Source organism: Chelon labrosus (assembly GCF_963514085.1).
Source record: "Chelon labrosus genome assembly, contig: SCAFFOLD_52, whole genome shotgun sequence".
Classification (NCBI taxonomy): Eukaryota; Metazoa; Chordata; class Actinopteri; order Mugiliformes; family Mugilidae; genus Chelon; species Chelon labrosus.
This window is the reverse complement of record NW_028181469.1, coordinates 111772-183860: the sequence shown is the minus strand read 5'-3', so window position 1 is coordinate 183860 and position 72089 is coordinate 111772. Positions and strand designations below refer to the sequence as shown.

The 72089-nt window shown below is 40.6% G+C and overlaps 4 protein-coding genes across 4 annotated transcripts; 2 read left to right on the top strand and 2 right to left on the bottom strand.

Annotated features, from left to right (window-relative positions):
• The first annotated feature begins 36368 nt into the window (after positions 1-36368).
• Positions 36369-39714, top strand: pex11b (peroxisomal biogenesis factor 11 beta). The gene is made up of 4 exons (XM_084575486.1): positions 36369-36655; positions 36965-37080; positions 37169-37370; positions 37676-39714. Exons 1-4 carry the CDS (start codon positions 36600-36602, stop codon positions 38079-38081), a joined length of 780 nt encoding a protein of 259 aa, XP_084431612.1. The 5' UTR covers positions 36369-36599; the 3' UTR covers positions 38082-39714.
• A 173-nt stretch (positions 39715-39887) lies between these two features.
• ilf2 (interleukin enhancer binding factor 2) lies at positions 39888-62940 on the bottom strand. The gene is made up of 15 exons (XM_084575485.1): positions 62664-62940; positions 61892-61951; positions 54662-54704; positions 53609-53713; positions 53432-53509; positions 47641-47743; positions 45476-45541; positions 45280-45396; positions 44431-44509; positions 44175-44262; positions 43949-44010; positions 43724-43838; positions 43405-43495; positions 41248-41406; positions 39888-40746 (listed from the first exon to the last, which is right to left on the bottom strand). Exons 1-14 carry the CDS (start codon positions 62666-62668, stop codon positions 41255-41257), a joined length of 1164 nt encoding a protein of 387 aa, XP_084431611.1. The 5' UTR covers positions 62669-62940; the 3' UTR covers positions 39888-40746; positions 41248-41254.
• On the top strand, positions 57164-58834 carry LOC311510011 (putative nuclease HARBI1; the record flags this gene model as incomplete). The annotated part of the gene is made up of 2 exons (XM_084575484.1): positions 57164-58254; positions 58377-58834. The coding sequence occupies exons 1-2, from the start codon at positions 57393-57395 to the stop codon at positions 58832-58834; spliced, it is 1320 nt and encodes a 439-aa protein (XP_084431610.1). The 5' UTR covers positions 57164-57392.
• On the bottom strand, positions 59335-60780 carry LOC311510014 (uncharacterized protein; the record flags this gene model as incomplete). The annotated part of the gene is made up of 2 exons (XM_084575487.1): positions 60175-60780; positions 59335-59733 (listed from the first exon to the last, which is right to left on the bottom strand). Exons 1-2 carry the CDS (start codon positions 60490-60492, stop codon positions 59335-59337), a joined length of 717 nt encoding a protein of 238 aa, XP_084431613.1. The 5' UTR covers positions 60493-60780.
• Positions 62941-72089: the final 9149 nt, after the last annotated feature.

Genomic DNA, 72089 nt, shown 5'->3' with positions numbered 1-72089 from the left:
CGAGCGGAAGCGTCATTCAGCACGTGTATTTGTCAGACGTCATATAATTGCGACAGCGACAAGCAAAACAACAACAAACAACACGATGGATGTACGTCACGTCAGTGTAAAGATTTATAAGGCATGCAGTTTCTTCCCCTGTCCAAGGCGAATTGTTTTCAAAGTCCTCCTCCATTGTGATAGCTGTAATATCACTGTCCGTGGCCGTAACGTTTCTCCTCCACAACGGAAATAGGCACGCAGTCTGGCGCATTGGTTCTGGCCTGGCGTCGCGTAAGTGACGTCACGGACAGTCAAAACCCATCTGAGTGTTGGGAGCTGTTCAGACTGAGACGCATCTGTCCATATCTGATACGAATGCGATATGAAACTACCTCTGGATGTGGTTTGCAACCGTTTGGCAAAAATCGGATTTCATGTGATCTGTCACTGTTCAGACTTCAAAATCGAGATCCGATTCAAATCTGAATGGGCTAAAAATCGGATTTTGGCTGGCAGTCTGAACGCAGCCTGAGTCACTACTAAACCAGATTAGATGCATTTCAAATGCATGAATTTGTATCCAAGGGATGTGTAATGAGGGGAAAACCATTATTTTTATCCTCCACGAGAGGGGGCCTGCGGCCGTCCAATTGGCTGAACTCGCACTCTCGTGGAGGATAAAAATAATGGTATTTCCCTCATTACACATCCCATTCGAGCTTATTATAATAAAACCTGATCCAAATCATATATTGCAGTTCAATATTAAGTGAAGAACGGGCGTTTTCAGTCAAAATGCAAAAAAAAGCTTCCTCTCGGCCTGAGCTTCTTTTTTCTCTCATTAAAGTTACCAACGTTCTCCTCATGGCTTCAGACAGTGGACTTGTCTCTAAACTTGTTCTGCTCGATCAGGGGCGTCAAACTCATTTTAGTTTGAGAGCCATGCATTCCCAATTTGATCTCAAGCGGGCCGGACCAGTAAGATAATAACCTGTCCCTCTCTCTGCACAGTTGATTGCTGCTAGTTAGCGGCAGCTAATTATCATATGATCACAGGTAGATGCCGGTAGCTGTGCAGCACGCTCTTGTCCTCTCCCTGCGGTGTGTTATGACTAGCCAGCCGTGCTAACTGGTATGTAGCCCCTTGACCTTTCCCACTTTGGTACACCTGTGCTAGCTATCATTAACCGATTTATTAGGTCCCCAAAACCTCGTGGTCAACGGGGATTTGGGGAACGGGTGACGTCAGCATCAGCTGACAGGGCCGTGTGACGCTAATCACGCTACACATCGTTACGAGCTACGGGGGACCGCTGCTGTTTTGCTTTGCTGCTTTACTATTATTGGCTTGATGCTGTGTTTTATGCATTGCATCATTATCGCTGCTTTTATATTGTGTCTCCTGGTGTTTAGCTGCCCGTTGGGCAGCTCGGCCGTAGATCGTTTCGTGCATCAAGGAGATTCACATTTAATGGTTGATTGAGTAGTGGGGTGAACTCCCCTTTATGTTCGATTGTTTTGTTTTCTTTCTATAGTTTACTCAGTTTATTCCGCCTGTTTATTGGATTTGTTATTTTTCTTTATTTTTGATATTCTGTTTGGTGGATTCCTTTGTATTTTTCATTATTCCTTTCTAGACCTGGCAATTGGCCGTTTGTGTTTTTGTTTTGTTTATTGATTGATATTGTTTGCCAACTGCCTGTTTGATTAGAGTTTGGGTGTTTTTGTTATGTTTGTGTGTTAGTGCAACCCCACTGACTTCCCTGTGTTTCTTCTTTAGTTGCTGAGGTCCGGTGGTGGCGCTGGTGGTCTGGTGGTGGGATATCTATCTGTCTTGCAGTGGGACAAAGTGGAAAAATTCCTGGGAGCCAAAAGACAACATTCAAAGCTAACATCCTGAAATAGACTGTTACTGTGTCATATTGATTTTGTTATTGTTACTGTGTTGTGTGGCAGTTATGGAGACTGACGGGGGATTATGCCATATTGTGGAAATCAAAAATGTTCAAGTATAGACATGTTTCTTTTTTTAATTATTTTTTATTGTTTGATTCAGACTGGTATTTAATTGATGACAAGTGAAAATCAGTTATTATATATTCTTTGATATAACTTCTTTATGATCTGTTTTGCTTGATCTTTGAGGAGGCAGGCTACATGAATGATAAATGTTAATGTCTGGTAATGTTTCTGAAATAAAATACCTGCCACCTGTCTGTGTCTGTGTTCATTTCCATTCAGTTTAGTTTCATGATTGTTTACGGTTAAATTAACAGCCTGAATAGGTTTGTCTTCACTAAGAAAAGGTGAGGGGTTAACAGACAACTTCATCCAATCACACCCATTACAGTAGCTTAGCCAGCATAAAAGACAAGCCCATGTCATCGGGAAGTACATTCTTACCCATCAGCTGAATGTTTGTGCTTATATTGCTTGTAAATCACTCAGAATTGATTTAGTTTTGATCAACATTTATTGTTAAAGGCATAAGCCGTGAATCTGTAGTTACACTATAGGTGAGAACAGAAGTTACAATATTCTGAAATCAAGGAATGCCCCCGTCGCATATCCTCATTAGTGTTTTGAGATGCTGTTTTTTCATTGAAACACACAGATGTCAGAAATTACCTATAGGACATCATAACAAAGGTATGTGTGTCATACAGGTTCAAGATGTCTGGTGGAATTAGTTAATTGGCAAAAACAAATGAGCAGATACAATATAAATTACTAATTCAGTTGTAAAAATGTCAGATATGATTACCTTACATGATTTTTCTCATTGTAATTAAAAAAATAAAATAAAATAAAAAAAATCCATATTTCATGGGCTGAGCCTGCAAAAGGCTCTCTGAATCTAAGCCTGAGCATAGCTGTGTCCATGAAATGTGAAAATCCATATTATGTTGTAGGACTATAATAAATAATCATTGGAAAGGTCTCAACCTTGGGAATAGCATGTCTGAAAAAACTGTAAACTAGATGTATCCTTATGTCGCTGATTCACTGAACATCAGATGTTGGGTGCACATTTAAACACAGGATCCAGGCAGCGTTCCAAGTTCCAATAGTTTATTTTGATGAAGTTTAACAGTTGTTTGTTGGTGATGAATGGTAAAGCTGAATGGTAGAGGTGGATGATTTTGTCTATACAAAAAATAATAAAGGAAATATTATAAATCTAGAGATTATCAAATATATTATAAGAAATGAGGTTGTCTTTACACTTGCATCAGTAATGCATCCACAATCACCTTTTTCTACCGGTAAAGGATTAAACTTAGGAATCTATTATCATGAAACACAAACAATGAATAAATCAAACAATATGCAATATCAACCAAATGAATATCAGAAAGGTGAAAGCCCATACAACTCACATCCAGTATCTCTTTGTTCTCGTGGGATGGTTTGGAGGGAAAAGAGAGGGGTCAAAGGGCTGAAGGGCCGGATTATATAAGGTAGGGGGGTGTGGTCCAGGTAGGTGTGGTCAGTGATGAGGTAGTTGAAGAGGAGACAGGTGAGGTGGGGACTTGGGATTTAACAGCCGCCCCCTTCAAATGGTTCATTTGAACTTTAAACAAATCACAAGTTAGTCCTTGGAGTCATGTTCAAGTGGTGAAAGAATGACAAGTCGGGCCACCGGCCTAATAAACTTCCTGTCCTTAGATATAACTTCTACAGTTCGGGTCCTTCCATCATGACTGGGTAGGATGCGTGATACTTTTTTTCCCTACAGGCCATAAACCTCTGGGCAACTGGGGGTCCATTAAGAGTACTACAGCTCTTTCGTTCAGATTGAGAGTGTCCCTTTGCCACTTGCTCCGTATTTGTAGGTTGGGAAGGTAGTTTTTAATGAAACAGGACCGAAACTGATCAGCTAGTACTTGACTGTGCCTCCATTGTCGCCGTCCAAGCATGTTAGTATCTGCATACACAGCTTGTGGAAGGGAAGCATCTCGCTGCCCCATTAGAAGGATATTCGGAGTGATAGGGTCAGGATCTGCTATGGCAGAGGATACATATCCAATTCGCCTTTGGCTAAGCCCCGCCCCCCCTTAGTTACTGTTGCTACGTCCGACATTCTCTTCTGGGCTTTGGTTTTCTGGTTATCTATAAGGCTCTGGTATCAACATGGCTTATGCTGTGACAGCTCTTCCTGCTGAACTTTTGTCAAACTTTTATAAAGCAGCAAATAAAGTGTCCGACAGAAGTAGGCAAAAGGGGCTGCAATATGCGTTCGAAGGCTATATTGAGGACATACAAGTGAAACGCAACGAACAACAAGGCATCCAAATAGAGGCAAAAGCATACCGGTCACAGTCAAAAAAATGAACCACCGCATATCCTATTAATCGAGACGGAGGCTGGGACTGACAATATCAAGGAGCAACACTGTTCATGCAAAGCTGGATACGTCTCTATTCACTTCTATAATCGTTATTACGAAGCAAACGGACTAACGTTACGCACGTATAACGTTGTATTTCTTCAGCGTGTGCTAGCGTATCAACAACTGTGCAACTTAAGCTGTAACGGTGATGTTTTGGTTAGCTCCACAGGGTTTTGCGCGCACATCATTGGGTTTATCCATACCCTGGATATATACCGACAGTATAGCCTGCCGAGACCGAAAATATGAGACGCCTGCGTTAAAGTCAATGGAGCGCTGTGGAAAAAGTGTCGGACCCCTGTGGGAGCTCTCTTGGCTGTGATTGGTCAATCTACATTCTAGGGTGTGGCTTAGCCAAAGGTGAATTGGCTTGGAATTCAGAATTCCTTCCATCTCCACGAGGGTTGTGTGTAAGACCTCCTCAAAAACAGTTTGACTTCCTACTGAAACTCTGAGAGCAGCTTTCATGGACCTGATTTCCCTTTCCCACATTCCGCCAAAGTGGGGGGCGTTTGGAGGATTAAAGTGGAACTGTATCTTGGATTTACTTAACTGTTCTCTCAGGTGTGGATTCACAGCAGCAAATGCATCTCTCAGTTCTCTGTCTCCTCCTTTAAAGTTGGTGCCACAGTCAGAAAGGAGCTCAAAGGGCTGTCCTCTACGTGCAATGAAACGCCTAAGGGACCTAAGAAAACTGTCAGAGTCAAGGCTGTTCAATAGTTCTATATGAATGCATCTGGTGGTCATACACTTGAACAGTATTCCCCATCTTTTTTCTATCCGTCGTCCCACTTTGATGCTTAGGGGGCCAAAACAGTCTACTCCTGTAGACCAGAAAGGGGGTTTCCATAACCTCAGCCTGGAAGAAGGTAGGTCTGCCATTTTTGGATAGACTGGTTTTGCTCGCCATTTTCTGCACTCCTTACATGACCATTGATGTTTCTTAACAGCTTGTCTGCCTCGGAGGATCCAATAAGTACGGCGTATTTCAGCAAATACTCCATCAGGTCCTGGGTGCAAGAGTCGCATGTCATAGTCCTGAATGAGGAGCGGTGTTAAAGGATGTTTAGGGTCAAGAACTATGGGATGGATGGTATCAAGATCAAGGTCTTTACTCTGTCTAAGTCTGCCACCCACTCTTATCACTTCCAGTGTTTCATCAAACTCGGGAGAGAGAGGTAACAGAATACTTTGGGGGGAAATTTCTTTATCAGATTTCAGTGCTTGAAATTCCTCTGGGAAACTCTCAGTTTGAGCATGAGAGATTAGTGCAATTTCTGCTTTGGTTCTTGATATGCTTGTTGGGTCAGAATTTGAATGACAGGTTGAGGTTTGCATTATTTGATAGGTAGCATCTAACAAATATGTCCAGGAGCTGTATTCCTTTGGATCAGGTAAGTCAAATGGCTTAGCGGTTTGTGTGAGACCGCAGAAAAGAGGTTTCCTCAACTCTGTGGTTATCTCTTTAGCTGGAGTAGGACAGACAGGCCATTGGCTAGCAGGAAGGTGAAGGAATGCAGGACCGTTATGCCATCGATGTGTACCAGTCAGCTCTTTGAGTGACTTACCTTTGGTAATATCATCTGCCGGGTTTTGCTTTGTGTCAACATACCTCCATTCACTGGCTGAGGTTAGTTCAAGTATCTCTACAGTTCTGTTGGCCACAAAGACCTTATACCCGCAGGATTCAGAGTGAAGCCATGTTCGTACTACAGTGGAATCAGACCACAGGAACGTTCTGTCAATGGGGACTGTCAGCTCTGATTTGATCAGTTTACTTAGTTGGGCTCCAGTCAGGGCTGCAGATAGCTCCAGGCGCGGTATAGTCAGCTGCTTCAGAAGAGCAACACGTGATCTGGCCATTACGAATGAGACATTAGTTTCCCCAAGCTGGTTTGTTGTTTTCATATATGCCACTGAACCATATGCTGTTTCTGAAGCATCACAGAAAATGTGCAGTTCTCTCTCTGTTACCTTTGATGAAACATGGGGGTTGTCACCATCATACCACCTGGGAAAGGAGATGTGGGCCAGGTTCGGCAGTTCACTCTCCCACTCATCCCAGGCATGTTGCAAGTCACTTGTGGGTATTGGCTGATCCCATTGCTTGTTGGAGAGCTGTTGGAGCAGGACTTTGGCTCTAGTGGTGAATGGGATAATGTAGCCTAACGGGTCATATTGTGAATCCCAGTACTTTATATACATTTCTCATGGTTAGAGTTTGGTAGGAGACAGGTCTGTTCCTATAGCCCAAGGTATCAAAAACACAATGCCAGCTAAGCCCTAGTGCACCCTCTACAGCAGGGGTCGGCAAGTAAGTTTGGCCTGGGGCCAATTTTTTTCCGAGCAACTGAATGGCGGGCCAAAACATCACATCAATCAGAAACATTGTGAAATGGATGACCCTTGAGCGGCTGGATGATGCCGAGAAACGTAGCAGACTCCGGTTTCTCCGTTTCCGTTGCATTTATTTAAACCCAAACGCAACATAGCAGCAACAAACAAGCATGGCATATATCCAGTGAGATCAGACCTACAGTCCAGACAGATTGTAAATGGCGCCTTATGTGCTGTGTCTCCGGCTTTAATCATTGGACTCATCCATTCAGAGGTAAGTTAAAATATTATCAATTTGCTGTCTTACCAATGACAAAATATTCCCCCTGTCAATAATCCATAATATTTACAATAAATAATATTTGCTGCCATTCTGACCCAAATACACATATATAAATATAAATATAAATACAAAATATAGAAATAAACACCAAAATTAAAAATCCCCCACTTCCTGTCCTGCCGCTTGGTCTCTCCCGGAACGTATATGACCGTGCCTGTGCGCCCGGTGGACTCTTTTGGCGGCGCACTCTGGAGAGGACACGGACTGGACAGGTAAGTGTTAACACAAACAACGCGCTTATTTCGCTATTGCACCTGATTGCACCTTTACCACTTAACAATATGCACCACAAGTCTTTAAAATTACATTTGCACGCTTATCGTTTACTATTTCCAATATATATATAATTTTGTCAGAGCTTAACTTCCCTCTCTTGCAGGCTGAGCCGAGTGTGCACCCTCGCACCCGCCCGACGGCACGTAACCACCCGTGGCCACGAGGTTACTTAAAAATTCTTTAAACATTCAATAAAGTAATTTACGTATCTGTACCGCAATGTGCAAAATGTACTGTGCAAATCTAGCAAATAAAGTGCTATCGTGACTACAGTGCAATGTGCAGTTATTTCAAAAACTCAAGTTATTGTTGTGCAAATTACCCATGTGCAATATTTACGGGTAACGAACTGTGCTTCGTTTCAAACATGCTGTTTTTTTCTCCTTAACAAAACGTTTTCCCCCATCTATAGGCTACTATTATATCTTGAACAAAAAGTAATTTAAGAAAGTCATAAGTTTAAAATAAAGTAACTTCAATTTGCTACAGACTGTTATTGGTGTTACTGCTTTAGCTCCACCTTATGGCTGCGTTATGAAAAAGCTTGTATTTATTCATTAATTTTTGTGTGCATTTCGCCTTTTGGCCTGTCCCGGCATATTTGTAAGTAAACAAATATACGCGCAAGAAAAATCCGAACGCGGCTGGCTTGACTCGCTTTCTGTGAACGACCGCACTTGACCGCAGTTTGTGAGGCCGTATTTCAGCTGGAGCTTATTGATTTCAATCAGTGGATGACTTTTGGATGACATGCTCAGATGAGTACAGATGGGTCAAGAAACTCGCCTTTTATGTGCTGACGATGTTTCCCTCCACCTACAAGTCACCTTTTCTACGATGAATGCCATTAAGACGCACGAGAGGGATCGCCTGAAGCACAAAAATCTGGAATAACTGCTTGCGGGTGAAAGTCACATCCAAAAGATCGTGACTGAAGGGAGATGCCAGTTGTCCCATTAAGTGAGTAATCTTTTAAGCTTGTCATTACCGTTTTTATTAGTCATATTCATTGTTGCTTTATTTTATTTAAACAGTAATTTCTTTTTTCGCTTTTTCCTTTTTTGCTCTGTAATTTCAAGAGCGCGTATGTCCCACGTTCCCACCACAAGCCGGTGTGCGCCCTGAATCAAGAAAATTACGCTTTTATTTTATTTTTATCTTTTCTAAATAAAAGGTCTGAATTCTCTATGGAATTGTCGTTTTTGTGATAGTAAATAATTTTAAAACTTTTTTCTTTCAAATCAGATTTTCAATGTCATCTGGCGGGCCAGATATTACTGGAAGCGGGCCAATTTTGGTCCGCGGGCCGCCAGTTGCCGACCACTGATCTATACAGTATGTGACATCCTCTGTCCTTAGACCCTAAATTTCGCTAAGGAACAACTATTATTTGTGTAGGGAAACCAAATTCTGACACAGGTTTCTGCAGTAGCTACATTATATTTCTGATGTTAGAAACATTATGAGTAATGTTATACTGCAAATTGAAAACATGACATGTTTGTACCTTGTAGGTGCCTGACTACATAGTATGCACGTTGTGTACTACATGCACACTGTTACATAATGCACTTTTTTTTTTATCTAACTTGGCTACACCAACTTATCGCGTCTTCCTATATCTTCAGATATAGGCTGTTGTATACAAAAACAGAATGTGGATCATTTTACCAGGTATTACAAAATGCCTGTGTAGCAGTATAGAGATCTGTGGGTTTTAATTGACATTAATACAACCAACCAGTGGGGGCGCACAGACCTATAAAACGGGTGATCCCCCTTCCCCGCCGCCAGTTCTCTCGCTGCTCCCCGACTGGGTACGTCATTTCCGGTTCGGAACTTCTGCCTCGGGCAGAGCGTCTGATTGGGTGCCTCCTGTACTCCTGTGTGTGTGCTACTTAAACGGCCTTCGGTGGTGAGCGTCTCACTCTCTCTGCACAGTTGATTGCTGCTAGTTAGCGGCAGCTAATTATCATATGATCACAGGTAGATGGTAGCTGTGCAGCACGCTCTTCTCCCTGCGGTGTGTTATGACTAGCCAACCCTGCTAACTGGTATGTAGCCCCTTGACCTTTACCACTTTGGTACACCTATGCTAGCTATCATTAACCGATTTATTGGGTCCGCAGATCCCCGTGGTCAACGTGGATCTCGGGAACGGGTGACGTCAGCATCAGCTGACAGGGCCGTGTGACGCTAATCACGCTACACATCGTTACGAGCTACGGGGGACCGCTGCTGTTTTGCTTTGCTGCTTTACTATTATTGGCTTGATGCTGTGCTTTATGTATTGCATCATTTTCGCTGCTTTTCTATTGTCTCTCCTGGTGTTTAGCTGCCCGTTGGGCGGCTCGGCCGTAGATCGTTTCGTGCATCAAGGAGATTCACATTTAATGGTTGATAGTGGGGTGAAGTCCCCTTTATGTTCGATTATTTTGTTTTCTTTCTATAGTTGACTCAGTTTATTCCGCCCGTTTATTGGATTTGTTATTTTTCTTTAATTTTGATATTCTGTTTGGTGGATTCCTTTGTTTTTTTTCATTATTCCTTTCTGGACCTGGCAATTGACCGTTTGTATTTTTGTTTTGTTTATTGATTGATATTGTTTGCCAACTGCCTGTTTGATTAGAGTTTGGGTGTTTTTGTTATGTTTGTGTGTTAGTGCAACCCCACTGATTTCCCTGTTTTTCTTCTTTAGTTGCTGAGGTCTGCTGAGGTGGCGCTGGTGGTCTGGTGGTGGGATCCCCCCCGTTTGGTGTGCTGTGCTCCCCTTGGTTCTGGGTCTCTTCACCGATTTTGTGTGTGCATGTGTGGGCGATTAGCACGAGTGTCTGGGTGCTTATTGTTTTAGTTGGGTGTCTCCGTCCCAGCCCTTAGCTCCAACACACCAGGAGCCTCAGCATCCATTTTTTTCCCGTTAGTTTCCCCTGAGTGAATGGTGTTTTTACTGTGCGTTTTAGACCATTTTTGTAATAAAGTATATACATAATTCCTTCACAAGTGAAATGTGTCTCTTGCCTTGAGTAAAACGAACCTGTCCTTAAGGTTACTTAATACTGTCTATCTGTCTTGCAGTAGGACAAAGTGGAAAAACTCCTGGGAGCCAAAAGACAACATTCAAAGCCAACATCCTGAAATAGACTGTTACTGTGTCATATTGATTTTGTTATTGTTGCTGTGTTGTATGGCAGTTATGGAGACTGACAGGGGATTATGCCATATTGTGGAAATCAAAAATGTTCAAGTATAGACGTGTTTCTTTTTTAATTAATTTTTATTGTTTGATTCAGACTGGTATTTAATTGATGACAAGTGAAAATCAGTTATTATATGTCTTTGTAACTTCTTTATGATCTGTTTTGCTTGATCTTTGAGGAGGCAGGCTACATGAATGATAAATGTTAATGTCTGGTAATGTTTTGAAATAAAATACCTGCCACCTGTCTCTGTTCATTTGAGACTGTCCTCCTCGAAAAAAAACGACCACATGAGTCGTGTGTAGAACTGCGAGTTATGACCTCATGTTACGTTTCAAACTTAAGCGACCCCGAGCGGTCGAGTAAATATCGACACTGCGGTCACAGTTGTCGTTTTGCGTGCACCCAAATTACAACTCACTGTTACGTTTGAGGGTGAGTAGCTCAAAGTGATCATTGGATCATTTAAAAGTGTGTCATCAGTAATTTTATTATCACTATATGTATACCTGTCAAACTGTTTCAGTGAGAACAGTCTCATTCCAGCCTTCTCTTAACCCATAGCCTGCATCACTGTTTGATTGGCCATGATTTCTACAAAGGAACATAACATGCATATAATAGTAAGATACTGACTGGAAAATAAGGGGTAAACATGAAGTTAAACAGACAGGTAGCCCCTTGATTAGACAGTTTTGCTGATGTCATCCAGCATCAAAAGGACTTAAAGTCAAATCTAATTTTATTTATATAGCCCAAAATCAAATCAATTCAATTTGTCCCAGGGAGTTTACAATCTATACAGTATGTGACATCCTCTGTCCTTAGACCCTTAATTTCACGAAGGAACAACTTCTGTGATTTGTGTTGGGAAACTAAATTCTGACATAAGTTTCTGCAGTACATTATATTTCTGATGTTAGAAGCATTATGAGTAAAGTTATACTGCAAATTGAAAACATGACATGTTTGTATCTTGTAGGTGCCTGACTACATAGTACGTACGTTGTGTACTACATGCATACTGTGTTACATAATGCACTTTTTTATCTAACTTGGCTACACTAATTTATCGCGTTATCTTCAAATATAGGCTGTTGCATACACATACAGAATGTGGATCATTTTACCAGGTATTACAAAATGCCTGCATAACTGAGGAATCAATGTGTCACTGGAAACTGTACATTTTCCAGTAATTTTCAAACAATTTAACAGTAATACTTAATGCTGTCTGTCTGTCTGTCTGTCTTGCAGTGGGACAAAGTGGAAAAACTCCTGGGAGCCAAAAGACAACATTCAAAGCTAACATCCTGAAATAGACTGTTACTGTGTCATATTGATTTTGTTGTTGTGGCTGTGTTGTATTGTTTGTTATTGTTGCTGTGTTGTATGACGGTTATGGAGACTGACAGAGGATTATGCCATACTGTGGGAATCAAAAATGTTCAAGTATAGACATGTTTATTTTTTAATAATTAATTTTTAATGTTTGATTCAGACTGGTATTTAATTGATGACAAGAGTGAAAATCAGTTATATATTCTTTGATATAACTGCTTTATGATCTGTTTTGCTTGATCTTTGAGGAGGCAGGCTACACGAATGATAAATGTTAATGTCTGGTAATGTTTTAAAATAAAATACCTGCCACCTGTCTCTGTCTGTGTTCATTTCCATTCAATTCAGTTTCATGATTGTTAACAGTTTATAAATTAGCAGCCTGAATAGGTTTGTTTTCACTAAAAAAGGGTGAGGGGTTAACAAACAACTTCATCCAATCACACCCAATACAGTGGCTTAGCCAGCATAAAAGACAAGCCCATGTTATCAAGAAGTACATTCTTATCCATCAGCTGTGCTTATATTGCTTGTTAATTACTAAGAATTGATTTAGTTTTGATTAACATTTATTGTTAAAGGCATAAGTCGTGAATCTGTAGTTACACTATAGGTGAGGATAGAAGTTACAATATTCTGAAATCAAGGAATGCCCCCGTCGCATATCCTCATTAGTGTTTTGTTGAGATGCTGTTTTTTCATTGAAACACACAGGTGTCAGAAATGACCTATTGGACATCATAACAACGGTATGTGTAACTGATTTACTCAAAGCCCCTTGACAAATAGCTGTTGTGATGTTAGTTTACACACGGGTTCAAGATGTCCGGTGGACTTAATTAATTGGCAAAAACAAATGAGCAGATACAATATAAATTACTAATTCAGTTGTAAATCTGTCAGATATGATTACCTTACATGATTTTTCTCACTGTTATTTAAAAAAATAAAATAATAAATCCTTATTTCATGGGCTGAGCCCTCAAAAGGCTCTCTGAATCTAAGCCTGTGCACAGCTGTGTCCATGAAATGTGAAAATCCATACTTTGTTGTAGGACTATAATAAAGATATCACTGGAAAGGGCTCAACCTGGGGAATAGCATATGTTAGTTAGGGGATTGTAAATGGCTCCTTCTTTGAACTATTGACCTTTGAACCCTGACTTCTGAGAAGTTCTGAAGGGCTGTAATTCTGCATCAAAAGGGGCTATAGACATGGGACAAAGTGCTGTAGAAAACTTATGAACTCAGCTGTGTGACTATACCGAGTGGATATAGACAGAGAGTGGGGGTGCTGTTCAAAATGGTAAACATATATTTTCACCCACTTGACAATTATATACTTAACTTCTGGTCACAGAAATGTGTTTCCCACACCCTTAAACCCCCGGCTATGTATTCATTTTATTATTTATAACCTCCTATTCTAGGAAATCACTAATCGTTGTAGAAACTACAAATCCCTTGAGCTGCGACATGTCGTTTGATACCAAGTCACGTGATATTTGTAGTTTTTCGGTTTTCAAACACATGTTAAAATAGGGTTGTAAAAAAGATATACTGATTACATCGAATATGTGTAATGAGGGAAAAAACATTATTTTTATCCTCCACGAGAGTGCGCGTTCAGCCGGATCAAATGGACGGCCGCAGGCCCCCTCTCGTGGAGGATAAAAATAATGTTTTTTCCCTCATTACACAACCCATTCGAGCTTATTATAATAACACCTGATCCAAATCCTATGTTGCAGTTCAATATTAAGTGAAGAACGGGCGTTTTCAGTGAAAATGCAAGAAAAGCTCTCTCTCTGCCTGAGCGTCTATTTTTCTGTCCACACCACATTAGAGACTGTCCTCCTCGAAAAAACGACCACATGAGTCGTATGTACAAGCGGTGAATTCTAACCTCATGTTACGTTTCAAAGTTAAGCGACCTCTAGCGGTCGAGTAAATATCGACACTCCGGTCACAGTTGTCATTTTGCATGCACCGAAATTACATTTGAGGGTGACTCGCCGCGCTGTTTTTCATTCACGCTCTAGAGCTGTTGATACGTCACTTAATTAAGTTTTAATATTTTTTCATGCGAGAAAGTAACCGTGTAGATCCCGAATATGTGATCAGTTTATTCAAATAACGCCTGTTTGGAAGTTTGCTCGGACGTTTTCGGAGAAGTGAAGCGCCACCTGTGGAACCGGGGGCGGCGGGTCATCTCAGAGACGAGCCGCCGGCCTCCTGAGGTGATCGGCCGGTCAACCTCCGTCGTCATCCCGGGGTAGAAAACGAGCCGATTAGTGTGAAAATACTACCCACACCCTCAAAGTGAATGCTACTAATGCCGTGTTACTCAATGCATTCGTTAAACCTGGCACATTTTAAACTGTATTATTAAAAGAAGGCTTATGAGATCGACAGAAGGCCTGGTGACGTAGTTGGACTCATTCGATTCCTGTCTATAGCTGTCTGCCGTGGATTGTCTGCGTTCGGTTTCTGCCGCTCAACCAAGCTCCAGCAAAGCGTCATAATATTTTCAAATAAACGACTCAAATGCAGTGTTGTGTGTCCTTTCTTAACTGAAAGCAACTATAATCACTGCCATTACAAGTTCGGCTGTAGTTAATATTTCATATTAATCAGATCAGATAAACCAATCCTAACCCTATCTACTGTTCTATAAAGCCAGAGAACCAAACTGTATTGCTTTTTGGCGTAAATATTGGGCGGTTCTAAACACATCTTAAATAAACTATCGTTACTTTTTCTTAACATATATCAGTTTAAAGCAATGTCATCGCTAGTTGGGCAGTACTAGATATTTGATGTAATCAGTATATATATCTTTTTTACAACCCTATTTTAACATGTGTTTGAAAACTGAAAAACTACAAATATCACGTGACTTGGTATCAAGCTACATGTCGCAGCTCAAGGGATTTGTAGTTTCTACAACGATTAGTGATTTCCTAGAATAGGAGGTTATAAATAATAAAATGAATAATACATAGCCGGGGGTTTAAGGGTGTGGGAAACACATTTCTGTGACCAGAAGTTAAGTATATAATTGTCAAGTGGGTGAAAATATATGTTTACCATCTTGAACAGTGCCCCCACTTTCTGTCTATATCCACTCGGTATAGTCACACAGCTGAGTTCATAAGCTTTCTAGAACACTTTGTCCTATGTCTATAGCCCCTTTTGATGCAGAATTACAGCCCTTCAGAACTTCTCAGAAGTCAGGGTTCAAAGGTCAATAGTTCAAAGAAGGAGGCATTTACAATCCCCTAACTGACATTAGGCGTGTTCGACTTCATGCAGATCTGTGCAGATCTGACTTGACGTGATGCATGCTGGGTTGAACAAGTTAATTTTAACCAATCATATTCGAGGTCTATGAGCATGAACAACCCAGCATGCATCACGTCAAGTCAGATCTGCACAGATCTGCATGAAGTCGAACACGCCTATTGTTAAATCCCAAGTCCCCACCTCATCACTGACCACACCTACCTGGACCACACCCCCCTACCTTATATAATCCGGCCCTTCAGCCCTTTGACCCCTTTCTTTTCCCTCCAAACCATCCCACGAGAACAAAGAGATACTGGATGTGAGTTGTATGGGCTTTCACCTTTCTGATATTCATTTGGTTGATATTGCATATTGTTTGATTTATTCATTGTTTGTGTTTCATGATAATAGATTCCTAAGTTTAATCCTTTACCGGTAGAAAAAGGTGATTGTGGATGCATTGCTGATGCAAGTGTAAAGACAACCTCATTTCTTATAATATATTTGATACTCTCTAGATTTATAATATTTCCTTTATTATTTTTTGTATTGACAAAATCATCCACCTTTATCATCCACCTCTACCATTCAGCTTTACCATTCATCACCAACAAACAACTGTTAAACTTCATCAAAATAAACTATTGGAACTTGGAACTCTGTCCGGATCCTGTGTTTAAATGTGCACCCAACATCTGATGTTCAGTGAATCAGCGACATAAGGATACACCTAGTTTACAGTTTTTTCAGACATGCTATTCCCCAGGTTGAGACCTTTCCAATGATTATTTATTATAGTCCTACAACATAATATGGATTTTCACATTTCATGGACACAGCTATGCTCAGGCTTAGATTCAGAGAGCCTTTTGCAGGCTCAGCCCATGAAATAAGGATTTTTTAAATTATTTTTTTTTTTAATTACAATGAGAAAAATCATGTAAGGTAATCATATCTGACATTTTTACAACTGAATTAGTCATTTATATTGTATCTGCTCATTTTTTTTTGCCAGTTAATTCATTCCACCAGACATCTTGAACCTGTATGACACGCATACCTTTGTTATGATGTCCTGTAGGTAATTTCTGACATCTGTGTGTTTCAATGAAAAAACAGCATCACAAAACACTAATGAGGATATGCGACAGGGGCATTCCTTGATTTCAGAATATTGTAACTTCTGTTCTCACCTATAGTGTAACTACAGATTCACGGCTTATGCCTTTAACAATAAATGTTGATCAAACTAAATCAATTCTGATTGATTTACAAGCAATATAAGCACAAACATTCAGCTGATGGGTAAGAATGTACTTCCCGATGACATGGGCTTGTCTTTTATGCTGGCTAAGCTACTGTAATGGGTGTGATTGGATGAAATTGTCTGTTAACCCCTCACCTTTTCTTAGTGAAGACAAACCTATTCAGGCTGTTAATTTAACCGTAAACAATCATGAAACTAAACTGAATGGAAATGAACAGAGACAGGTGGCAGGTATTTTATTTCAAAAACATTACCAGACATTAACATTTATCATTCATGTAGCCTGCCTCCTCAAAGATCAAGCAAAACGGATCATAAAGAAGTTATATCAAAGAATATATAATAACTGATTTTCACTTGTCATCAATTAAATACCAGTCTGAATCAAACAATAAAAATTAATTAAAAAAGAAACATGTCTATACTTGAACATTTTTGATTTCCACAATGTGGCATAATCCCCTGTCAGTCTCCATAACTGCCATACAACACAGCAACAATAACAAAATCAATGACACAGTAACAGTCTATTTCAGGATGTTAGCTTTGAATGTTGTCTTTTGGCTCCCAGGAATTTTTCCAATTTGTCCCACTGCAAGACAGATAGACAGTATTAAGTATTATTGTTAAATTGTTTGAAAATGATTGGAAAATGTACAATTTCCAATCACTCATTGATTCCTCAGTTTTGTGGTCGGGGGAGTTATAGAGAAGTCTGTGTATGGTTATATTATCATGGAGAGAACAGTCACCGACAACGCCACCTGGGGAATTTCGCGCAAGGAAGTAGTTTCGAGTCCCAGCCACCTTAAGGACACACAGGTTCGGTTTACTCAAGGCAAGAGACACATTTCACTTGTGAAGGAATTATGTATATACTTTATTACAAAAATGGTCTAAAACACACAGTAAAAACACCATTCACTCAGGGGAAACTAATGGGAAAAAAATGGATGCTGAGGCTTACCGGTGTGTTGGAGCTAAGGGCTGGGGCGGAGACACCCAACTAAAACAATAACAAACAATAATAACTAAACACCAGGAGAGACAACGTAAAAGCAGCGAAAATGATGCAATGCATAAAGCACAGCATAAAGCTAATAATAGTAAAGCAGCAAAGCAAAACAGCAGCGGTCCCCCGTAGCTCGTAAGGATGTGTAGCGCGATTAGCGTCACACGACCCTGTCAGCTGATGCTGACGTCACCCGTTCCCCAGCAAGACCTAATAAATCGGCTAATGATGGCTAGCACAGGTGTACCAAAGTGGGAAAGGTCAAGGGGCTACATACCAGTTAGCAGGGTTGACTAGTCATAACACACCGCAGGGAGAGGACAAGAGCGTGCTGCACAGCTACCGGCATCTACCTGTGATCATATGATAATTAGCTGCCGCTAACTAGCAGCAATCAACTGTGCAGAGAGAGGAACAGGTTATTATCTTACTGGTCCGGCCCGCTTGAGATCAAATTGGGAATGTATGTGGCTCTCAAACTAAAATGAGATCTAGCAGAACAAGTATAGAGACAAGTCCACTGTCTGAAGCCATGAGGAGAACGTTGGTAACTTTAATGAGAGAAAAAAGAAGCTCAGGCCGAGAGGTAGCTTTTTTTTTGCATTTTGACTGAAAACGCCCGTTCTTCACTTAACATTGAACTGCAATATATGATTTGGATCAGGTTTTATTATAATAAGCTCGAATGGGATGTGTAATGAGGGAAATACCATTATTTTTATCCTCCACGAGAGTGGGCGTTCAGCCAATTGGACGGCCGCAGGCCCCCTCTCGTGGAGGATAAAAATAATGGTTTTCCCCTCATTACACATCCCTTGGATACAAATTCATGCATTTGAAATGCATCCAATCTGGTTTAGTAGTGACTCAGAGATCTGTAACCCACCTGTTAAAAATCCTAGACCAGGGGTCGGCAAGTAAGTTTGGCCTGGGGCCAATTTTTTTCCGAGCAACTGAATGGCGGGCCAAAACATCACATCAATCAGAAACATTGTGAAATGGATGACCCTTGAGCGGCTGGATGATGCCGAGAAACGTAGCAGACTCCGGTTTCTCCGTTGCATTTATTTAAACCCAAACGCAACATAGCAGCAACAAACAAGCATGGCATATATCCAGTGAGATCAGACCTACAATCCAGACAGATTGTAAATGGCGCCTTATGTACTGTGTCTCCGGCTTTAATCATTGGACTCATCCATTCAGAGGTAAGTTAAAATATTATCAATTTGCTGTCTTACCAATGACAAAATATTCCCCCTGTCAATAATCCATAATATTTACAATAAATAATATTTGCTGCCATTCTGACCCAAATACACATATATAAATATAAATATAAATACAAAATATAGAAATAAACACCAAAATTAAAAATCCCCCACTTCCTGTCCTGCCGCTTGGTCTCTCCCGGAACGTATATGACCGTGCCTGTGCGCCCGGTGGACTCTTTTGGCGGCGCACTCTGGAGAGGACACGGACTGGACAGGTAAGTGTTAACACAAACAACTCGCTTATTTCGCTATTGCACCTGATTGCACCTTTACCACTTAACAATATGCACCACAACTCTTTAAAATTACATTTGCACGCTTATCGTTTACTATTTCCAATATATATATAATTTTGTCAGAGCTTAACTTCCCTCTCTTGCAGGCTGAGCCGAGTGTGCACCCTCGCACCCGCCCGACGGCACGTAACCACCCGTGGCCACGAGGTTACTTAAAAATTCTTTAAACATTCAATAAAGTAATTTACGTATCTGTACCGCAATGTGCAAAATGTACTGTGCAAATCTAGCAAATAAAGTGCTATCGTGACTACAGTGCAATGTGCAGTTATTTCAAAAACTCAAGTTATTGTTGTGCAAATTACCCATGTGCAATATTTACGGGTAACGAACTGTGCTTCGTTTCAAACATGCTGTTTTTTTTCTCCTTAACAAAACGTTTTCCCCCATCTATAGGCTACTATTATATCTTGAACAAAAAGTAATTTAAGAAAGTCATTCGTTTAAAATAAAGTAACTTCAATTTGCTACAGACTGTTATTGGTGTTACTGCTTTAGCTCCACCTTATGGCTGCGTTATGAAAAAGCTTGTATTTATTCATTAATTTTTGTGTGCATTTCGCATTTTGGCCTGTCCCGGCATATTTGTAAGTAAACAAATATACGCGCAAGAAAAATCCGAACGCGGCTGGCTTGACTCGCTTTCTGTGAACGACCGCACTTGACCGCAGTTTGTGAGGCCGTATTTCAGCTGGAGCTTATTGATTTCAATCAGTGGATGACTTTTGGATGACATGCTCAGATGAGTACAGATGGGTCAAGAAACTCGCCTTTTATGTGCTGACGATGTTTCCCTCCACCTACAAGTCACCTTTTCTACGATGAATGCCATTAAGACGCACGAGAGGGATCGCCTGAAGCACAAAAATCTGGAATAACTGCTTGCGGGTGAAAGTCACATCCAAAAGATCGTGACTGAAGGGAGATGCCAGTTGTCCCATTAAGTGAGTAATCTTTTAAGCTTGTCATTACCGTTTTTATTAGTCATATTCATTGTTGCTTTATTTTATTTAAACAGTAATTTCTTTTTTCGCTTTTTCCTTTTTTGCTCTGTAATTTCAAGAGCGCATATGTCCCACGTTCCCACCACAAGCCGGTGTGCGCCCTGAATCAAGAAAATTACGCTTTTATTTTATTTTTATCTTTTCTAAATAAAAGGTCTGAATTCTCTATGGAATTGTCGTTTTTGTGATAGTAAATAATTTTAAAACTTTTTTCTTTCAAATCAGATTTTCAATGTCATCTGGCGGGCCAGATATTACTGGAAGCGGGCCAATTTTGGTCCGCGGGCCGCCAGTTGCCGACCACTGCAGTAGGCTATACGGATAAAGAAAAAAAGAAAAAAGTTTGATACCTTTTGTGAACTTCTCAGGATACAGAAATTAAGGACGTTGCACTATATGCAGGATTTTGAGATTATACAGTATTGTATGTGCACTATGACATATGATAGTTCAGTTATGTTACGTTTGCATACTTGGTCATGGCCTTACAGAACTGGTTTTTTTTGTTGAAGGGAGATGTAATGTTTAGTACCGCTGTTATAGACACGGACCCTTATTTTGAAATTATTGGAACCGGAACTGGTTAGCGGGATAGCAGATGCAATCTGAGATGTAACGGAGCGGTAACAAATAAAAGTAGGCTACGCGTAAGAAACTCCCGGACAACTGCGTGGACCTGGCATTATTTTAAGATAGACTGATAGTTACAACACGAGCAAACTTCCAAACAGGCGTTATTTGAATAAACTGATCACATATTCGGGATCTACACGGTTACCCTGCAAACATTTCATCAACCTGGGGGTTGACGGCAGGTCTAAGGGGCGACCTCTACCGTGAAACGAGTTTAAAATAGGTCTAGGTTGCACCTCGACCACAAACCAACTAGATGAAAAAAATAAATGTATACAACCAATCGTGTGAGAGCCCTTCTAGCCAATCAGAGGGGAAAAGGGCGGGACCTTCTACTTCAAACCTGGCAGCGGAACACGACTGCAGAGAATCAAGCACGGCACTACCGAACAGGTTTTTCGGTAAGTTTGTTGACATAAAACATTAGAGACGGTTTATATGTGTTCATATCATAGACTGTAGGTTCATATGCAACTTTCTGTGTGGCATTGACCGACCGTGCGTTATGTGTTTAACTGTCGAGTGGATTTCAAGCTAGCTGCTCACTCGGCTAACATGAAACAGGGCTCTGCAGTGTGCTTTCTGTCTAATATTCTGATATATTTGGACTATTGGAGTTTAGAAATCCAGACATAAATCAGTGAAGCACTTATACAGACCAGCTGACATGGAGGTGTCCAGAAAATGCATTTTTTCCCCAAGATAATTTGAAAATGTTAATTTATCTTCATAAAAAAACAATGGTAGCCTAATCTATTGATTAGCTGTTAAAATGTTAACATTCAGTGGATTGTGAATATAAAAATTTGACTCCCAATGCAATGCCTAATTGTCTGCTTTGTTAATCAACAATGCTTCTTCTATTTAAAATCATGTAATGTTTTTATTTTATCATTATCTGGGACTTTTTGGCCTATGTAAATATAACCAAAAAGCAATTTATGTCTGTTTCATGACTTAACATTCATGTGATGTATGTAGTATATGTACGGAGGTGAATTAGATGGTAAAACGGTGTACAATTTCCCAAGATGTGTTTAAGAATTGTTAAGTAATATACTTCAAATGTTTATCCAGCTTCACATGACAGAGTGAGGATCTCCACTCCAGGTGAAGGAGCCATTGATAGGAGGGAGAGGGGGCCAGAGGAGATCGTGATCGCCTACAAAGTGTTTTTCAACTGTGTTGGTGTTTTTATGTTTATTGCACATACAGCTAAAAATAAAGAGACCACTGCTGCGATTAAATTGGGATTATTCCACCAATGTTGATGTATAAACTCCTCCTAAGTTTGAAAAGTAGTGTTGTGTTCTAAAATGAATATGAACCTGTTTTCTTTGCATTATACAACGTCTGAAAACACCAGAATTGTTTTGTCATTTTGACCTGTTGCCATTTTCTGCAAATACATGTTCTAAATGACAATATTTTTATTTCCAATTTGGGAGAAATTTTGTCAGTAGGTTATAGAATGAAACAAAAGTGTTCATTTTACTCAAACACATAGCTATGAATAGTAAAACCAGAGGAACTGATCAATTTGAAGTGGTCTCTTTACTTTTTCCAGAGCTGTATGTGTAAGAATCATGTTGGTCTCATTATTTTATTATTTTTTTAGTTTTTCAAAAGTGTTCTGATTATGTTTGTGTAATAAAACTTTAAAGAAATTGCACTTTTGTGTTGTCAAGCTTATAATTTCCCCCCAAAGGTAGGTTCTGTTAATACATTGTATTTATATAAATGTGTTAATTTATAGCAAAAAATATTTTTAATATAATTTATTATTCATTAAATGTATTATCTATATGTAAACACTAATTGTTTTTACAGTTAGTCAGTCAATTTGAACAGATAACATTTCGACGTTGAACAAACGTTAAAACGACGTCGAGACCTAGACGCAGCCAGGGGCTTTAAAAGTAATGCTGAAATGCAGGTTGAAAAGACGTCAGATCGCAACGTCAACATCTTCTCTACCTGCATTTGTCAACCTCTTTTTAACTTCACTGCAGAAACAACATCTAAAACTCGACACATACAGCTGTAAAAATATATATATCAGAATATTTACACTGGATCGTTTTTAGAAGGTGAATAATGCGCGTTTAGAAGACATCTGTGTTACAACGTGACGTTGTGGAGACGTTGTTTATGACCGTTAAAAAGACGTCGAGGTTGCGACGCGACGTCGTTTCAATTTGCATTTCAGCATTACTTTTAGACCTCCTGGCGACGTGTACGTTTAGACGTCGTTTCAACGTTTATTAGACGTCGAAATGTTTGCAGGGGATGTTTGCAGGGAGGAGATTCACCTTTTTCTCGACTAATTTGGTCTAGGCCTATATGACTTTTGTATTGCTTTTGTATATTAACATGCTTTAGACATATTTTATTTGTTATTTATACTAGTAGCCTATTGTGATGATTTTTCACGACCCAGATTTTTTGGTGCCCCCCCAGGCACTTGGTGCCCTACGCGCAGTGCTGTCCGTGTGCGGAGCGCCGGCACTGTTTACCTTAATTCGTCCAACTATGACATACCGATGTAGTGGATTAATCCCCGCAATCCGCAATACTCTCCTGTTACCGGTAGGAGCGCTAGTGCAAGAAAGGAGCATGTACAAACGACCACTGTGGTCGTATAAGTTGGAGGACTTGGTGTTTTGAGTTGCAGTTACAAAACCCAACTACACAACAAAATATTAGACAAGTGACCAGACAGAATACAGAATTCTAGGGCAGAGTCTGCTGGTTTTGTTTACCCATAGCAACGCAGGTTGAAAATGAGATCGTAGAAACAAAAAAAAAAATGTAAAGAAAAAGTAGGCTAAATTAAGGCACGTTTTAAGCCTACAGCAAATATGCAGTCCTGTAACTCCAGTAATTATGTCATTTTAATGTATACTTTTTTTAAAAAAAAGTCATGGTAGCGAAGACAATTCGCACATAGCAAAACTCGTGTGGCCCACCTCTGGGCCCACTTGCACCCGGCCCTTATGGGTGCCACATAAGGCCCACATCTCAGCCACACTGCAACCAGAGCTGGCCCTAATCTGGCCCTAAGGTGGGCCAAACCATTTTCAGAAGTGGTTCCTGATGTCAGCCTTAACTCAGCCACTATATTTATGTGCCATATTTATTCATATATATATATATATATATATATATAAACAAGTACAGTATTATAAGCAAATGTTTATTTTTTTTTTTAGTCATGTCAGTACACACACCTGCACATTTAACAAATTTAAAAACTGTACATTTATGATTCTAGACATGTCCATAAAGGTTTAAGATTGTATTTGTTACATACAGTTATATATAGTACAATGCACAGTGAAATGTATTCTTGTACCTGCAGCCAGTAGTAAAAAAAAAAATGAGTACTACAGTAAAACAGTAGTAATTGCAAATTCCTTAAAGGTGCAGTAGGCAAGTTTTATAAAACTAACTTTGTCATATTTGCTGAAACTGACCCTATGTTCAAGTATAATTGCATGAAGCAGGTCATTTAAAAAAGAATTCGGCTCCTCTGGCCCCACCTAGAGCCTGTAGCGCGATTTGCAAGACATCCAACGCTCCACATCCAGATGCACCAATCAAGTCCAGGGGTGTATCTAACAGAGTGTCAATCACTGCTCATGGACACGCATTTCATAGCGCCCTCCCCTCCCTCCACCACCTCGCACCACTTGTCCGTGGGCGTGTAGAAGCAGCCGGGATGTAATCCTCGTCTGAGGCCTGTGCCTCAGCTTCACTCTCAAACGTCTAACCTCATCAACAGGTAGCGGTCATATATCTACCACATAGCAAATTGATAAATCTAAACTGTGGAATAAAACACCACAATGAATGCTTCTAACTGTTACTGATAGCAAACATCACCGATGTAGGCTACTTTCAGAAACATCTTAACCTTGGTTTTGTCCTAAAGTTGACTATTGCTAAATATTTTGACCGAAAATTATTTAGCAATAACGAAGGGTATTATAAAAACTATTTTGTTGTTGTTACGTCGGTGTGTTCCATGCTAGTTTGTTTACTCGCTCTCTCTCGGTTCTCTGCTCGTGCACAGTATTCCAGGGCCAATATGCACGCGCTCTATCGTGCACAGCTCTCCCTTGTGGGGGGAGGGGCTTGGGAGACCGTTTTGGGCTTTAGCGGAAAGTGGGGAGGGACTGAGAAGTTGTCGATGTTCAAATTTTTTGGCTAAGTCCTGGATCTTCGCAATCCTGCCTACTGCACCTTTAACACACAAGGTAAACAATACAAGTGTAAATGTACACCGATAAAAACAGAATAAAATATAGACTGTAATATAGAATAAAATATAGATGGTAAAACTCAAGTGTAAACTTGGGGGGGGGGGGGGGTAGTTGGTATATATACACACATTTACGGTATTGAGCAGCTATGTGAGTAAAGTGCAGTGGTATAAGTCTGGTTTCAGAGTTGAGCAGGCGGATGGCATGTGGATAGAAACTGTTCTTCAGCCTTTGTCCTCAGGCATCGGAAACACCGACCCGATGGCAGTAGGGAGAAAACTGGATTCTCCCCACTCTCAGCATGAGTTTAAGATATGGTGCTGTCCATTCCCTGCTTTCTCTTCATCCTTTTCAGTCTGCCACCATCTCGACCTGGAGAGAGATGCACCCATCTTTTGATGGTCCAGTCTATTTCCTGGTCTGAGGCCCCAGATGTTAGTCAGTTACGGCAACAGCAGCTGAAACATACACACAAAGCACAAATGATTGGAAATTAACATTTTTGTATCATTAGGTAATATGGCTACAGTAATTCTATTAAAACCGATAGTGATGACAATATTCTGGTGTCAGATAAATGTTCTCCCTACATCTGCTTGGTTTAATTTACGTACAAAACAAGGACTTACAGTGTTACACAAACTGTGAGTAGTCAGTATCAGTATGTAATCAATAAAAATAACTCTAAGATTCTTGAAAATGGAGTCTGTAGGTTTGTAAACACAACATTCAAACCGACCCGTTTTATGGTTGTTTACAAACAATAGTTTCAGTATAAGTTCCTAAACCTCAAACTTCCCACCAGTCCCCTAGAACTTAAGAAGCTACTCGGATGAGTTGTGACGCGTCTTCTCAAAAAAAAAAAATAAAAAAAAATGCATAAATAAAACTCTACAAGTCCACAGTTGCCTTTTTAAACGCTATTTTTTGGATTGAAGCACGATATATCTGTAATTACCAGGCCAGCGGAAAAAAACGCCAACGGTCAGCTAGCAGAAGCTATGGCAGTAGCACTAACGTTTAACTAGCCGGAAAAAACGTGAAAAAAAAAAAAAAAGAAAACGACCCCTTCGGCAAAACATCCGCTGTGTTAAGTTCGTCTATATCATTTATTCAAAACGAACAGTGAAGTTTAACAGCAAAACAGTGCAGTCCATCCTTGCCTGAGCCGCATTTTAGGCTAACGATTACTGTTAGCCTAACGGTAATCGTTAGCCACATAGCTAAACGTTAGCGCCCCTTGTTAACATTCAGGCTAGACTCTAGAGAGAAATTGTCTTTGTATACCAACTGCTAGCGCATTATCTCAAAAACAAACGTTATCGTAAACATAAAACTGATGCATTTCACTCACCATGTCTTTGTTGTCCGTCTCACCGGAGTGCATGGGCAGCCATCAGCTCTGACCACAGTGACGTCGGTCGCGTCAGTCACCTGGACGGTTACGTGACTTACGTTCTTCTTCTTCTTCTTCCTCTTTTTATATGGCGGTTGGCAACCAGCTTTTTGGTACATTACCGCCACCATCTGGACCGTTGAAAGTCCGCTGTTGCAAGGTTTAACTTTAAAATTTCAGATCAACTGTGATATCTGTCCTGTTTCGACAAGAACGATATTGTTAAGGGTGATAGTTGATTTTGATTGACATTTATTTATTTATTCATTTTTATTAAATCTGTGATGTTAAACAACAACTCACTCAAAAATATCGAAAAATAACTTTAAGGGTGGGATGAGTCCGGCCTCACATATGTGGCCTAGAGGTCTAGCTGATATGTGGGCCGAATTCGGCACTCCGCAAGTGGCCCACATCTGTCAGCCGGAGTCAAGACAGTGCCGCCTTTGCCGCATCTGGGCCATGTCCGGCTCACATGCCGTATGCCAGTGCCGAGTGAACGCCACCTGTGCCGGCTTCAAGCCAGATCTGGCCCACATGTCTCTGCTATGTGCAATATCGACAAAATATCCCACCTAAATTAAGGCATGTTTTAAGCCTACAGCAAATATGCAGTCCTGTAACTCCAGTAATTATGTCATTATAATGTATACTTTAAAAAAAAAAAAAAAAAAAGTCGTGGTAGCGAAGACAATTGGGTTTCTGCCCCACGAAAATGTTCACCGCACCAATGATTGTTCAGCATAACACAAAATCAATCGCCAAAAAACATATTTCCAGCGCAAGCAAACCGCTGGATGGCTAACCCCCTTTCCGTCAAAATACAAAGATGAGGGATTTGCATTCAAATCTATCGGATGACCCTCTACGGCGTCAAGCGACGAAGAGGGGGCCCCCTACCTTCCGGCTTTTGTCGTAGTCACAGTGAACGATGGACACCGAGACAGAGAGACTGGCGTTGGAGCTCCAAATTATTCAAGCAGAGGAAGAAATACTTCTATTGCAAATTAGGGCACGACAAAGGAGACAATAGGCGCGTTCGACTTGTCTGCGCCTGTCTGAGCCTTAAGGTTAGATTATGCTTCCGCGTAGTGATCACGCAATGGTCACGCAATGGCCACGCAGTTGCTCGGACGCAGTCGTGAGACCGTGATGGTTCTGCGTGGGGTTTACGTGTCGAAATGCATGCCACACCGGTAGAGGGCGCTATGGTTTTTTGTGACCGACCAACCGAGACTCTTGTGACTATCTCGCCTCGTTATTTACCTTCCGGCTTTTGCCGTAGTCATAGTGAACGATGGATACCGAGACAGAGAGACTGGCGTTGGAGCTCCAAATTATTCAAGCAGAGGAAGAAATACTTCTATTGCAAATTAGGGCACGACAAAGGAGACAATTATGTTTATGAGTGGAAACCGGAAAAGCGGTCTCCAGCGGATGTAGTTAGCGGACCAATCACAGCCAATGCCGCTGCGTTGCTGCTGCGTTGCTGTTGCGTCGCCTCGACGCGCGTCGAGGATTTTTGGGAGGTGCGCGTCTGGCCCTTGCGTAGGACGCACGGGGGTCCGCAAGGACGCAATAGGTCCGTAATAGGTCCGTACGCACGGACGCGCTGTGTCAACGCGGAAGCATAATTTCGGCTTTAGATGCATACGTCAGCGTGATCTTACGCCGACTGTAGGGGTGGAGCATAAAACGGCTGCAGACAAGTCGGACACGGTCAACTTCGTGTAAACAATGGCGGATCTCGCGGTGTTTGCATTCGTTGTTGCCGACGAAATAGACCCTTTGGAGTTACCGGAATTTATACCCGTATTACAACAAGCATGCTGTATGCAAAGAATTGTGAATAGCAGCAAATCTACTGAATAAGGATTAAGTAGCATAGTGCTTTGGTCTCCAATCTTGGCGAAAATGAACTGCTGATTAGGCTACTTATTTGAATATTTACTTTTACACCCAAAGTCATTTAGCACCTGTAACTCAACCATGAAACGAATTCACAGAAAGATATTGAGATGGAGATTAAATGCCATTTGTTTTCAGTTTTGGACAGACAGGTGTGAAGAAGAACCCCAAAAATCTACTAACCGTTAATTTGAACTACGGACGGCCGATCGCCAGACTGACGTGTTACCCACTAAACCAATTTAGGATGGTACTGAAGAAGCAGTACTACGATATAAGTAAAGGATAATGGACGACACTTCTACAAATTGAATGCACGCGTTCTAGATGGTAAAACGGCGTTGTATTGAGCTCTGCACACGCCCGGACTCGAACCAGCAGTACCTCGGATCGGGAGGCGAGCGTGCTGACAGTTGAGCCAATAGCCCAGGCTATTTTTATTTTTTATTTTATAATCTAATGGAGTGAAGTCCATTATCCCACTTATTCTACTGTTACCAACATGTTAAAAATGCCTTTTTACTGTTTAATCGAAGAAATGAACACTGCATTGAACTGCAGTCAGATGTTCAACGTTTTCAGTAGGCCAGCCTACCATTGTTGCAGAAATCACATATAAGAAGGTATCCCTTCGATTTCTGTTAATTTTCGCATATTCCAACATAACGAAGCGAGAAACGTCAAAATCGTCATGAGGAAATTCCTCCAAAACTGCCCAATCACGTCTTTGAACTGACGTCATGAGGGCGGGTTTCCGGTCGTGCAGTTCGTGGAGAGCAACTGCAGAGAACGTCTAATATGGGGAGAAGTTCCACTCTCACTGAACTTCCGGCTTCTGAACTGGTTGCAGTTCCACTCTGGTTCCATATGAGGGCGCTCTCAGGACGAGTGCAGAATGAATGGCGGTCTATGGAGCAATACCCCTCAAAATCCACTTTTCTCAGGATATCATTTTTTGTGCAGTAATTTGAATATTGTATTTGAAAGGAGATGCAAAGAAATCACACATTGCTGGGTGTTAGATTTTTTTAGAGTCACTTATTTGCTTTAAAAAGTATTTTAAAATGTCAATGACGTCATAGACATCGTACGACCAGATACTGCTTTACGGCAATCCTTCAATCACTGCTTTGGTGCTTTCGCGCTCTGCACTTTCTTTTCTCTCGAGGCATGGACAACACAGCTGACACAGGTAAATACACGTGCTAGAAGAGTTTCTGTTTCGTTGTTTTAAAAGACCGGGCCAAAAAAAAAAAAAACTTGGGCGAAAAAGTCCGCCTTAACATTCTGGTCCCGCTTCAGATGCCACGATGCCGTCAAGCGGGATCTGGTCGTAATCAGTCCTTCACTGACCAATCAGCGTTCATTAGCACAATGCTAGCGTGTTATGGGCAACAACAACTCAACCTGTAAGAAAACGAAAGGACATAAGTTCTCGTTCATTCAACTTTTGACCTATAACCCATGTTGAACTTGCAAAACCTACAATCAAATCTGAGATTTCTCAACGACAATCGGGTGAAAGAAACACATTTAGCCGTTTAGCTCCATAGAGTCCCATTCATGTTGCACTCATGGCGATCGCCCCCAGTGGAAATCTGGTGGAACTGCAACCAAAATTCGTTACAATGGGACTTAATAGAGAGTGGGAAGGCTCTCCGTAGACGGGCTCTGGCAACTGCAAGATCTGTCTGCAGGCTAAGACTCCCGCGATATTTTAAGGTCATGTGACATGGTGACGTAGTGGTAAGTCCCTCCCCGTCTGACACAAGTCGGACAGGACCACTGAGTTATGCATTTTGTATAATATTTTATTGAATTAATTGCAATGCTTTGCTTACTATTTTGAATACTGTGACCCCCTGGCATTATATTGTTCTTGTTTTGTATTGCTTCTAATTGTAATTAAAAAAAAAAAAAAAAAAAAAAACATATTCACAATAAACTTTATTAACAAGAAAAAAAAAAAAAAAAAAGTCGGACAGGATTTCTAACCAGCATGCATTGCGTCCTTCCCAGCATGCATTGCGTTCATCCCAGCATGCATCACGTCAAGTCAGACTCAGACAGATCTGCATCAAGTCGAACGCACCTAATGATGTTTATGAGTGGAAACCGGAAAAGCGGTCTCCAGCGGATGTAGTTAGCGGACCAATCACAGCCAATGCCGCTGCGTTGCTGCTGCGTTGCTGTTGCGTCGCCTCGACGCGCGTCGAGGATTTTTGGGAGGTGCACGTCTGGCCCTTGCGTAGGACGCACAGGGGTCCGCAAGGACGTAATAGGTCCGCAATAGGTCCGTACGCCCCCTCGCGCTGTGTCAACGCAGAAGCATAATTTGGGCTTAAGTCACCAGCAATGTTCCCGCTACTTCTTCTTCTTCGTCTGTTTCTTGGCAGATGACTATTTTGTAGTATACCGCCACCAACTGTACAGGAGTGTGTAATACCATGAACGTCATGGAGTCTAGGCTTATATTAAATCAAAACAAACAAACAAAAAAAAAGTCTCTCACTTGCCCTTTTCTTCCAGAATTTCATTAATTGAATTCTCCCCTTCCATTTCTTGCCAGATTAATCTATTATCATTATACTTCTCACACTTAAAAAGTACATGATCAACATCTTCTCTGACTTGGCACACTATGCATAAACCATTACCCTTTCCTACTATATGTAAGGTAGAGTTTAGTCCTGTATGCCCTACTCTCAGTCTAGTATAGACCACTTCTTCTCTTCTGCTTAGACTCAGCGAATTAACCCTTTTCCCTGTCACATTCTTCTGATATGTACTATGATAGTGTCTTGCATTAAACTTTGAATCCCATTCCCTTTGCCATTTTTGTATAATTACTGATTTAATAATGGATTTGACTTCTCCCTTTCCCATTGGAACATTAATTCCTATATATTTGTTTTCCAACATCTTTTTTGCAATTTTATCTGCCTCCTTATTACCTTCAATGCCTATATGAGCTGGAACCCAACAAAACTGAATAATGATTCCAAGGTTCCTGAGCTGCAGTGACAGATATTTAATTTCAATAATCAAATCTTCCCTTGAAGAGTGACCCTGTATCTAGACTATGTAAATCTGCCATGGAATCTGTACAGATTACATTTCGCAATGGCTTAACCTCTTCGATCCACCTAAGGGCTGTTATTATCCCAGTCAGTTCAATAGAATATATAGATAACATATTATTTAGTCTATACCCCTCTCTTTTGTTAAATTCGGGAATATATATTCCAATACCACCATGCCCATTTTGTGGATCTTTTGATCCATCAGTATATATTTGTACATATCCATAAAATGCTGTTTTTAAATACCCCTGGCAATATGCTGCAAAACTTAGTTCATTTGGATACTCTTTCTTTCCTTTTAGTAATTCACTGTTGACCTCTGGTGATGGGAGAAACCATGGGGGAACCGCACTTAGAACCAGTGAAGGACTAAATTTAAATTCTTTAATTCTGTATTGTTCTGCTGTGCTGTTAATGTTCCAGCCAAATCTTTCAGAACTGAAATTGCTGGATTATTAATACTTCCCATCAGCCTAACCCAGTATGTTAGAGACAACTTAATATATCTCAGACTAAGTGGAGATTCTTCAGATTCTATTAATAACGCACTTGTGGGGGTTGTTTTAATAGCTCCTAAAGCAATTCTTATAGCTTTGAATTGAACCCTCTCAAGTTTCCTTAAAGATGTTTTACATGCTGAACTATAAACTACACGTCCATATTCTATGGAAGATCTTATTAAAGCTGTATAAATGTACATCAACGACTTTTTATCTGCTCCCCAACATTGTCCAGTGATCATCCTCATTAGATTTAGTACCTTTTTACATTTTGTTTCAACATGCTCTATATGATGCTTCCATGTAAGCCTTTCATCTAACCACATCCCCAAATATTTAAATTTCTTTTCTCTTTCAATTGGTTGATTGTGTAACAGAACTTTATAATTTTCTGGGATCTTCTTTCTGGTAAAAAACATAACCTTTGTTTTAGGAATGGAGAATTTAAATCCCCAATCAATACCCCATTGTTCTAACATTTGTATGTCCTTTTGAATAGCTGTGGTTATGTATGCTATGTTGCGTCCCCTTTTCCATATGACTGCATCATCTGCATACAACAATCCTTCATTTCTTTCCCCTAATTTTTCAAATATGTTGTTTACCATAATGTTGAATAGTATGGGACTAATAGCACTCCCTTGAGGAATTCCACTTTCAACCATATATTCTTTACTAGTTCCATTACCAACTCTGACTCTTATTGAACGTTGTGACAGAAAATCTAGTATATAATTATACATTCTCCCATTGATTCCCATTTTATCTAACTTAATTAATAGACCCTCTCTCCACATTGAGTCATATGCTTTTTCAGTATCTAAAAACACTGCCACCATGACCTCTTTCATAACTAGTGTCTTCCCTATTTCATTGCTGAGTTTTACTAAGGCATCAGTAGTTGATTTACTTTTCCTGAACCCTGTTTGATATTTATTAAATGGACATTCATATTCTAGAAAATAATTTAACCTTGCCACTACTATCTTTTCCATTAGTTTTCATAAATGTGAAGACAAAGCAATGGGTCTATAATTCTCTGGATTGCAAGAATCCTTACCTGGCTTGGGAAATGGAAGGATTGTTGCATTTTTCCACACTTTTGGTAATTTCCCTTCTTGCCATATCTTATTGAATAATTCAAGAATTTTTTCTAAGAATTTATCAGGTAGATTTCTAATCATTACATAACATATGTTATCACATCCTGGCGAGGAGTATCCTGTATTACCTAAAGCCATTTTAAGTTCTGCTAAACTAAATTCAGCATCTAATATAGACATATTTCCCTCTCTTGGATTCAGAATGTCTTTATTAGCATTTAGAATCTCATCCTTTCTTTTCTTAAAACACTCATCCATATGACTACCTTTATGAATCTCTGCAAATTTGTATCCAAGTAAATTGGCTTTCTCCATATCTGATATTGCTTCATTTTGTCCTTCAATTAATACAGGAACATGTGGGGATTTATATTTACCTATCATCTTTTTAACCATCATCCACATCTTGTTCAGTGTAGTTTCTTTTCCAATTGTTGAACAAAATTGTCTCCAAGATTCTTTTTTTGCTTCCTTAATAACTTTCCTTGCCAGAGCCTTTTTCCTTTGATATTCCATAAGGTTATTCATTGTAAGTGTTGTGCGCAACCTTTTAAAGGCTCTATTTCTGTCCTTAACAGCTCCTGTACCTATTCCTCATTCCACCATGGGACATTAGTTTTTCCCTTTTTGCTCATATTGTTAGGAATACTCTGACTTGCTGCTACAATGATAAACATACTTAGCTTATGATTCAATTCGTCAATACTCAGATCTGTTTCTTCATGTATTTCATTTAATTTATCTATCAACACAGTCTCACACCTTGTCGTCACATGCTGCCGTTTGGTCATTTGGCCCTGACGTCCTAAGCCGACGTCTATAACTATACGAGGCGAGATACGTCACAAGAGTCTCGGTCGGTCGGTCACAAAAAATCATAGCGCCCTCTACCGGTGTGGCATGCATTTCGACACGTAAACCCCACGCAGAACCATCACGGTCTCACGACTGCGTCCAAGCAACTGCGTGGCCATTGCGTGACCATTGCGTGATCACTACGCGGAAGCATAATCAAGCCTTTACGTACCAGGCCGCCAACAGCTACTCATCTTTCCCGTTAGCGTGAATATTAAACAAAACAAACACAGTAATGGCATCAAAAAGAAGTTATCTCAGTGGCGTGGAAAAAAACAGAAGAGAAGAAACGGAGGAAGAATAACGATAAGGCATTTGTGATGTGAAACCTTTTTTAGAAGGTTTGTTTATTTGTTCTGCTAGCCAGCTAGCTAGCCCTGGATAAATGTTAGCTAGCTACCTAGCTAGCCCTGGATAAATGTTAGTTAGCTGGCTAGGATTTGTTTGTCATAAACTCTGCTTTAGTGTTTTCTTCATGAAAGTTGGCTAATATAAAATGGAATATGTCGCTTGTGAATGGACAGTCTGTCCTGTCATGGAATGACTGACTGACTCCAGACCCATTTATTCTTATTCTTATTCTTTATTATTATTATTATTATTATTATTATTATTACAGGGAGGGAGTGAATGTTGATGTAGTTTTCTCTGTCAGTGTTCAGTGGAAGTTGTCTCTCAGATACTTAACATTATTTTAGCATTACCTAGGATTCATAAGTTTAATGTGTGTTTTATATGCCTCTAATTAGAATTGTGCTACTGTTTTATATTTTAAATCAGTATTTTAAAGGTTTGTTTTTAAGTGATTTATAAATATAAGGCCAGTGGCAGTTCTACATTGAATTAAGCCCCGGGCGAGACCCCCAACCTTTATCTTTTCTTCTTTTTTCCTAAATTGGACACCTGATGGCTTTGACCTTTTTCTGTCCATCTCTGTTTATTTGACACTTGACAATCAACAGATTTCCATCCTCCAACGCTGTCACTCACGACCAGAAGTCAAGACTAAACCAATTCACCTTGGTGACCACATAATCGTTTTGTATTACCTATTTTTATTTGGCCATTTCACACAATTCATAAAAACAAAACGTGCAGAAATTATAGGCCTGTATTTATAATATTATGAATTAAATGCTCGTTAGAAAGTCTAAGATTCTTTAGGAATACCTTTTATCTTTACTAGAATCCAGTGGCGTCGTTAGGCCTGTTTTAGGGGGGCTGAAGCCCCCCTGAAGCCCCCCTAAAAAGCCCCCCTAAAAATTTCTTAATCCCCCTAAATACTTTGGTGTGGTTTTATTAAAAAAAATAAAATAAAATAATAATAATTTTTTACACAAAAAAAAAATATGCTTGCGGCTCGGTACCCGCAGCCACACAGCCGAACATAACACCATTAGGAGAAGAACATGAATGGATGGATGGATGCGCAAATGGATATAGGAAAGTTTTTCAGGAAAGTAAGTATTCATCACTGCTGGTAGTAACAATTAGTTAGCTACAGGCCCCAGCTAACAGCAGAACGTCCCATGTAATTAATGAAATGGTCCATGTTTGACAAATAAAAACCTGGCTTACACACTACAGACTATCTCTGCGCACGTCTTACCTGTGTTGTTTTGGGTCAAAAGTTACATTCCAGCTGTAAAAGAACTCTGCTACTTGGCTAGCTGGTTAGTCTGAAATGCACTGTGAAGGTCCTGGTTGTTTATATTCAGTGAGTTCAGTGTGACTCTCCCCAACCATATCTTTGGGGTGACTTCCTTCTGGAGCATCAGCTGTGTTTTTCACTTTACGCGTGGATGCACACCGTGAAACAGGAGCTGAGCTCATTCACGTATGATTATCATCAGTGGATAATAATAATAATAATAATGACACTAATAATAATCACTCTACCACCCCTATTGGCCTGTAGGAGTCAGGGCAGAGGAGCACAGTGAGTGAGAAGGGAGAGACCTCTACTGGAAAGGTGAATCTAAAGGATTTCACAGAATAGAGTCATTTGTGATGCAGACAATTTTGGAATTATGGAACTCAGCTTGAATATAAAATATGAATTTTCTTTTTTTTCTTTTTTTTTAAATTTAGTTTTATTTATCTACTTATTGATTTTTTCTTTGTACTGTTATTTATTTCTCCTTCAACTTCATATGAGATATATTCATTTACCTATCTGTCTTGTATAATTAACATGTCTATGTATTTTTGTTTTAAAAAAAGCTATGTTAAAAAGATATTTGGAGCACTGGGACAAAAGATGGAATAATGAGATGAGGATTTTTTGTTTATAATATTGACATGTGACTCAGAATTAAAAAAAAAAAAAAAAAAAAAAAAGAATATGAAATATGAAACATTTCAGTCTCAACATTTGTCTCGCGAGATCTGGCAACACTGGTTTACTGAGAGTCAATAAAGGACCTAAAGATGATCTCCGAGTGACGGCGAATCTTTTTGCGCTACAATAATTAGTTTAATTTCATTAGTCTGAAACATTAGAATTTAAATTAAAAACATTTCGATCTACACTCCAGTTCAGAAGGCGGCGGTAATGCACCATAAGATGTTTGGCAAACGCCATAAAACAAGACGAAGAAGAAGAAGGAAGAAGAAAGAAGAAGAAGGGAAGGAAGAAGAGGGAAGAGGAGATGAGGAAGGACAGTGTACGATAGACGAACAAACACCGATGGAAGTCTTCTGGGATGAACAGTTTTCTTTAAAACAGAAAAACACAATATCCACCTGCTAACTAGTACCTCAAAAGTTGTTTACATAAAGAGGTGGCAGATTGACAGCTTGTACACTTTCGATCACTTGTCATCGGCCAAGAGTAACGAGCTATTATGGACTCCTGGGTTCGCTTTACCGCCCATAGCCAAGCCAAGGAGAGAGTTATTAGGTAAGGAAGACGTCTGCTAGCTAGGCCCATCTCCATCTCTGCTAACGCGATGAAAGCATTTACACAAATGTGCGACCTAATCATACAGGCGTTAGTTTGGTGTTGCCGTAGTAGGGGTGCTTGGTGTAGAAGCTGTTGTTCTCGGTTTCTTCTAACAATCAAATGTGGATAACGCTCATGGATCAGCTCGACTTTATCAAGCAATGTCATTTTCATACCTTTAATGTCATTTGAGGCAGGCTTTCAACAAAGATACTCCTCCACGTAACAGATCTCTGCTATTTTGATGAGTGTATTGTGTATTAACAGGGCTGCTCAGTACGCGTGTACACTTCTGGGATACACTCTGCAGAAGGGTAAGGCAGCAGCAGAAATCCAAAGAACCGTCAGTCAGCTGGAAGCACACATGAGCCTGACTAGAAAACGTGAGTGAAGCAGTCAGTCTTTTTTTTTTTTTAAAAAAAGAAAAAAAACACTAAAGCTGTGTTGTGACTGGCATCTGTTGTGCCACAGTGTTGCGTCTTGGAAACTCTGTGGATGCACTGCAGGCTGCCAAAAGGGCTATCCATCTTTCTGACAGTGTGCTGAGGCTTTGCCTGACCATCAGTCACCTCAACAGAGCTATGTACTTTGCCTGCGACAATGTGGTGTGGGCAGGAAAAGCAGGCCTTATTTCCAAACTTGACCAGCACAAATGGAGTCAGAGATCTTTTAGGTGAGTGATGTCTATGTATGTGTTAGTAGCAAATGCCATTATTTCTGTGTTTGCACCATTTCAAATATATATCTCTCTTTCTGGAATCAAAAATAAAGATCAATTGCATGTTTTAAAGGGAATTACACACCAATATTTTTTGGACGACTCGTATTAACACATCATACAGGTGGTACAAATAAATAACAAGTTGACCTTATAATTTACTGTTTCTTTCACACAAGTTTAAACCTGTCATACTGTACTGCTGAACAGAATAATGCATTGCATTTTCTTAACTCCAACTGTATGGTTGACCTCTGCAGGTACTACCTCTTTGCGCTGATCCTTAACCTGACTCGAGATGTCTATGAGCTCTGCCTCCTCATAGAGAGTGAAGCACATTACAGAACCATCAAATCCCCATCCTCGCTCTGCCCCAGCAGCAACCTGACTGCCAACCACCTCTCCTCCCCTTTTTCACCTGCCACTGTGGCTCTGCCTTCCATGTGGGACCGGCTTTGCAGACAGCTTCATCTGATGGTGACAGTGCTGCACAACAACCCACCTCTACTGTTGGATGTGGTGAAGAACAGCTGCGATATCTTTATCCCACTAGACCGATTGGGAATTTACCCTACAGGGCCAGGTTTTGTAGGTGCCTGTGGCCTTGCTTCTTCTGCTCTCTCCATCTTCATCATTGTCAGGCCATGGCTTAAACTCAAGCCATGATCCCGGAGTCACATGGAGGACTGAGTGGAATATCTAACAGGGTTAATGCACTGCTACAACATAATTTCTGAACAGTTGTAGGACTTCTAAATCCTTCAAAACAGCTTGCGGCTTGACCTGCATGTCTGAACTGACCACAGTTTATGCTCTGCCTCAGACTTGTTCAAACAGTGCTGCAGGGCTGTGATGCTTAAAATTCTTCATGCCATAGTCCTCTATATATCATCACTCATCATCTTACTTTACATGGAGGTTGTTAAAATTCAAAACTAGACAATCCTCATTCACCTTCAAGGCAAGAAAAACAAATAGGATTGATTAACCTTACCCTACTCAGACATTTTGGGACAGTGCTTCTGTCCTGCAAAGTCATTACAGTATGCTGCTACTTAGGGATCATCTTTAATCTGGCATACTTTATATTGTATTACAACAACGGTAGCCTTGAGATAGCACATTATTCTATGCATTGTAGCTGTACGACCTACTCAAAGGCCTCAAAGTACAGTAATTGGCAACATTAAGAAAACTAAGCAGACCCTTCTTCATATTCCCCTCCATTGATACAATAAATGACTAACTTGTCAGAGTCCAAAGAGATGGTTAAAAGAACAGACTGTATGTCTTTGAAAGAGAAACTCCACACTGAGTTAGACATTGATCATGTAAGATGGCGAGAGACATCTCTCATTGTTACATTATACTGATCACCACCCTGTGTAATTGCCATTATCCGTTTATCCTCATCCGATAGAAATACTCAAAAGCTTTCCTATGGATAGATGTGGGATTTTCCTTAATTACTTAAAAGGTAACACACAGAAAAGATTTCTAAGTGTGGCATTTGGAAACTGAATGCTAGTTTCAATAAGTTCACAGCAACAAAGGGGCTGTCAACAAAAACAAAATAAAGAGATAGCAGGAATATTAGCAGTGGCCACGTCAACAGTTTGGTACATTCTGAGTGCTCGTTCACAAGTACCACAAGAAAACATTACAAGAACTTAAAGAATAAAAAGGCGAGTTGAAACTTTGCCAAAACATACAGTGACTCCTAATTATTTGCATCCTTCAGAATTTTCTAAATTTCCTGCATATTTTCATCGTCAGCAAATTTTCACAAGTCCAAAAAGTTGTCAAAGAGAATGCAATGAAACAAAAATGATACTTATTTAATAATTCAGAAGAAATTGCCAACATTGCATATCTGAGGTGCAAAAGTAAATGCACTTCAAGAATTAGAAGTTAAGGCCAAATTAAATGTAAAGGGACTCGGGGTCTGTGCCTCATTTAGTTTAAAAAAAAAATATATATATATATATCAGGCATTTGTCGAAGTCTGATTTTCACATCCACAACACATTTGTGGATGTGTATGATGGCATGGAGCTTTCTGAGGATGTCACAAAAAGGATTGTGGTTGCTCATCAGCCTGGAAACTGTTACAAAATAATCTTTATAGAATTTGGAATCCACAGTCAGACTGGTTGTGAACAAATGGAGGAGATATAAGACGACTATCGCCTTCCACAGGAATAGTGAGCCAACAAAGATCAGTCCAACAACAAGACGTAGAATAGTCCAAGAGGTTGCGAAGGAGTCCAGAGTAACTTCAAAGCAACTAAAGGCCTCTCTCTCACATTGGCAAATGTTCATGGATCAACCATCAGAACACTGATCAACCATAGTGTGATGGCAGAGTGGCATAGATAAAGCTACTGTTCTCCAAAAAGAACATTTCTTCCTTTCTGCAGTTTACTAAACATCATCAGAAGAATTTCGGCAAAAGAATTTTATTATACGGGGAAACACGTTTTTACACCGTGCACACAACAAACTCTATGAATCTTGAATCATATGGACAAGACTGTAGGTATGCAAATAATTTTAAACAGCACTGTAAGCCAGAACTGCTCCAGAATGTTATTCTTTAGTCCTGTATCCATATCCTCAGTCATCATTTTACTTTATTTTTGCTGAAAATTGCTGAAAATACAAAATGTAAATGGAAGTACTGGGTAGTTGTATTGTTCAGTGGGAAATGTGAATGAGTTCTGATGAGTATAGCGCCATACTGACTGCTTAGAACGCCACAATATATAGTGGGATAAATTAAAGTATTATCTATCTAGTTGTATAGTGCTTTACAATACAGATAGAAAAGGACCCAAAAATAGCAACTTGGGTTGCTGTACAGTGACAACTACTCAGCGTTTTTTTAAAGTTAACGTGAAGACGTCTTCAATGCCATGTCAATAAGCTAATCTAAACTTGTGTTGCATTTATTTCGCTGAAGCCACAACTAAAGGCAGACAGATCCATGAAATATGGCAAAAGAAAATGATGAAGACAGCTGTAGTTAAAATCTTGGCAATGCATCACAAATGAGAAAATCCATTTTTTGGTAATGTCCATGAGTTTCAGTTTACTGTCAATCAATACCTGCAAAAGACTTTGTAAGTATTAAAAATGAACATTTTTATTCTGATTATGTTAATTTGATCAAAATGTCACCGTCTCAAAAATGAATTCCAAACAAAACCAAGGTAAAGACAAAACAAACATTATTATGCATACACATCAGGGGACCGATGGCAGCAGGTGAACAGTTCTGCTGGTGGATTTTTCTGGATACACACCAAGCTGGCTGAGCTGATAACATTCACTGTAAAAGAGAGCAGAAAATGTGGTATGTATGACACTATTTATCAAAATAAATCTTTGAACCTACAATGGTTAGGTTTACACTTGTTGGGTGGCACTTGCAAATAAACACCAATATGGGAGTGTTAGCGATTGTATAAGTATTCACTCCTTTTAATGTGGAACCAATTGGTGCTAGTAGTCTCTCTTATGATGCTATCCCACCTATTAAAATAAATTATACAATATATGAAATGTCTGCATGTAGAATGAGATCATCCGTTTTGTTTCAGTCCATCATAAATTACCGTAATAACACAGATATTGGATTTAACGTTAATTGAAGTTCATATACAGAACACTAAACAGAAGCTGTTGAAACGTGGCATTCTGTGATATGCAAGATTAAATAACATATCAGCGAATAAAATTAATGTATTGTAAACAGCTGACTTTCCATTTACCTGTGCGAGCTCTTACACAGTAATGGAACATGTGTGTTAAAATGTAGGAATGCTCCAACCTCTTTGTTACTCTTGGGTCTCCATGCTCTCATCCTCTCCATCTCCTCCTTCCTCCAGAGCTTCCTCTTCCTCTTCCTTCCTCTCTGGAGGTTTCTCATAGGCCTTCTCTGAAGGAGTGACAATCACACCGTCCCATGTGGACATCTCTGTTGCCAGGTCTGTGACAGCATATTGTTGCCTGTTAATTCTAAACTTCACAGTAGGTACAGTTTGTAGAAATACACCTCAACATAAAAAACAAACCGAATGCCCTGAGCTGAAACAAAAAATAAAGGCATGAAATTGCTGAATTTTGCATCAGTACTGAAATAGGCCAGGAATTACAAAAGGGCCTGTGAAAAGTGTAGGAATTCTTTAAAACTAAATCCAGTAAGTTTAACCCTTACTTAAAATGAAACCGCCACCCACTGTAGCACAGCCGCTGTGCGCGAGTGCCTCAACATAGAAGATCTACTGGCTTTCTAATCTCAAAAAAATCAGAAAGCACTCTGACCTCCATTTATACAGTACCACTGACTCACCAGACTGTACAGAAGGTTTAACGGTGATGCTGAAAATAAATTCTGGACTTAAGACATCACGGCAAAATATGTTTTATTAAATGTTTAATCTGTTCCTGAATTCCTGAAGTGGTTAACTAAAGGATTAATCAATTACTCAGAAAATAGTCAATAGAATAATCGAGAAATATAATCAATAATTGACTGAAACATTTGTTTGTTGCAGCCCTACTTTATATTGTAATTTCTGCTTAGTTAGATCCTGATGAATTGGAGAAATGCTATAGCTATCATAACAGGTTCTTGGATTCAATCTCTATTCATATAGCAGTGATTTATATTCAGTGTTGGGCACGTTACTTTTAAAAAGTAATTAGTTATAGTTATTTGTTACTTCTCCCAAAAAGTAACTGAGTTAGTAACTGAATGACTCCACTATAAAAGTAACTAGTTACCAGAGAAAGTAACAATTGCGTTAAAAAAATATGTTTAAATACGTCTAAGAATTAGATTTTTTTTTAGACACTTCACGTGTACGTTCTTGCCTTTTACCTCAAAGAGGTTAAAGTAATGTCTATACTTACTTTACCTCTGAATGCTCTGAACTCTCCATTGCTGCAGTCTATCTCTGATCGCTTGTGTGATACTGCTGTGCACACATTTGTGTGTAAACAACACCCGCTCAACTGAACACTGCCCTGGCGCTGATTGGCTTACCATGAAATCTTACCCTACCTTAGCCAATCATCATCACTTATGCCCCCCTCCCCCCCGCTGCAAAACTCGTTCATTTCACCAATATTTTGTTATGATGCGCTAGTGCTATTCCCCGTTGAGTCTGGAGATACCCGTTATCTATTCACGAACGTGTTGTTCTTTGGCCAGCTGTTTCTCTCCCTGCCTCCGCACCCTGAGCTCCTCATCCGTATACTCTGGCTCAAAACAGTAAGGATGTCCATCATAAACAAAGTCGTCGTCCACAACCTCAGAATCGGAAAAACATTCAGCCATGTTGCAAAAAAATAGCAGTAGCAAATTACAGGTAAACAAGCCACGAGGTGTGCGCGCGGCGCTCAGAGATGACATCATCCAGGTCAAAAGTTAGTAGGTCAATCTACAGACTCCGGATGATGATAACAGGTAACTCCGGCCTCAACGGGGAATAGTACAAGCGTATCATAACAAAATATTGGTGAAATGAACGCGTTTCTTGTCAGATAATGCGTTATTTAGAGCATTTCGGTGCCCCAGTCACTCCCACTATGGATATACACGGATCTAAATATCTGACGAACGACTCCAAATAACACCAAAGTTATATGGGTGAGTAAACAATCGTTTTTTATGCCAGAAATAAGGTCCAGGTTGTAAAAAACAATAGTTCCTCTTTAAATCTATTTGTCTGACTATGCTGCTTGCTTCCACAATGGATCTCTCCCCCCTCCCAACTTCGAGATGGATAACTCGTAGTAATATGGGTTATCCAGCTTTACTCTGAGGGACATAGTGTGAACAGCAATCACAATGTGTCTGCAATCACGTTTAATATTTAACCAATAGAGCTAAATTTCTAAATGAGAGGAATTCTCTATCTGCCTACTGTAAATGAAATGTGAAAGTATTTTAAACTGCTGCCAGTGAATAAAATTATCTTACAGCTAGCATCTCCCTCAAGGCCAAGAATCTTCCTGTAGCCGCCATGAGACAGAACCCTCACCAGTGTCTGTGCCGTGAAACACACCATGTCCTGGACAAACAGAAAAAACGGAAAAGGTTATCTCAAATTGAGTTGAGATTTCACTTCTAAAGTATTCTCAGTATTGGTGTTGTTTTTTGTTTTTGTTTTTTAGAGCAGCAGTCCAGTTGCAGATGTGTGGGACAGCCATTTTCAGTTTAATAATTTAATTAATATCTACTAGTCCACACCAATGCCCTCCTTGTATCACCTGCAATAGAGAGACGGAACGAGACCTACCTGCTGTTCCAGATTCATGACTGTATGTACTCTGAAGTTTCCACTTTCACATGGGTCAGTGATTCCCACAGACCCAGGCAGAAAGAGACCAGCAGCCAACATTTGCAGGCAGCGCCTTTAAACATTCAAAACATAGTCTTTATAAATTGTCCTATCTCTATGTAGATAGGACAGTGTATCATTGACAGCACAGAGAAGAGAACCCTGAGGACAGTGAGAGCCAACCTGTAGGCCATGTTCAGAGACAGGGGCTGCCTGGAAGGATTGTTCATCACTGCTGAGTGGCCCTTGAATAGGACAGACATAAAGCTCAATATTATGAAATTGTCACTAATGATGTCATTTACCAAACAGTACACAAGGTTTGAGCTACACTGCCCATGCAATCACCGGGCTTTGTTATGTACTCTGAGTGCAACATTTTATCAAATGTCAGGACTCTGGGACTTACCAAAAGATCCAGGATCCATGGAGTGAGGGGTTCAAAACCAGGGAACCGCAGCCTCAAGTCTTTCAGCAGGCGAATCAGTACTTTGACCCTGAATATTATGAAAATGATAGAAAAACATTGCTGCAATGGCGAAATTTCCCAGTTTGGGATTAATAAAGCATTCATCTATCCATCTATCCATCCATCTGTTTTGTGTTATCACAGATACATTGCCACAATAGAGCAGCAGGCCTAATGCAAGTGAAAATTTCCTCACGTTGAATGAGAGGCATTCTCTTCAAACCAGCGGGCATGGCGGATGGCAGCAAGAGCACTCTGTAGCACCTTGATGTCCACTGAAGAAAAAACAAAGAAAATTAAACACTGGCAATAACCATCAATGTTAGACTCTATGTATTTGTTTATTACATATACACGAATTAGACATAACATTATGACCACCTTCCTAATATTGTGTGGGGTGTCCTGTGGTGTCAGACAACAATGTTGTTAGTAAGGGCCTTTGGGTCCTTGGTTGGTTGAGGGGAGGGGCCTCAACCCATAGGCTTGTTCCAGTGCATCCTACAGATACTTGATGAGTTTGGGATCTAAAGAATTTGGAGGGCAGGTCAACACCTTCCACCGTTATTCATTCTTTTTGAGTTGTTCCTAAACCGTTTTTGTGTCAGGCTGCATCCTGCTGGGGATGGCTGCTGCCATCAAGGAGTGTCATTGCTATGGGGTAGGGTTGCCTGGTCTAGGTGAGTGATACAGGTCTAAGTAACAGCCACATGAACGCTAGGTCCAAATGTTTCCCAGCAGAACATTACATTGTCACAAGATAGTCAATGTCATTTACTTCTCCTGTCAGTAGTCACGTTATGCCTGACCGGGGTATAATGATTGGTCCACAAGAAAATTGGCAACATTAAACTCGGCCAAAAAGCAAAAGATTCGGGACCATGCTCTAATATACAGAGTATAATATGGCCAGGTAATAAAGTTTTTGAGACTTGTGGTATTTTCTACCTGTTCCCCTGAAGACATATCTGTTCAGACAAGCATTTGGGAAATGTGCATGAATCAAGTATGTTTGTGAGTTGCGGACACAAGTATATTTTCATACAGTGCAGCTCTGGGTCCAGCTTGCGAAGGTTGGGAGGGACCGTTGTGATGAGAATCTTGACGGTGGCATCAGCTGAACTGATCTCAAAGCCTGTCTCATTGGTCAGCATGGACAGCACTGAAACACGCGACAGATCAGTAATTTACTAACAGCTTGAGAAGTTATTTGTAAAACAACACTTCATCGTATATGGTACCTTCAGTAGGGTCCTGTGTTCGAAGGGTCTCCACTACTTTATTCCCAAGAGCAGCAACTGCCTCCACTGAAAAAAAAAATATGATTCAAATTCAACATTAAACTTACTTCAAAAAGGTTTTGAATAGGCTTTTATTTTTTACGCTTATTTAAGTTATGTGTTTTTTGTACATGAGAGCAAAAGTTCATTGGAGTCAAATTCCTTGTATGTGCACACATAATTGGCCAATAATGCTGATTCTGATTCGGATACCGGATAGTTTTGTAAGCCAAAAAAATGATAACCAGAGAGCACTGTAGTGCTTCCCCTACCATTAACTTAGTGAAGCACCAGAATGAGCCCTAATATTAGTAAATAATATGAGTACCTAATATTGTAGTTAACTACAGAACTTGAGTTAATATACAGTCAGGTCCATAAATACTGGGACATCGACACATTTCTAATCTTTTTGGCTCTATCCACCACCACAATGGATTTGAAATGAAATTAACAAGATGTGCTTTAACTGCAGACTTTCAGCTTTAATTTGAGGGTATTTACATCCAAATCAGGTGAACGGTGTAGGAATTACAACAGTTTGTATATGTGCCTCCGACTTTGTAAGGGACCAAAAGTAATGGGACAATTGGCTGCTGAGCTGTTGGCCAGGTGTGTGTTATTCCCTCATTATCCCATTTACAAGGAGCAGATAAAAGGTCTAGAGTTCATTTCAAGTGTGCTATTTGCATTTGGAATCTGTTGGTGTCAACTTTAGGTGTGGCCAAATCAACTGTTTGGAACATTCTTAAAAAAAAAAAAAGAATGCACCACTGAGCTCAGCAACACCAAAAGAACCGGAAGACCACGGAAAACAACTGTGGTGGATGACCGAAGAATTCTTTCCCTGGTGAAGAAAACACCCTTTACAACAGTTGGCCAGATCAAGAACACTCTCCAGGAGGTAGGTGTATGTGTGTCAAAGTCAACAATCAAGAGGAGAATTCACCAGAGTGAATACAGAGGGTTCACCACAGGATGTAAACCATTGGTGAGCCTCAAAAACAGGAAGGCCAGATTAGAGTTTGCTAAACAACATCTAAAAAAGCCTTCACAGTGCTGGAGGAAAGGAGGAAAGGAACTACTCATGATCCAAAGCATACCACCTCATCAGTGAAGCATGGTGGTGGTAATGCCCGTCCATTTTAGGATCCATTTTAAAATTATTTTATTTGCTTTTAAAGCCTTGAATGGCCTTGCCCCACCTTACCTCTCGGAGCTGCTGCACCCCTACACCCCTAGCCGATCTCTCAGGTCAGCTGACCAGCTGCTCCTGACGGTGCCTAAAACTAGGCTTAAGCTCAGAGGGGATCGCGCGTTTGCTGTTGCAGCTCCAAAACTTTGGAACAAATTGCCGCTGCACATCAGACAAGCCTCCTCTCTGTCTCATTTTAAAACCCTTCTTAAAACCCACCTCTTTTCTTTGGCTTTTAACACCATGTAGAGTGTTGTTTTTATGTGTATACATGCATATTTTTACTACTTCATTATTGTGTTATTTATTTATTGTGTTTTATCTTGTAAAGCACTTTGGAAACCTTGTGTTTGTTAAAATTGTGCTATATAAATAAAGTGGATTGGATTGGATTGAATGTCATGGCGTGGGCATGTATGGCTGCCAATGGAACTGGTTCCCTTGCATTTATTGATGATGTGACTGCTGACAAAAGCAGCAGGATGAATTCTGAAGTGTTTCGGGCAATATTATCTGCTCATATTCAGCCAAATGCTTCAGAACTCGTTGGACGGCACTTCACAGTGCAGATGGACAATGACCCGAAGCATACTGCGAAAGCAACCAAAGAGTTTTTTAAGGCAAAGAAGTGGAATGTTATGCAATGGCCAAGTCAATCACCTGACCTGAATCCGATTGAGCATGCATTTCACTTGCTGAAGACAAAACTGAAGAGAAAATTCTTCTTGTTCGTTTCATTTCAAATCCACTGTGGTGGTGTATAGAGCCAAAAAGATTAGAATTGTGTCAATGTCCTAATATTTATGGACCTGACTGTACTTTCCACATTCCACATCAATCAAGTCACAAGAGCCAACACATCAAAAAGCCATAAAGGCTGATACATTTGCAGCAAACTCCTTTAGACAGACATTTCCCAGTTGTCACTCACATGTAGGGAGGATCTTGAGGATTACAACCAGGTCAGCAACATTGTGTCCTGTTGTCATTGTGCCCTTCTTGTATGAACCCACTTGACGCACCTCTTCAATTTGCTGAAAGAGACACAGGTAAATCATTGTTAACAATAATAAGTTATATATCACCTTTCTTGGACTCTTTTAAGGGAGTTGTCAAGGCTGCTCTCTCTTATTTTTCTAGAAACATCAGCTATAAGAATTAGGACAAGCAAGGACATTAGGAGTGTTGAGGGCGAAGTCAGTAACATAAATGCTTTATGCAGACAACCTTTTGGCAGGGGTGACTGATCCACTCAGTTCATTACCTCAGCTACTGGAAACTAGTCATATTCTAATTTTTCAGGCTATACTATAAACTGTGATCAATTGGAGGCCATGCCACTTTCTGCCTTGTGTTGCGAAGAACAACATCCCTTTCATTTTCTGTGATGACTTCAGTAAAAGTGTGTCTTTATATTGACCCCATTATTAAGGGGGTAACTATATTAATATAACGCAAGTGCTCTACGGACTGGAAATTGCCATTTTGAATTTTATTAATTCACAAACGAAATATGTTTGTTTTCCCAAATAACAATTAATAATGAACGTTTTACATTTATATTACATTTAGTATGTGTGTGGTTTAAAATCTGAAATTTTTGACAGCAATGTTTTTTTTGTTATTATTGTATGTATAATGGTATATTGTAATTTATTGTGATTAAAATTACACAAATTTGGCTCCAAGAAGGCTGTAGAGTCATTTCGGGACATACGTTGTAGCACATTTCATTGTAGCTATGGATTTAAGTCTCATTAAAAGTTGTTTTGATTACAACGTGGCAGGGATGTTGCAAGTGGAGCAATCCAACCGCTACCCCAGAAAATCTCCCTCTTTTTCATTGCTCAGTGTTGGCGGGTATGAGATGCCCTCATTGAACTTTAATTTGGTGTTACAAAGGATCCAATCAAGTTTGGAAAAAATTGGGGAGGTTGAACCTCACACTCTGGGGAAAGGTTATTATAAAAATGATTATAGCTCCCAAATTTAACTATGTGACTTTGATGCTGCCTCACAATACCACCTATCAATTTTAAAAGATATAAAAATATAATCACAGTTTTTACGGACAGGGAAGAGAGCCAGAATTAAGTAAATTATGTGCCTCAAAAGACAAAGGTGGATTTGGAATACCAGATCTGCGACTATACTTTTTTGAAATTGCCAAAATTGCTAAATAGTGGAAACAGGAGGGAAATGAAGTAGACTGGTTAAATATTGGGAACAACCAATGTGTACTGTTTAATCCAAAGGAGAGGTAAACTCAGAGAGTCAACACAACAAATCAAATTCTTATTCACTCCAGAGAGGTTTGGGTGTATACGCAATGTATTCTGAGACTGGCACATCTAGATTCATAAAAAGATTGATAGTAGGAGTTGTACCGACTAGTCGACTTTACTGCTGTGCCATGATGCTTTAAGCAGGAAGTCGACTAGTCGCCGATTACATGACAACAACAACACGGACGCCTCTGAGAAGACTAGGGGTCCTTCAACGTCTGCAAAAAACTGCTGCAGATGTTTTACCAGTCTGTGGTGGCCAGCATCCTCTTCTATGCTGTGGTTTGCTGGGGAGGAAGCAGCAAGAAGAGGGACGCTGCTCGACTGGACAGACTGGTGAGGAGGGCTGGCTCAGTGGTGGGCACAGAGCTGGACTCTCTGGTGACAGTGGCAGAGAGAAGGACCCTGGACAAACTGCTGTCCATACTGGACAACGCCCACCACCCTCTGCACAACACCTTCATCAGGCAGAGGAGTGTGTTCAGTGGCAGGCTGCTGTCTCAATCCTGCTCCACCAACAGACTGAAGAACTCTTTCGTCCCCCTGGCCATCAGGCTGTACAACAGCTCTCAGTGATGGCAGGAGACACAATAGACAATGGACAAATCTTTTGCACCTACTTACTGGACACTCTGTCATTTACCATGTCTGTCTACCTCTGCTACATCTGGTGACTGTGATTTTCATTAATTTTTTCCCATTTGTAGCTCTCATATTTATAAAAAAAAAAAAAACCTTCTACTTCTACTGGTCACTTTATATTTCTAACAGGTCACTTTATATTTATATTTTCTAACAGGTCACTTTATATTTTTAACATAGTTTATAGTTGTATAAACATTTTATTTCTAGTCACTTTCTATTTTTTTATATAGCTTTTGTATTTTATGTTCAATGTTTGTAACTGCTACTGGATGCTTGAATTTCCCTCGGGATTAATAAAGTATCCATCTATCTATCTATCTATCTATCTATCTAGCAGCGGTTCATCAAGTGTGTGGAAATACTTCACTAAAGATGAAGCCCATACTGCCTTGACATGTCAGACCTGAAATACAACAAAAGGACTACTGCCAATGCACACTCCCCTAAAAAGGCATCCGCTAATGCTAGCAGAGGAATGGTCCAAATCCTCTCAATGGCACTCAATTAACAACTTTACCAAATGTCCTGCGGGAATGGAGAGAAGGAGGCCACATATAAACTATTTGTTGGTAAGTTGCATTGTCTAAAATTATTAGACCTTTAACTCCTATACAGGGAAAAGGATTCGGAGATATACCACATTTTTTTTAATCCCAGTATTGATAAGCTCATATGTTTATGTTCAGTTCACATGGTTGCTGTGGTTGTAGAGCGTGTTTTTTTTTTGTTTTTTTTGCAGCGCAAGAGCCGCATATTACAAGTGTGAGACTGACAGTGTTTATGATGTAGGCTACAGTCTAGAGTAGCCCATGTTCAAGCTTCATTACCTTGCAGAAAAGTCTCTACAATTGCTTTTTACAATATGCTTTCAAGTCAAGAATATAGATTTAATTGCTGCAAAGCATTATGTGTGATGTTATTGACTAGTCAATGTCGACTTTCACAACATATTAGTCGACTTTAAAAAATCCGAAGTCATTCAACCTCTAACAGCGCATGGGTCTCCTGTATAAATGTGACACATTCCACATGTTCCTGCATACATATTTGCATTAAAATAATGCAGTATTGATCACAACATATGTAAACAGGCTAATATTGTTACACCTTAAATACACTGTTTAAGTGGGACCCTGAAGTTCTGAGAGAACATGCAGCCGTGGCCTACTGGTTAGCGCTTTGGGCTTGTGACCGGAGGGTTGCCGGTTTGAACCCCCGACCGGTAGAAAGTGGCTGCAGTGCCCTTGAGCAAGGCACCTAACCCCTCACTGCTCCCCGAGTGCCGCTGTAGCATGGCAGCTCACTGCTCCGGGTTAGTGTGTGCCTCACCTCACTGTGTGCTTTGTGTGTTCACTAATTCACGGATGGGATAAATGCAGAGACCAAATTCCTTGTATACACAAGTATACTTGGCCGAGAGACCTTAATCTTAATCTTAATCTTAATCTTATATAGTCAGGTCCATAAATATTGGGACATCGACACATTTCTAATATTTTTTGCTCTATACACCACCATAATGCATTTGAAATGAAACAAACAAGATGTGCTTTAACTGCAGACTTTCAGCTTTAATTTGATGGTATTTACATCCAAATCAGGTGAACGGTGTAGGAATTACAACAGTTTGTATATGTGCCTCCCACTTTTTAAGGGACCAAAAGTAATGGGACAATTGGCTGCTCAGCTGTTCCATGGCCAGGTGTGTGTTATTCCCTCACTATTCCATTTACAAGGAGCAGATAAAAGGTCTAGAGTTCATTTCAAGTGTGCTATTTGCATTTGGAATCTGTTGCTGTCAACTGTCAATATGAGATCCAAAGAGCTGTCACCATCAGTGAAGCAAGCTATCATTAGGCTGAAAAGTCAAAACAAACCCATCAGAGAGATAGCAAAAACATTAGGTGTGGCCAAATCAACTGTTTGGAACATTCTTAAAAAGAAAGAACGCACTGCTGAGCTCAGCAACACCAAAAGACCCGGAAGACCACGGAAAACAACTGTGGTGGATGACCGAAGAATTCTTTCCCTGATGAAGATAACACCCTTCACAACAGTTGGCCAGATCAAGAACACTCTCCAGGAGGTAGGTGTATGTGTGTCAAAGTCAACAATCAAGAGAAGAATTCACCAGAGTGAATACAGAGGGTTCACCACAAAATGTAAACTATTGGTGAGCCTCAAAAACAGGAAGGCCAGATTAGAGTTTGCCAAACAACATCTAAAAAAGCCTTCACAGTTCTGGAACAACATCCTATGGACAGATGAGACAAAGATCAACTTGTACCAGAGTGATGGGAAGAGAAGAGTATGGAGAAGGAAAGGAACTGCTCATGATCCAAAGCATACCACCTCATCAGATAAGCATAGCGGTGGTAGTGTCATGGCGTATGGTGTATGGCTGCCAATGGAACTGGTCCCCTTGTATTCATTGATAATGTGACTGCTGACAAAAGCAGCAGGATGAATTCTGAAGTGTTTCGGACAATATTATCTGCTCATATTCAGCCAAATACTTCAGAACTCATTGGACGGCACTTCACAGTGCAGATGGACAATGACCCGAAGCATACTGCAAAAGCAACCAAAGAGTTTTTTAAGGCAAAGAAGTGGAATGTTATGCAATGGCCAAGTCAATCACCTGACCTGAATCCGATTGAGCATGCATTTCACTTGCTGAAGACAAAACTGAAGTGAAAATGCCCCAAGAACAAGCAGGAACTGAAGCTAGTTGCAGTAGAGGCCTGGCAGAACATCACCAGGGATGAAACACAGGAGATGTCTACGCGTTCCAGACTTCAGGCTGCAATTCACTGTCCCATTACTTTTGGTCCCTTAAAAAGGTGGGAGGCACATATACAAACTGTTGTAATTCCTATACCGTTCACCTGATTTGGATGTAAATACCCTCAAATTAAAGCTGAAAGTCTGCAGTTAAAGCACATCTTGTTCATTTCATTTCAAATCCATTGTGGTGGTGTATAGAGCCAAAAAGATTAGAAATGTGTCGATGTCCCAATATTTATGGACCTGACTGTATAACTACTCATATTAATCTTTTGTGCATACATTACTGGGGCTGCAACAACATGTCAATGTGGCTGGCAATTACAGAAGCTCCACGAGCCAGACATGCTGGAAATATCTTATACGGTCTCATTTCAATCATCATAATCTAGTCTAGAGACCTAACAAAATAGACAGTGTGAAAATGAAATGGACACTATGCACGGGTACATGAACAGAGAAGATCCATCAGCTTTGTAACCTTGAATCAGCATCAGTACTTGCAATTTGTAAGCAGTTTGTTTATGTAGATATGAATCTTTGAAAATCGTAATGTAAGCACATTTTGCAGATAAATAGTGCGGGTGCATTTCTAATTACATTCACCACAAGTCATTGAAATGAAATCATAATCATCACTTGTCTTTGCTGTTTAATGGCAGAATACTACAGAAATATCTAGTGATGATCTAGTGAGTCATTTGTCGCAAGTTAACGGTTAAATTTTATTTTTTTTTCCATTTACGAATTTGAGTTAAAATATTATCAGAAAATTATCAGAAAATGTTTTATGGCAGAAGTTATGAGTTACCTATTTACCAAAAGCTTAAACGAGTACTCAGACCGTATTATCAACCGACTAATCAAATGAAAAGAATAATCATCTGTAGCAGCCCAAATCATTATCATTATTACAAGTATAAGCATACACATCATACATTATAAGTGCTTATCAACTAAATAGTAACGTCGTCATCAATGGTGGATGTTAGATATATTACTCACCACTTCAAAGTTGCCAGGTGCAACAATCAGGTTGTCGATGACATTATTGATCTTAGTTACCAGGGACAAGATGGATGACTAAATGCAGGAACACACACAAGGTTTCTGTAATACACTGCATGTAAAAAAAACAATTGGAGAGAGAGGCATTTATATTGTGCATGTTTGTGAACTGACCTGCTCTGCAGGTGTGGGGCTCAAGTCCTGGTTTCTCTTCAGAAGACACTCACTGAAAGCTGTCTCATCGGGTGCATGCTTCACTCTGGGGAAGGCCATCTCACACTTTGAGAGAAACAACAGTCTTCTTTAGTACTCACACTGCAGCTCAGTACCCTGCTACTTTACTATTAGCTCAATCATACCAGTAGACTACATCATAGTTTTTGATAGAAAAACATGGTCACTAAGACAAACGTTTACACTTCCTATCCTGCTGGAGCAGTGGGTGCTCAGAGGAAGAGACTCAACAACCTGGTCAGACGTGCCGGCTCTGTCCTGGACTGCTCTTTGGACTCCATCGCAGAGATGGGTGAGAGGAGGATGTTAGCCAAGCTGACATCAGTCATGGACAACCCCTCTCACCCACTGCACTGTAGGACTGTAGGAGACCTAAGCAGCTCCTTCAGCAGCAGACTGCCGCATCCACGCTGCAAGAAGGAATGCTACCGCAGGTCCTTCATTCCAGCTGCCATCAGGCTGTACAACACCAGCCTGAGTCAATAATAACTTTTGCACAAATAAATCTGCTTTTTTGCACTGCCTTTTTGCACAAACCGAATCTCATAGTTTTTTGAAGTTTTAGCAATTTATTTATTTGGAAAGTTTATTCCACCACCACCACACTGTATATACAGAATGTCTCTTTACTTCTAGTTTTTCTCTATATATTTTAAATAAATTATAAAGTATTGTTATTTTTTGTATATATTTTTCAAATTTGTATTGTGTTTTTTGGTAACTATTTTCCCTGTTGAAGCCATCATTGTTTTTTGTATATATATATTTTGCCAAATTCTGTGCTACTGTGACAAGGGAATTTCCCATACGTGGGATTAATAAACATGTCTTATTTACATCACAAGAGGTGTTGTAGTGTACTCCAAGACCATCCCCCCTCCTCACCCACAATCACATAAAAAGTGATGCTTGCTCTCCAATTTGCTGTGTCTTGAAGCTCCTGCCTAAATGCAAATAACCACTACTGCAAAGAGATAGCATTTTTTAACTTACCACATAAAAATCAAATGGAATGTGTGGAACAAATGGACGGTACCTAAACAGTAATGAAGAAAAGATTAGTTTGTAGTTTTGTAATAAACATCAAAGAGCATCTGTACCTAATGTAGGGCTTCTAATTTCATGATTATTTACATTGTAGATTCTCACTGAAGGCATCAAAACAATGAATGAACACATATGGAATTATATAGAAATAAAAAAAAAAAAAAAAGAGTGAAATAACTAAATTCGATTCATCGTTTAGATTCTTCAAAATAGCCACCCTTTGCTTTGATTACTGCTTTGCACACTCTTGGCATTCTCTCAATGAGCTTCTCATCGAGAGAAGGAGTCTTGGAAGGAGTTCCCAGAGATGCTGAGCACTTGTTGGCCCTTTTGCCTTCACTCTGCGGTCCATCTAATCCCAACCCATCTCAATTGGGTTTAGGTCAGGTGACTGAGGCCAGGTCATCTGGTGGAGTACTCCATCACTCTCCTTCTCCTCCTTGTGTTTCTTGGCCCAAACAAATCTCTTCTGCTTGTTGCTTTTCGTTAGTAGTGGTTTTCTAGCAGCTATTTGACCAATGCCTGATTGGTGCAGTCTCCTCTGAACAGTTGATGTAGACATACTGTATGTCTGCAACTAGAACTCTGTGTGGCATTGATCTGGGCACTAATCTGAGGTGCTGTTAACTTGCGATTTCTGAGGCTGGTGACTCGGATGAACTTATCCTCAGCGGCAGAGGTGACTCTTAGTCTTCCTTTCCTGGGCAGGTCCACATGTGAGCCAGTTTTGTCATACCGCAAGTGCAACTGCACTTTGGGGACACATTCAAAGTTTTTGCAGTTTTCTGGACTGACTGACTTTCAGTTCTTAAAGTAATGATGGACTGTCGTTTCTCTTTACTTCAGGGTTTCTGCAGGTTTGAGCAAGTGAAATTTAAGACTTTTTAAGACCTTTATGGGTGAAATTTAAGACCTACTGGAAATGTACAAAAAATAAAGAAAATCAGAGACCCAAAATTAGTTTCAAAATAACAAAATATATCATCATTAAACTGTCAACTACCCTCTAGATGTGATTTAGCATGCATTGAGACATGTCCCAACTTCCTCTATCCTATGTGCCATGCATAGTTTTGTAATGTATTTCAATAGAATTAAATGGCTTTGAAACACATCACTGTAGTCCGCTACAGGGCCCCGGGCATCACGTGACTTTTTTTGTTGACACCGCCATATTGGCAGGAAAACTCTGAGGGAAAATGAATAGAGCCAGCCATGATTCAGTTTTCAGAGTTGCAGATGATCTAAAGATTTCCTGCACGTCACTTTATGCACCCTCACTCTTGCACCCACCTCTTTTTTTTGACTTCCTCAGTCTCCGTAATAATAATAATAATAATAATACATTTTATTTATAGGCGCCTTTCATGACATTCAAGGTCACCGTACAAAATTGGTTAAAATAAAACACAATTCAAATACACACAAACATAATATAGAACATATAGTTACATACAAATGATCGATAGAATGGGAGATAGAAGTGAGACTATGGAATGGAGTAGGCCTGTCTGAATATATAAGTTTTGAGCTGAGATTTGAAGGTGGTGACTGAATCTGAATTTTTTAAGTGTTCCGGGAGGACGTTCCAGAGGCAGGGGGCTGAATGGGAGAAGGCTCTGAACCCCATGGTGGTCAAGCGAGCAGGTGGGATGGTGAGGTACTGAGGGATAGGTTGTTTAATGCCTTGAAGGTGAGAAGTAGGATTTTGTAGTTGATACGGAATTTGACAGGAAGCCAGTGGAGTTGCTGCAGGACCGGTGTTATGTGACTTACGGAGGGGGTTCTAGTGATGATACATGCGGCGTAGTTTTGAACCAATTGTAGCTTATGGATGGATTTGTCAGGTAAACCAAATAAAAGGGAGTTGCAATAGTCCAGGTGGGAAGTGACCAGGCTATGGACAAGAGTGGCAGTATTTTCAGGTGAGAGGGATGGACGGAGACAGGAGATGTGGTAATGTGGACGCTGGTGAAGGCTACAGGCCACAAACGTTTTATTATCTGTTATTATAGTGTTTTGTAATATGCCGTGAGACCTGGCTTTATATGGTTCTGTTTAATAAATGTATTGTGCAGAAATCCCTCCACTTTGTCTCCTGCCTTGCTACTTCATGTTGAAGCACTCTACTAGCAAATGTGGCTAAGCTTCTCTCAAACTCCACGTTACAAAGTCAGCAATCATTAAACTTACATTTTCCCATTTCCCAAGTTGACAACGAGGTTCATGTGACAGAAGTCTCGAATCCAAAAGGAGGCCAAAATCCATAACGCTAACAAATGTTACATGACGAAAAAATCTGTAGGGCCGTACCATGCCGGTGCAGCAACACATTCCAAACCGGGCTGAACAGTGGATTCCACTTCCAGGTCTCATTTGTAGTTTTATTTCTGCGTACTGCTAATAGTTCTATTTCATAAAGAACTACACGGAACACAGGGAACTAAAGCTTGATTTAGGGTTCTGCGCCGATTTGTCTGCGAAGCTTCGGCGAACATGATCGCCGTCACTTGGCATTTATGCTTGTGCGTCGGTTTCTTTGCAGTGCGTGGTAATTTACAGCCACAACGCTAGGGGGCGCTGAGTCGCGAAATCTCCTGAATTCGTGCGTGGAGTGTTTCATTTCCGGTTCCGGCTTTTTTCTATGGTTGCGGCAGAGTGAACAGCACAGTGAACAATGGCGACTGAGCGAGAGAGGACACTTTTGGAGCTGGAGCTGATCGATATTGAAGAACAAATGCTTCTCGTGGAAATGCTTAAAACTAAACGAAAGAGAAGACGTGTGAGGAGGTGGTCTGTACGCCCTTTGAACGAGTCAAGGCAAAGGACAGGAGAATTTGCCACACTTGTTCGACCACTGAAGGACCTGGACGATGAGATGCACTTCAGGTATTTCAGGATGTCTACAAGTCGATTTGATGATCTTGTTCGTCGTCTGCAACCTCTCATCCACCATCAGACGACACACAGTATGCCTGTTGATGTAGCACAAAGACTTTCAGTGACGCTTCGAGTTTTAGCTTCAGGTTCAAGCCAACAGGCTGTAGCCGCAAGCTACAAGCTAGCTTCCAGCACTGTGTCGTCCATTGTGTCGGAGGTGTGCAAAGCGTTGTGGACAGTTCTGCAGCCAGAATTTCTGCCCTGCCCTTCAACAAACCAGTGGGAAAACATAGCAGGTGATTTCTGGAGACTCTGGAACTTCCCGAACTGTGTTGGGTGTGTAGATGGAAAACATGTAAACATCAAGGCACCGCCACGGGCAGGCAGCGACTACTTCAATTACAAGGGTGCTCACTCCATTGTTTTGATGGCACTGTGCGATGCCAGGTACCGCTTCACAATGGTGGACGTGGGAGCCTATGGACGTGAAAGCGATGGTGGCGTTTTTAAGGAAAGCAGATTTGGGTCGATGCTGCTTGACCACAAGCTGAATCTGCCCCCACCAGCTGGCCTTCCTGGGACCACGGTCACGATTCCACACGTCGTTGTTGGCGACGCTGCCTTCCCTCTACACTGCAACCTGATGCGCCCCTTCCCAGGTATTGTGCAGATACAGTTGTAGTATTTAATTAAAAATTAAATAGTCGTATTTAATTTGTACTAGATATTTAGTTAAACCGTGATTGAAGAGTAACAATTTTTAATATTGTTTTCTATGTAGGAGTGAATCTGACAAGAGACAAGCAGATCTACAATTACCGCCACTCCAGGGCCAGGCGGGTCATTGAGAACTCCTTTGGCATCCTAGCAGCACGCTGGCGGATTCTTGGAAGACCAATTGAGTTTCGGCCTGACAAAGTTGTGGATGTGGTGAAGGCTTGTGTGGTGCTGCACAACTACCTTGCCTACACAGATGAGGTGGCCAGCCCACAGTGCCGCTACATACCACCCAGTTTTGCAGACACGGAAAGTGCTGGGTCTTTCAGGCCTGGTGAGTGGCGAAGAGAAGTGACCGGGGACAACCTTTTGGACCCTATCCCTCCATCTCAGATGAGCAGAGCCCGATCCACCAGAGCTGCCATGGCTGTTAGAAATGACCTCAAGTCTTTCTTTCAGTCAGCACATGGTTCTGTGCCATGGCAGAATGACATTGTTTCTCGTGGCACACTTGAACAGTGATGCGATGTAAACTTGTAATGCACAAGTGACTTATTTTGCCAATAAACTTCTCATTCATTACATATCTTGTTTCTGATTACTGCATGTACATCTTTCATGTCATGCCATGCCATTTCTTTATGAAGCTCATAATTCAAACCAAGTTAATTGAGGGATTTATGGAGTCCTGAATGGATATATCAATTAATTGCAAAGATATTGAAGATTTAAAATCATGCAGGTCACTTGTGACGCATGTTGTGCATTAAAGGGGTAAGAGAAATGAAAATTCAACTGTTTCCAGACAAACTGAGTTTTTATTATTCAAAAAATAAGGTGCAGTAACTGGTTAACAATCTTAAGCGCAGCAACAATGTTAAATAAATATTAACTGTAATATACAATTTAAACTAGAATAGACAAGTAAAAAAATGGAACTATTTACAACAAGTACAACAGCAAACCAGCAAATCGGCAAAATGTTAATGTGCAATGGAAGGGAGTCAGTTTAGTGTTCACCGCTATTCCCTGTTTTCATACAGTTTTGTATAAATGTCATACATGAGATCAGCCCTCTTGCTCTCTGGCACCCTACGTAGCATGTCTGCCACCGTCTGCGCAAACCGAGAGCACTCATCACTGTCCTGCACCAGCCTCTGTTGAAGTTCCAGCCGACGTTCATCAAGACGTGCCAAGTGCTTGTTTATCGTGTCTCCCTGGTCCATGCACCTTCTTCTTTTCAGTCTGGCAGAAGGAGAAGGTGAGGTGGGAGACAGAAAGCTGTCCGACATGGATGAAGTCTGAGGCTGGGGGGAGGCAAATTCTTCTGGAGTGGGTGTCTCTGGCGAAGGTGACTCTGATGACTCTGACAGAGACTGCAATGTTGAATCGGTCTCTGAATTGAGGAATGTGGTATTTTCCTGTGGTTAAGAAAAGGCAGACATTGTTAAGAAACTACACTGGTATAGGTTATACAGAGATTCTTATCTAATCATGTACACTGTATTTCTAACTAAAACGCCAAAAAAAACAAGTATTGGTGTCATATATAGCAATAACGAACCTATTATTTTGTTTGCACAACCTGCAAGCACTGGGTGGCACGAGTGTTTACAGTCACTGCTAACGTTAGCTAGAACAAAGGCTGCAGATAAAGCTAACCAACCGTGTAGTAGCAGCCCTTCACCAAAGCTAGTACAGCTTCCATCCAGTCATTTTACATCGTATTTTATTTTATTTTAAACAAAGGAACATGCAAACTGCAAGCACTGTGCCACGAGTGTTTACAATCGGTTAGCTTGCTAGCGAGCTAGCTAGCTCACCTGCACAAGGCTCATGAAAAAGCACGAAGAGATATTTACCTCAGATCCAAAATTAGACTCTGTCTCACGATGTTTTACGTGCGGTTCCAGCCAGGACATGAAAATGTAGAAGGCTGGGACCTTCTTGCCACCTGGGTCCCCGCTCCTGGAAGCCATCTTCTTGCGGTGGCGGACGAACTTGTCCCGCAAGTTCTTCCACCTCTTCATGCAGTCCGCAGAGTCCGAACCGAGGTTCTGCGCAATCTCCCTCCAAGAATTACTTGACATCTGGCTGTCCTTGTAGTTCGAAGAAGATGAGTTGTACAGATGCTCATACTTCCTCACTTCTTCGATCAGTCTTTCTTCAGCTTGGTCCATCTTGAACTCGAAGTGCAGCTCCAAGAATTTTAAAAATGGCGCCCTTGTATACAGAACGAACCGGAAAAGCTGAGAACCGGAAATGACGTAAAGCGGACCAATCACAGCCCTTGAGGTCTGCGTCGCATGTCCCTGCTGTCGGCGTCGTTTCGACGCGTAGTCAGGATTTTTTGGAGGTGCGCGTCAAGTGACGCAGACTCTCTGCGAAGGGGGTTCGCGGCGACGCAGACTCTCTGCGTACCGACGCAGACGATTTTTCGCACGAGCATAAATCAAGCTTAAGTGTGAATGCCACCAACGCACTGAACAAAATGCGAATGAAGCGGGAAATTGACGTAAGGATTTCAGACTTGACGAAATGTAATTTAAGACCTACAATGGAAAATATGCTCGTATTTAAGACTTTTTAAGGCCTTAAATTGGCATTATCAAATTTTAGACTTTTTAAGACCCCGCGGAAATCCTGTTACTTAGCCGATTGGTTCTTGTCATAATATGAATTCAAACTTGTCAAATAGGGCTGTCAGCTGTGTACCAACCTGACTTTTGCACAACACAACTGATGGTCCCAACCCCATTAAGAAGGCAAGAAATTCCACAAATGAACCATGACAAGGCACACCTGTGAAGTGAAAACCATTTCAGGTGACTACATCATGAAGCTCATTGACAGAAGTCCAAGGTTTTGCAGCACTGTCAACAAAGCAAAGGGTGGCTATTTTGAAGAATCTAACATATGAATCATATTTAGAGTTATTTCACACATCTTTTGTTTACTACATAATTCCATAAGTGTTCATTCATAGTTTTGATGTCTTCAGTGAGAATCAGCAATGTAAATTGTCATGAAAATTAAGAAAAACCATTAAATGAGAGGTAGTGTCCAAACTTTTGACTGGTAGTGTAGTTGGACAGATGGTGTTATTGTTCAATCTCACACACACACTTTTTAATAATAGTGGACATAATGATACTGATCAGTGTTATATATCAACACCCCCTTGCTGTGCTTTCTAAAACTGGCCTTCGTGTCTAACATAATTTCAAGCAAATGAACAGTGATGAACTACCAAGACCACAACATAAACAACTGGAAGCACTTAAAGATACAGCAGTGACCAATGCAAGTAAGCACTACATTTTAAGTGCTGTTAGAAAAAAATAGTTTTAAAGGTTTTAGATGTAGGACATGCGCCATTATCGAGCAAAACTCAACAGGAAATAATGCAAGCTGGAAACAGGGACTAATGATTTCACAAATGTTTTAAAAATGACAATACCGGATAGTTTAATGGGAACACCATGGCCCTCAATCTACCAATACATGATGGCCTGGCTAATGATTCTTGATAATGTGTTTTCTAAAATGAATGAAGATATCTGTGAGGGCTGCACTAACCCCTGGACCAGTCCTCCACGGGATCCAAAGCGGCCTCCTCGCCCCCTTCCGCGGTCTCCTCTGGATACAAATACATATACAGAAAGTGTAGAAATTGCTTATACAAATGGTAAATGGCCTTGTTTTTATATAGCGTATATGTTTTTATGTAGTGTATAAGTACCGAAGTGCTTTACAGTCATAGATGCAGCTACCCATTCGCTCACACAAGCACACACCAGTGCCACGCACTGGGAGCAACTGGGGGTTCAGTGTATTGCTCAAGGACACTTCGGCATGTGGTTCATTCTGGGGATCGAACCGCTAACCGCAGCACATATTTACTTATCAAATATATCGTCACCGTTTAGATTACGTTGCCACGACAATTTTAGGGCATCTGGTCAACCAAACGTACCAGTAGCTACGCTCCAAATCATCAGTACAAAATAAGCACGGCACAAAAAAAACATTTCATTCATTCATTCATTCAGCCAGCTAATGATAGCCAACTGGACCATGCTAAACATACCATCACATAACACACAAAATAACACCAGGAACAAGCCTCACTACGAAAACATATTTGGTATATTAAAGATGGAATATGTCACTTGGCTAACATTTTATCGTAGGTTTTGAAACAATACACGCCGCTAGCGCCAAGCTACGCTAACATAAGTGGCTAAATACTCTGAGCTAGGGTTACTTGCACAGGACACGAGAACAACATTTCTGAACTTGCAAGACTAAAACTCTAAACACAATGCAAAATGTACGGCAACATAATTACCTCATTGTGTACGACGTTTTGATTATCAAATGCGAATATTCTACGTGAACTGTTCTACGTCCCTTTGTTGATCGTCTTTGTGGTGGCTTGCTCTTCTTCTTCTTCTTCTTCTTCTTCTTCTTCTTGTTTTATGGCAGTTGGCAAACAACGTCTGGTTGCATTACCGCCACCTTCTGAAATGGAGTGTGGGTCTGAATACTATATTTCCCTATGCTTAAATGATCTTTATTAAACCAGTTCTTCTAAGAAAAGAAAAGAGAAACTTAAAACATACATCTCCAGATTTCTTTTGTAAAATATCATTTAATATTAAAGGAGTCTCTTCCTCTTCTAGTTGATGGCTTAACTGTTGCCTCTCATTACCATATCTAGTACATTCTACAATTACATGTTCTATGGTTTCCTGAGTGTTACACTACATCTCCCATCACTGATGGGCCATCAGCATGTTTTCCCACTAGAAATAATGTACTATTTAGCCCTGTGTGCCCAAATCTCATTCGTGAAATTATGTTCTCTTCCTGTGTATTTCTGCAAGTACTTCTACTCACCCCCACTCCTCTTTGTCTGCCCAGTATCCCACAAGACTTGCCACTTCTCCGTTATCTTTCCCTTAATAATGGATTTAACTTCAGCCTTACTATACTTAATACTTAAACTTATATGATCCAGTTCTGTTGCCTTTTTTGTATACTTATCAGCTAACTCATTCCCGGTCACTCCTTTATGAGCAGGAACCCATACAAAACCAACATTTATTCCAGCTTTCAATATCTTGTTTGCCATCTGGACTATTTCTAGAACAATGTCTTGTCTAGATTGTGAATTTATGTTTTGAATACTTATCAGAGCTGAAGCTGAATCTGAAGCAATTACTAAACTTCTTGGCCTATTGCTCTCAGCCCAAGAAAGTGCCATCAAAATAGCAATTAATCCTGCTGTATATACTGCTAAATTATCATTAATTCTATTTTGTGATGTTATTTTTAACTTTGGAATAACAAAAGCCACTCCCACTCTCGCATCCCTTTTGGACCCATCTATGTACAATATAATTCTATCCCCATATCTCTCCCTTAAATACCCCTGCACCACATCACTATCTATACCCTCATTCTTAGCTTCTTCCAAGAGACTAAGATCAACTGAAAGATCTTCAAGAGTCCATAAAGGAACTCTTGAATACACTACTGTAGGACTTAGATCTAATGAGGCTATTTCCATCTCTCTGTCTCTCTTGACACTGTACCAGAGTTGATTGACTTATATGGTCTATCCTATGACCTTTAACGTTTGTCCAGTACACTAGACTGAGCTGGTCCCTTCTGAGATCTAGAGGCATCTCCCCCATCTCAACTTGGATGGCTGCCACTGGGGTTGTCCTCATAGCTCCACAACATAATCTTAAAGCTTGACTCTGTATTCTGTCCAATTTATTTAACACAGTCTTAGCAGCAGACCCATATACAACACATCCATAATCAAAAACTGACCTAATCAGTCCAACATACATTGTTTGCATAGCACTCCTATTTGCACCCCATTCCACCCCACGCAAACATCTCATTACATTCAATACCTTTTTACACTTCTCTGCCATCTTTTGAATATGTACTGCCCATGTTAATCTTTTATCAAACCATATCCCAATATACTTAAAATACTCTACTCTTTCCAATTCCTGATATTTGGATCTTTAACTCCTGACTTATTTTTCTCCTAGTAAAGAAAATCATCTTTGTTTTTTCAACAGATATCCTGAATCCCCACTCAATTGCCCATTTATGTACTATATCCACTGCTTGTTGCATCTTACTTGCAATGTGCTGGACATTCCTCCCCCTTTTCCACATTGCTCCATCATCTGCAAATAAAGCCACACCAATAGACCTTTCTACATTGTTAAATATGTCATTTATCATTAATGAAAATAGTAATGGACTAATAATACTGCCTTGAGGAGTCCCATTGTCTACCTCATATTCCTCACTCAATACCCCATTTATTTTGACTTTAATTCTTCTTTCAGATAAAAAAGACTTTACCCACGCAAACACTCTCCCCTTTACTCCCAACTGATATAATTTGATAAGAAGCCCCTCCTTCCACATCATATCATACGCTTTTTCTATATCAAAAAATATAGCTAAAACAGTTTCTTTGTTTACCTGAGCCTTTCTTATAGCATCTTCAAGCAGCACAGTTGGGTCCATGGTCCCCCTACCTTTCCTAAAACCACTCTGGTAATTCTTTAACACACCTCTAGTTTCTAGTAAGAATACCAATCTATCGTTTACCATTCTTTCCATGGTTTTGCCCAACTGGGATGTAAGTGCAATAGGTCTATAACTACTAGGCAATTTAGCATCTTTACCAGGCTTTCTAATAGGAATAATAATTGATTCCTTCGAAGCACATTACCCCTTCCACCCATATTTTGTTAAAAAGAATCAATACAACTTCCTTACCTTTATCAGTAAGATTTTCTAGCATAGCATAGCAAACCTTATCCTTTCCTGGTGTAGATTTACCCACTTTCTTCAAAGCACAATTCAATTCCTTCATTTCAAATATTACATCCATCACTCCACCTTCCTCAATATTGTTACCCAACTATGCTCTATATCTTATTAAAGTAACTTCCCTTCCTTCCCTTTCTTCCTGATCTAAATTTTCTTCACTATGTACCTTTACTAATGTTTTTGCTATAACTTCAGCCTTGTCTCTACTATTAGTAATAATCCTGTTATCATCCATCATCACAGGATATTCATATTCCCTCCCATTACCCCTCATTTTCTTTATCATTCCCCACACTTGTTGTATTGGCGTGGTCCTACCAATAGAATCACAAAACCTTTCCCAGTAAACTTTCTTTGCCTTCCTTATTGTTTGTCTCACAATTGCTTGCAATCTCTTGTATTCAATCATACTTTGAAAACTGTGTGTCCTTTTTAAAATTCTAAATCCTCTATTCCTATTCTTTATACACTCGCTACATTCCTTAGACCACCATGGTACAATTCTATTGACATTTTTAGTTTTAGTTTTTGGAATACCTGCTTCTGCTGCATCTACCAGGCTGCTGCTGATTTCCCTACATAAATTCTCAATACTTTGATCCTTATTTACACCCAACAATCTGTATTCACTAACTTCTCTAAAATGTATTCTCATAGCCTTGTCTCTTTGCTCAATATCCTTGCATCTAATGTTCTAATCTAATCTCATTTGAATGGGTGAGCGAATACTTTTGGTAATATAGTGTATGTCGCAATATTATTCATATACGCAAACACCGAAATCCACGCACGCAATCATTTGTGCTGTATGTTTCAGCTGCTGCAAGGCGTAACTGTCTAACACCTCTCCAGGTAGAGATGGTGGCAGACTGAACAGGATGAAGAGAAAGCATGGACAGCAGCACCATATCTGCTGTCCATGCTTTCATGGCAAAGAATCAAATTTATCCAGTATAAACTGGATAAATTTGATTCTCCCCACTCTCAGCACGAGTTTAAGATATGGTGCTGCTGTCCATGCTTTCTCTTCATCCTGTTCATAAACTGTACATTTATGATTCGATGTCCATAAGGACATCGTCTAGAATCATAAATGTACAGTTTTTAAATTTAAGTGTTTGTTAAATGTGCAGGTGTGTGTACAGTGTTGACATGACTAAAAAAAAAAAATAAACATTTGCTTATTCAAGATTCAAGATTTCTTTATTGTCAGTTTCTCAATACGTTCACAACATGGAAAAAAAAATAGACGAAAATTAATGAAGATGGCAGTGAAACAGTTACTAAGTAAACAGTTATAATACTGTACTTGTTGATTTTTATATATATATCAGAATCAGAATCAGAATCAGCTTTATTGGCCAAGTATGACACATACAAGGAATTTGACTCCGGCACCTTCCTCTCTAGTACTCAAGCATCATAAATAAGATAAAAATAAAAAAATAAATAAAAAATAAAAAAATAAGATAAATAAGATAAAAATAAAATAAATCTTCAAATTGTACACATAAAAACAGGATAATATATACACCAAACTGGGGTTATTGTACAGTGAGTATATACAAAAATAGTTTATTGATCATGTGTATGGACTCACACTCTGTGACTACTCAGAGTTCAACAGAGCGACAGCCCAGGGGAAGAAACTGTCCTTGTGTCGGGTGGTTTTGGCGTACACCGCTCTGTAACGCCGACCTGAGGGGAGGAGTCTGAACAGATTGTGGCCAGGGTGTGAGGGGTCTGTGGTGATTTTTCTGGCCCGCTTCCTGACCCTGGACCAGTACAGGTCCTGAATGGAGGGAAGATCGGTACCAATGATCCTCTCTGCAGACCTGACTGTTCTCTGCAGTCTGTCCCTGTCTTGCCTGGTGGCGGATCCAAACCAGACAGTGATGGATGTGGTCAGGACAGACTGGACTATAGCTGTGTAGAAGATGGTCAGCAGCTCCTGAGGCAGGTTGAACTTCCTGAGCTGACGCAGAAAGAACAACCTCTGCTGGGTCTTCTTCCTAATGGAGTCAATGTGGGAGGTCCACTTCAGGTCTCGTGAAATTGTGGACCCGAGGAACCTGTATGAGTCTGCAGTTGGAACTGTCCTGTTTAGAATGGTGAGAGGAGATGTTGATGTGGGTCTCTTCCTAAAGTCCACTGTCATCTCCACAGTCTTGAGCGGGTTTAGCTCCAGGTGGTTCTGACTGCACCAGAGGACCAGCTGTTCCACTTCCCTTCTGTATGCAGACTCGTCGCCGTCCCGGATGAGTCCAATGACGGTGGTGTCGTCTGCAAACTTCAGGAGTTTCACAGAGGGGTCCCTTGAGGTGCAGTCAGTAGTGTAAAGGGAGAAGAGCAGTGGGGAGAGAACACATCCCTGGGGGGCGCCAGTGCTGAGGGAACGGGTGCTGGAAGTGAAGTTACCCAGTTTCACCTGCTGCCTCCTGTCAGTCAGGAAACTGGTAATCCACTGACAGGTGGAGGGGGGCACGGTGAGCTGGGACAGTTTTTGGTGGAGGATCTCCGGGACGATGGTGTTGAACGCAGAGCTGAAATCCACAAACAGGACCCGTACGTAGGTCCCTGCAGAGTCTAGGTGGTGCAGGATGTAGTGAAGAGCCATGTTGACTGCATCATCTACTGACCTGTTTGCTCTATAGGCAAACTGCAGGGGGTCTAGCAGGGGATCCGTGATGTCCTTCAGATGGGTCAGCACCAGTCGTTCAAAGGATTTCATGACCACAGATGTCAGGGCGACTGGTCTGTAGTCGTTTAATCCTGTGACAGGGGACTTCTTGGGAACCGGGATGATGGTGGAGCGTTTGAGGCAGGAGGGAACCTCGCACAGCTCCAGGGAGTTGTTGAAGATCTGAGTGAAGATGGGAGCCAGCTGGTCAGCACAGACTTTCAGGCAGGACGGAGACACACAATCGGGTCCCGGGGCCTTCCTAATCCTCTGTCTCTGAAAGAGTTGACGCACATCCTGTTCGCAGATCCTCAGCGCAGGCAGGGGGTCGGGTACGGGGGTGGTTTGGGGTACGGCTAGTCCTTTTGTAATGGAGATGGTGGGGGAAGTGAAAGGTGTGAAAGTCCTTTCAAACCTGGAGTAAAAGTCACTGAGGTCCTCAGCCAGGCGGGGGCTCCCCACAGGGTGGGGGGATGGTCTCCTGTAGTTGGTAATGGTCTGCAGGCCTTTCCAAACTGCAGAAGAGTCGTTGGCAGAAAAACGGTCCTTCAGCTTTTCAGTGTAGTTCCTCTTTGCTGCCTTGATCTCCTTTGTCAGCTTGTTCCTGGCCTGCTTGTACAGGTCCCGATCTCCACTCCTGTAGGCCTCCTCCTTGTCCTGGCGTAGCCGTCTCAGTTCTGCAGTGAACCATGGTTTGTTGTTGTTGAACGTGCAGAAGGTTTTGGTCTGCACGCACATGTCCTCACAAAAACCGATGTAAGATGTCACAGTGTCAGTCAGTTCATCCAGATCTGAGGCTGCTGCTTCAAAGACGCTCCAATCAGTGCAGTCAAAGCAGGCCTGTAACTGCATCTTTGACTCGTCTGTCCATCTCTTCACAGTTCTTACTACAGGCTTAGCAGATTTCAGCTTTTGCCTGTAAGCTGGGATGAGGTGGACCAGGCAGTGGTCAGAAAGTCCCAAAGCAGCGCGGGGAACAGAGCGATATGCGTCCTTTATTGTAGTGTAGCAGTGGTCTAAAGTGTTCATGTCCCTGGTGGGACACGTCACGTGCTGTCTATATTTAGGCATTTCAAGTTTGAGATTTGCTCTGTTAAAATCCCCGAGAATGATTAGCAGAGAGTCCGGATGTGTTTTCTCCACGTCTGTAATATATATTATATATATTTATATAAATAATCTGGATCAAATATGGCACATAAATTAAGTGGCTGAGTTAAGGTTGAATTAAGGCTGACATTAGGAACCACTTCTGAAAATGGTTTGGCCCACCATAGGGCCAGATTAGGGCCAGCTCTGGTTGCAGTTTGGCTGAGTTGTGGGCCTTATGTGGCACACATGTTGGATGCCAGATGTGGACCACATAAGGGCCGCAATTCATTCATGCATGTAGGCCAAGTACAAGTGGGTTGTGTGGAACCATCACTAGGCCAGACCAGTTTTGCTATGGTTGAATGACCGATAGCATAGGTCTTTGTGGGGTGAAAAAAGGAATCACCACTCTTGAAATGAGGATCTCAAAGTCAGCGTTTCTTTATTCAAGCAGTGCACTGAATCTCACACAACACAAGGGTATGGGAGAGGAGCTCCCAGAACAGAAGAATGAAACAGTATTTATACACAATGCTAGATTATCTTCAGTATACGTTATACTGCCTAGCAACAAACATGTTATCTATTCTACGGAAGGAGGGAGTATCTTCAGGTGGCACCAGGGCCTCAGGCCTCCTGAACTCTCCTTGAACTAACTTTCTACAAAACAAGGCACATAATCGTACATGAATATAACCTGTTTGCTAAATCTAGTACCTAAACCCAATATTTTTCTATCATTTCCCCCCTGTTTATACTTTTTCACACAATTGTATAACATACTTAAGAAAAATATTTCAATCTGGGATTACATGATTAAATGGATTGTATGAGTTATATAAAAAGAATACATACATAGGGAGCAAGTTGCAACGTTTCCATCTGTTAATCAGTCAATACCACTTCTCTCGATTTACAGCATCAACATCATTTAGAATCCTTCTTTTGCAAGTCACTTTAGGCAGATGTTCTTTTCATTTAACCTCAAAAGCTGTTCCTGATACCTGTTCTCCCGGAGCATAACATCTCCTACCATTCATCTAATCATTACTTTGATACATGGTATGAAGCAACACATGACAACAAGGAAGAAAACAAGAAATGGCATCACTGGAGTAAGAAGTTTAAAAAATACCATGTACCATGGGCCAATTGTAAACCACGAGTCATTAGTCTTAAAATCTCTATTAACAGCATCATGTAGTGAAGTTAGATTAGCAATCGCCTGTTGAATCACTCCTCCATCCTCATCATTGTCAGGTACATAAGTGCAGCAGGAAGTACCAATAATGACACAAACCCCTCCCGTTGCAGCAGTAACACTGCATGAAAAGTGGGATTTTCGTCAATATGTGGCACTGTAGATTGTCGTGAAACTTCAGGTTAACGGCAGTTCACGGCAATTTGCAGACAATGCCAAAAACTGCCGTGAATGGTCGGAAATTGACGTGGGCCCTGCTTGGCAGTCATTCCCCATGACCCCCCTCCTCCTAATTCTAGGGGAGGCCAATTCAAATGCAAATCAGGGTTGCGGGGGAGTTTTACCCCAGGTGACATTTTTCTAAAAGGTAAGAAAATCTCTGGTACAAATAGATCAGGCTCAGTATAGCCTAATTATAGTCTCTTAAATTTTAGCTTAAATTTATTTATTTAATGAAAGTATGCTAGATTACTGTATATGTCATTAGCAATGGCAAATGTTACACAACAGAAAAAAGAAAATGATACACAACAGAATTTATTTGAACAATTAGTTTCAATCAGCCTTTGCCACAAAGGTAAAATGTGCATTCCATGCAAACAACATTAGAATCAGAATGAGGGGTCTGCAGAGATCAGTCTCCTAGATCTCAAACACTGTGCATAGTGGCATGACTACAGTGACCTTTTCTTTGGTCTTACTTAGGGGGTGCGCGAGATGAAAAATGCAATATGGCGGAGAAGAAGTTGTCTTCTTCTACGCACCGTATATGCACAACTATATCTGTTCCTGAGCCTGTGCTCTTTGTTATTTATGTTGTGGGTCTTGTGTAACTTTATTACAATTTAGTTAAAATTACTGGCGTTCTAATTTTATTTCCAAAACCGCTGTTATGATGGCGTCGTTGTGTTAGCTCCACGGTCATTTAAAGTTGCTGCAATTTTTGTTCAATTCGGGTGAAAATATTAACCATATTTCCCCCAACTTATCTGTTTCTGCCTCTGAGCCTGTCCTCATTCTCTTTGCTCTTAAAAGTGGAAGCTTGTGTGTAACTTTGTTTCATTATATTGTTATAAGAGTAGCGTGGCTCCTTTAAGGGGGTAGTACAGTGCGCATGTGCGACCGTAACGTGTGTGTGGGTGGTAGAGCGAGAGTAGAGCGAGAGCGCCGGTGAATGGAAGTAACAGCGCAGTGTTGCCAGGTGTACGATAATTATCGTATTTGTACGATAATTTGGCCCTCTGTACGATAAACGATCAATAATCCCAAAAAAGGCCAAAAATACGATAATTTGACCATTCAGTGAATGTGTGGTTGTAATCGGTTGTAATCAGCCTGTCGCAACTGTCTGTCGGATTTTTTTTGTGAACCCTGAAGGCATCTCTTTCCATGTGACAAATTTCAAGCCAATCGTGCTTTTCTAAATGTGAGCTTGCCTCAGAACAACGGCAATGATTGGCTGAATAGTCCGCTGCGCCCGCCCCAGGAAAAAAAAAAAAAGAAAAGAAGAAGAAGCAGAGACGGCTCGGCCCGGTCTGGAGAAGCGCGGAAAAGAAAATGAAAGAACCTGGAGGAGGAGGAGGAGGAGGAGGAGGAGGAGAAGGAGGAGGAGGAGGAGAGGCTAAGAAAACGGCGGGGCAGAGTCGAAGTAAGCAGCATCGCCTACAAATTTACAGAAAAGAGTGGGAGAGCCAATTTGCCGGGTGGTTGAGACCTGTTGCAGGCTCGGAAGGCAAAGCTTTTTGTCGGTGCTGCAAGACAGAGCTGGTGGCCGAAATAACTGTATTAAAAAACCACAGCAAATCAAAAAAACACAAAGAGAAAGAAAAGATATTAGCTCCAACACAAAAATCCATAAAACAATGCCTGCAAAGAACTTCTGAAAAGGAGAAGCTGGAAACAGCGGTAAAGACTGCTGAGGTCAAGCTGGC

What these genes read in the sequence shown, in the direction of transcription:
- pex11b (XM_084575486.1), top strand. Translation starts at nt 36,600, where the DNA reads ATGGACTCCTGGGTTCGCTTTACCGCCCATAGCCAAGCCAAGGAGAGA. An exon ending in GCCAAGGAGAGAGTTATTAG is followed by an intron (nt 36,656 to 36,964) that starts GTAAGGAAGACG and finishes GTGTATTAACAG; the next exon opens with GGCTGCTCAGTACGCGTGTA. An exon ending in CATGAGCCTGACTAGAAAAC is followed by an intron (nt 37,081 to 37,168) that starts GTGAGTGAAGCA and finishes GTTGTGCCACAG; the next exon opens with TGTTGCGTCTTGGAAACTCT.
- ilf2 (XM_084575485.1), bottom strand. An exon ending in TTCCATTTGATTTTTATGTG is followed by an intron (nt 53,714 to 54,661) that starts GTAAGTTAAAAA and finishes TTTCTCTCAAAG; the next exon opens with TGTGAGATGGCCTTCCCCAG. An exon ending in CCTCAAGATCCTCCCTACAT is followed by an intron (nt 45,542 to 47,640) that starts GTGAGTGACAAC and finishes TTTTTTTTTCAG; the next exon opens with TGGAGGCAGTTGCTGCTCTT.